The sequence below is a fragment of the Stegostoma tigrinum genome, chromosome 42 (assembly GCF_030684315.1).
Source record: "Stegostoma tigrinum isolate sSteTig4 chromosome 42, sSteTig4.hap1, whole genome shotgun sequence".
Taxonomy (NCBI): Eukaryota; Metazoa; Chordata; class Chondrichthyes; order Orectolobiformes; family Stegostomatidae; genus Stegostoma; species Stegostoma tigrinum.
In genome coordinates, this window is record NC_081395.1 from 5,988,635 (window position 1) to 6,060,723 (window position 72,089).

Sequence of the window (72,089 nt, forward strand, 5' to 3'; positions counted from 1 at the left end):
CCCTGCTCTGACAGACACCATTCTAACCGGACTGTACTGTGTCCCCCTGCTCTGACAGACACCATTATAACCAGACTGTACTGTGTCCCCCTGCTCTGACAGACACCATTATAACTGGACTGTACTGTGTCCCCCTGCTCTGACAGACACCATCATAGCCGGACTGTACTGTGTCCCCCTGCTCTGACAGACACCATCATAGCCGGACTGTACTGTGTCCCCCTGCTCTGACAGACACCATCATAGCCGGACTGTACTGTGTCCCCCTGCTCTGACAGACACCATCATAGCCGGACTGTACTGTGTCCCCCTGCTCTGACAGACACCATTCTAACCGGACTGTCCTGTGTCCCCCTTCTCTGACAGACACCATTATAACCGGACTGTACTGTGTCCCCCTGCTCTGACAGACACCATTCTAACCGGACTGTACTGTGTCCCCCTGCTCTGACAGACACCATTCTAACCGGACTGTACTGTGTCCCCCTGCTCTGACAGACACCATTCTAACCGGACTGTACTGTGTCCCCCTGCTCTGACAGACACCATTCTACCCGGACTGTACTGTGTCCCCCTGCTCTGACAGACACCATTCTAACTGGACTGTACTGTGTCCCCCTGCTCTGACAGACACCATTCTAACCAGACTGTACTGTGTCCCCCTGCTCTGACAGACACCATTCTAACCGGACTGTACTGTGTCCCCCTGCTCTGACAGACACCATTATAACCGGATTATACTGTGTCCCCCTGCTCTGACAGACACCATCATAGCCGGACTGTACTGTGTCCCCCTGCCCTGACAGACACCATTCTAACCGGACTGTACTGTGTCCCCCTGCTCTGACAGACACCATCATAGCCGGACTGTACTGTGTCCCCCTGCCCTGACAGACACAGTTATAACCAGACTGTACTGTGTCCCCCTGCTCTGACTGACACAGTTATAACCGGACTGTACTGTGTCCCCCTGCTCTGACAGACACCATTCTAACCGGACTGTACTGTGTCCCCCTGCTCTGACAGACACCATTCTAACTGGACTGTACTGTGTCCCCCTGCTCTGACAGACACCATTCTAACCAGACTGTACTGTGTCCCCCTGCTCTGACAGACACCATTCTAACCGGACTGTACTGTGTCCCCCTGCTCTGACAGACACCATTATAACCGGATTATACTGTGTCCCCCTGCTCTGACAGACACCATCATAGCCGGACTGTACTGTGTCCCCCTGCCCTGACAGACACCATTCTAACCGGACTGTACTGTGTCCCCCTGCTCTGACAGACACCATCATAGCCGGACTGTACTGTGTCCCCCTGCCCTGACAGACACAGTTATAACCAGACTGTACTGTGTCCCCCTGCTCTGACTGACACAGTTATAACCGGACTGTACTGTGTCCCCCTGCCCTGACAGACACAGTTATAACCAGACTGTACTGTGTCCCCCTGCCCTGACAGACACCATTCTAACCGGACTGTACTGTGTCCCCCTGCTCTGACAGACACCATTCTAACCGGACTGTACTGTGTCCCCCTGCCCTGACAGACACCATTCTAACCGGACTGTACTGTGTCCCCCTGCTCTGACAGACACCATCATAGCCGGACTGTACTGTGTCCCCCTGCTCTGACAGACACCATCATAGCCGGACTGTACTGTGTCCCCCTGCTCTGACAGACACCATCATAGCCGGACTGTACTGTGTCCCCCTGCCCTGACAGACACAGTTATAACCAGACTGTACTGTGTCCCCCTGCTCTGACTGACACAGTTATAACTGGACTGGACTGTGTCCCCCTGCCCTGACAGACACAGTTATAACCAGACTGTACTGTGTCCCCCTGCCCTGACAGACACCATTCTAACCGGACTGTACTGTGTCCCCCTGCTCTGACAGACACCATTCTAACCGGACTGTACTGTGTCCCCCTGCCCTGACAGACACCATTCTAACCAGACTGTACTGTGTCCCCCTGCTCTGACAGACACCATTCTAACCGGACTGTACTGTGTCCCCCTGCTCTGACAGACACCATTCTAACCGGACTGTACTGTGTCCCCCTGCCCTGACAGACACCATTCTAACCGGACTGTACTGTGTCCCCCTGCTCTGACTGACACAGTTATAACCGGACTCTATGGGCTCTTGTGGTGCAATGGTAGTGTTCGTATTTCTTAGCCAGGAGACCTGGTTGCAATGCCGTGTGAGACAATATCACCAAATCGGCTGAATAGAAAATGTTGAAAGAGGTCGGTGAGAACATTGCAGTTATCTTTCACATAATCGTCGAAAGTTAATACTAAAACATACTGTACTCTGAGATGACAAGGTGTAGAGCTGGATGAACACGACTGCACTCTGTTTCCTTGCTCTGACAGACACCTGAATTACCAGATTGTCTCGTGTCCCTCTGCTGTATCTGTTACTGTTATAACCAGACAGTACCATGTTCCTCTGTTCTGTCAGACACACGCACACAACCAGACTGGGATAACAAGGTGTGGAGCTGGATGGACACAGCAGGCCAAGCAGCATCAGAGGAGCAGGAAAGCTGACGTTTCGAGCCTAGGCCTTATCTGAGGAAGGGTCTAGGCCCGTAACGTCAGCTCTGCTGTTCCTCTGATGCTGCTTAGCCTGCTGTGTCCATCCAGCTCCACACCTCGTCATCTCAGATACTCCAGCATCTGCAGTCCCCACTAACCACCAGAGCTAGAGTGTGCTCCGACCCTCTATCTGACTGAGTCCCCACCGCAGCCCCATCCCTCCTTGTACACAGCCTGCCCTGAGCCCCTCAGAGCCGCCTGTGTTTTGCAGCAACATTGGAGAGATGGGCTTGCCCGGGCGCATGACCGCACTGACACATCCCTGATGTCAGCTCTCTCTCTCTCTCTCTCTCTCTCCTTTTCCTCCTCCATCACGAAGCGAGTCTCCACCCCCGTTGGACACACCCGATCATGTACAAGAGCCCAACCCTGTAACAGTAGAGCTCTAGTATCGGGAATCGGGAGGTTGGTGGTGTAGTGTTCACTAACGGGCTATTCCACACAGGCACTCGGTGCCCCGGCCACGATGGGAAGGCTCGGGCTTTAGCCTTCAAGTCGCTGCCTCCAGGTAAATCGAACTGAAATCTCCAAGAGATGTGTTTCATTGCTGGGAATTTGCTGCAAGGACATTTCGTTTCGGAGCTTTTGATTTGCAAATATATTGTGAGTGTGCGTGTGCGCGCGTTAGCAAAGTGGCGTCAACGATTCGTTTCTGGAGTTTGCAGACTCGTCGGAAAGTTTATGTGGAATTTTTGTTTTGCAAGCGAAAACGAGTCCTTTTTGGATCGACTATAGCTCCCGACGTGGGCGTGGATTCTTTAAGCTGCCCCCGTGGGCTTGCTTGCGAGCTGCTTTATGCTTTTCTTTTGGCCAAAAATAAGCCAAAACGGCTCACAGAAGTTTGGAGATTGAGCGGCAGAGAGACGCGGAACCCGCAAGGATCCGAGTGTCCGTCGGAACATTTTATTTTAAAAGTTGTAGCGTTTGGCAGATTTTCGTAGCTCACACGTGCCATCAGAGGAAAGAATGCAGTCGTGGAGATCTGGTTCAGCTTCTGTCTGTTTTGTTTTACATTTAGCGAGAAAACTGACGTTGTTGACAAGTTTTAAGCTTTTTTTGCGCAAGAAGTTTCTGCATCGTGTTTGACATGGGTGTGGAGAAAGGGGTATGGCGAAGCGTTTTTCTTCCCTCCCCCAGCTTCTGGGCAGCGAGCCAGGTTCGAACCTTGGAATTCATGACTGTGGTTGGAAGAGACAGAGAAAGTTAAAGCAGAGTTTTGAGAGGCAAAAAAGGTTGGCGTGGGTGGGGGGGGGGGGGGGGGTCGGTGGTAGGTGCAGGGCGAGAGAGAGAGAAAAATATAATCACGGCGTGAACTTTGTAAGCGAGATGCAGAACGAGAAAGGGGGGAGAATGATTTGCAGGCGAGGAGGGGATCTAGAGTAGGTGTGGTGAGATTATTTGAAGATTAAACAAGGGAGCAAGTTTAGATCCGTGAGATTTTTTTTTGTCAACTCTCCCAGCTGCAAATATTATTTGAAGCTTGTGGTGGGGCCGTCCGTCCCTGCTCTCCTGCCTGAATGCGTCCTGACACACTTTAATCTGTCAACCAGACTGACGTGGGGTGGAGGTCGGTGAGAGAAGAAAGGTTTGAGAGAGTTTCGAAGTTTTTCTCCCCTCCCTCCCCCCCGGAGTAGTCAGATCCTCCCCGTACCCCGCTTCTCGTTTCTGTTGCTGTCGAACGCGGGGCTCTCGGAGTTAAGAAGCGAATGACTGGAGTACTCAGCCTGAGCCAGGCAGCCTCGGGACGAGTGTTCCAACACAACCGGTTTTTAATTTAAGATTGCCAACGTAAGCAAGCGTCTTGCTCAGTTTCTGGAGAGGGGAGACCATTGGCACCGTTTTGAAGTGTCTGCCTTCTGTAAGCTTGCTCGTTCCTGCATCCTCCTTTGTGCCCCAGGGAATGGGGTTGATAACACACACGCACATGCCCCGCTTTTAGCTCTGTTCGACAGATAATGCGTGTGTTAAACTGGGGCAAGGACTGTGTTTCCTGAGGTTCCCCTGTGGCATTTTGCTTCTGCGTTCGAGGGGTTTAGAAGTGTTTCGGAATTGTCCACCCGCCTGTTTTTCCCTCTCTCGCTGCTGAAGGCTGTATCCTATATCCGATCAGGGTAATGATTTATTTCTTTTCAAAGCGAATAAGACATCCTTTTGCAGTTGTTCCTTTTTTTATTACAATGTGGGAAGACGGTGTTTGGGTGAAGGATTTTTGAATTAAAATCTAACGCCTTCGCAGTCGGCGGAGTGGGAATTTTGTTTGCTGCGAAGTTTTAAGATCAGCTCCCTCCCTGAGGTGCTCAAGGAGGCGGGCCACATGAATAAGGTGGGGTCCCGAGGAGGCGGAGACGAGTCTCTTTAAATGAGAATCTGCAACGCTGGTCCAACCATCCAGAAGGAGCCTGTGGGTGCGAGGCTGGAAGAGCGCAGCAGGTCAGACAGAATCCCGGAGAAGCGGACAGGTCAGCGTTTCGAGCCGAAACCCTCCAGGGACCGAGGCGTTTTGTGACCTTCCTTCTCCCTCGGATGCCTGCCTGACCCGCTGTGCTCCACACCTACAGCCTCTGGCCTCCAAACATCTTGCAGTCCTCGTTCTCGTCCAGAGAGAGAGAGCAGCCGCGACTCTGCAGACAGCACGATGCTGTTTTGGTGCAGACGCCACCCCCCCACCCCTCACCCCGTCCTCCCCCACTTTGCAGACCAAGCTGCCGGGAGTTAACGCCGGACAGGTCCGACCCCTGCCGGATGTTGTTTTCGGCTCCCGCGGCCAGTTGGATCACTTTGTGTGGAGCTGGATGGGCTCAAAAATGACTCGGTGCCCCACAGCCTCGTCTCCCAACACCGGACCGCGTGGTGCATGAAACAACATTGGCTTCCGCAGCACGCCCTGTTCTGCAGGGAGTTCGCTGCTTTACAACTGGGCAGGGGGAGGGGGGGGGGGTTGGTCACAGCTAAGTTAGCTTATGCGTTAGGAAGTTAGGGTGGGGGCACCATTCAGAAACCTCCCCCCCGGCCCCGTGCTGCCTGGTGACTCTAAGAACAGGCAGGATCAGACTCGGCAGAGATGGCCCTCCTTGCGAAATAAGCTTAAGGACCGCGAGTCGTTCAGACTCTCGGGCACGCAGTCGCCCCGGGGACAAGATGCAGCCGCTCCCCGCGGAGCCACAGCCCAAGGGACGCGCTCCCTCCACCACCCCTCCCCACAACCTCTCTCTCTCCCGAGGACCAGACAAGGATGACGAAGGGAGGGCGAGGGAGCCGGAAAAGAGGCATAAAAAAAAACAAAAACTGCCCAAGGAATGTTACCACCGCCGGCACTGAAAGGTGCTCCTCGACATTGTTGGGAAACTGGGCAGCGGGCTGAGGGATCATCGTTTTGGGTGGAGGCGGACCGACACGGCCTGGTGTCACGCGCAGGTGGCAAGGTGATGGTTCTGCAAGCTGATCGGCGCGCCCTTTTAAGGCAACCAGTTTGACCAGGAGGCGGTGGCCTTCAGTCTGTGAGCCGAGTCAGTTGGGGGCCAACAAAAACAGACTTTGAATGAGAAGCTCAGCAAGTCTGGCAGCGTCTCACAGAACTTCCTACGGTATGGAAGCAGGCCAAGAGGCCCATCGAGTCCCACACCGACCTTCCAAAGAGCGTCCCACCCAGAGCACTCCCTCCCCCACCACGCGGCATTTCCCATGGCTAACCCGCACATCCCTGGGCACTATGGGACAATTTAGCACGGCCAATCCACCCTAACCCGCACATCCCTGGGCACTATGGGACAATTTAGCACGGCCAATCCACCCTAACCCGCACATCCCTGGGCACTATGGAACAATTTAGCACGGCCAATCCACCCTAACCCGCACATCCCTGGACACTATGGGACAATTTAGCACGGCCAATCCCACCCTAACCCGCACATCCCTGGACACTATGGGACAATTTAGCACGGCCAATCCACCCTAACCCACACATCCCTGGGCACTATGGGACAATTTAGTACGGCCAATCCACCCTAACCTGCACATCCCTGGGCACTATGGGACAATTTAGCACGGCCAGCCCACCCTAACCCGCACATCCCTGGGCAATATGGGACAATTTAGCACGGCCAATCCCACCCTAACCCGCACATCCCTGGACACTATGGGACAATTTAGCACGGCCAATCCCACCCTAACCCGCACATCCCTGGACACTATGGGACAATTTAGTACGGCCAATCCACCCTAACCTGCACATCCCTGGGCACTATGGGACAATTTAGCACGGCCAGCCCACCCTAACCCGCACATCCCTGGGCAATATGGGACAATTTAGCACGGCCAATCCACCCTAACCTGCACATCCCTGGGCACTATGGGACAATTTAGCACGGCCAGCCCACCCTAACCCGCACATCCCTGGGCAATATGGGGCAATTTAGCACGGCCAATCCACCCTAACCCGCACATCCCTGGACACTATGGGACAATTTAGCACGGCCAATCCCACCCTAACCCGCACATCCCTGGACACTATGGGACAATTTAGTACGGCCAACCCACCCTAACCTGCACATCCCTGGGCACTATGGGACAATTTAGCACGGCCAATCCACCCTAACCCGCACATCCCTGGGCACTATGGGACAATTTAGCACGGCCAATCCACACTAACCCGCACATCCCTGGGCACTACGGGACAATTTAGCACGGCCAATCCACCCTAACCTGCACATCCCTGGACACTATGGGGCAATTTAGCACGGCCAATCCACCCTAACCTGCACATCCCTGGGCACTATGGGACAATTTAGCACGGCCAATCCACCCTAACCCGCACATCCCAGGGCACTATGGGGTAATTTAGCACGGCCAATCCACCCCAACCTGCACATCTTCAGACTGTGGGAGGAAAGCGGAGCACCCGGAGGATGCCCATATAAACACGTGTAGGATGTGCAAACCCCACACAGCCATTCGATCAACCCGGGTACCTGGCGCTTTGAGGCAGCCAAGGCTAACCAGTGAGCCACCGAGGGATGTCATAGTGAACGTTTGGGATCTGGTGATGCTTCTTCAAAATAGTTTGGGCTATCATGGGTAGCCCTATTCAGTTTAGCGGAGGCATTAGAATGTACTTCTTCGCAGGAATCCTGTTGAACTACTTTCCGTTTTCAGCCCCTATCTATTTGAACTCTTACTAAAAAGGTAGGGACTAATTACCCCGTTGGGGGAGTGAATGGCCTCCAGAGACCTATACAACGTCTGGGGACCCGGATTCGTAATGCTGCCACAGCAGATGGAGGAATTTGAATTCACTAAAATATCTGGAATTAGGGGGAAAACCCATCTGGTTCACATACGTACTTTGGGGAGGGAAACTGCCATCCTCGCCTGGTCTGGCCTACATGTGACTCCAGACCCGCAGCGATGTGGCAGCATCTGTGAAGGAGAAAAAGTCATTACGTTTTGGACCCGGTGATCTTTCCTCAGAACTGGTCACCTGACCTGAAACATAAACTCTGATTTTTCTTTCACAAATGCTGCCAGACTTGCTGAGCTTTTCCAGCAACTCCTGCTTTTACAGCATCTTGAATTCTTTCGGTTTTTATTCCCACAGCAATATGGTTGACTCTTAGCTGTCCTCTGGGCAATTAGGGATGGGCAATAAATGCTGTCTGGCCAGTGCCTCCCTCATCTCGTGAATGAATAAAGGACAAAGATTTCCTGATTGATCTGATTCTGTCAAACTTTCTGGAATATTACAAATCTGATCAGGGATTAGAGTAAATTCAATTACCTCAGCCCCATAACCCAAGCCTTAAAATGTACCAGTTTGTAACAGCATCAATACAGGTACTTAAAACAAAGCATAGATTTTCAAGAAATAAGACAAAAGCAAATACTGTGTATGTAGTAAAAACTACTGATGCTGGACTCTGAGATAACACAGTGTGGAGCTGGAGGAGTTGATGTTTTGGGTTGGGACCCTTCTTCAGAAATGGGATCCTTCATTTTTTGAAGAAGGGACCCAACCAGAAACATCAAGTTTCCTGCTCCTTTGATGCTGCCTGTCCTGCTGTGCTCCTCCGGCTCCACACTGTGTTATATCAAATACTGTGGATGTTTGAGTTTAAATAAATGTTCTAAAACTTACGTCCTGAAGAGGTGTCATATTGAGCTCGGCTCTGTTTCTCACTCTCAATGCTGTTAGATGTGCTGAATTTCTCCAGCATTGTCTTTAAATGTGTAGACGAGGAGGAATGTGTCACTCCGCTGTAATTCAATCCCTATTTTAGAGCTGTACATCTAATCCTCATATATGATAAATCCCTACCTCGGAATCAGAAATAGTACATGTTCTCCTATGTAAACTTATGAGGCTGCCATACCTCCCTCCGGCCAAGGATGGCACTGCTACACCTCCATTGGCTGGAGAGTGTAACAGCAAGCATAATGAGTTTACTGGGGTAGCTGCCATTACAAATGTAGTCACGGAAAGTTAAAACACAGAAGGTTACCAGCAAGGGTGCCTCGATGAAAATTTTTAAGCAGAGATATCTTGAGAACTGTGGCATGCCAAATTACACATACACATTTTTGCCAGGGTGTTGCTGAATTTCTTACTTCTGTGATCAAACACAGAGACCAGAAAGGAACACAGCCCTGCAGGCATGCTGTACCGAGCTAACATATCCAAGTTTTTGGTTTTTACAGTCTTTCCAGGCTTGAGACTGAACTGTTCCAGAAAATTTTGAGAAATGTTTATGTGGTTTAGAGTCTGGCCTGATTCTTTGTGCTTTTTGTAAGTATACAGTATGATTACAGCCTTCTTCCCCGTCCTCGGAAAGTAATCTTGAGGGTGTAAGATTATTTGTCAGTGCAAGCTAGCAAGGAAGCTTATTAGGAACAGGCAGATATGGAGCAATGCAGACTGAGACACAGGTTACTGAGGAGCATCATAGGCACTGATGCACAGACAGGCACAGAGGATCATACAAATACTGAAGAGTGTGGATATGCGATACTGACACTGAGACACAGACACTGACATGCACTCAGAAACTAAGATTAGACACAGTATCAGTGCAGCACAGTTATTGAAAGTCATGTAAACTCTGAAATACAAGCACTTGAGGCACATGGAAACACTGACAGACATGGGTACTGAGAGACAAAGACTAATGAAGATACAGGGAAACATTGAGGCACGGATTCCAATGAGATATGCACCAGAAGAAATTATGCACGTTGGATAAGATGGCAACTTTTAACATAGTAAGGGAACTAGGAATAATAAGGCTGAATAGTTTCACCAACGACAATTTTCATATAAACGTGTATTGACTAAAGATATAATTTACACAAGAAAAATGGGGTTTTACTTTATCGATGTTAAAAAGGAAAACCTTTACTAACAACTTTAGCACAGCAGTGTTAAAAGAACAAAATATTTGAATGAGAACACATTTGAGCCATCTTGTTTGTGAAAAATATTCGAAAAACCTGTTTGAATGAGGTTGTCAATAATGATAATAGAAAATATGTGCTGCTTGTTCAGAGAAGGCAGTACTGAGAAAGCGTACTTTGTTGTCAGGGGTATTGTTTTCAGAACAATATTTAATCTTAGACCCTTTTTCACTGGATGCACAAAATCATGAGTCATTTTTTAAAGGTTGAAAGTTCTTCTAATGTCAGGGTTGACATTCATCTCTCAACCAACAAGTCAAGTGGTCAGTTATCTTATTGGAAGCCACATGGAAGCTACATATTCCACATGTAATATCTCTTCTTTTTTTCCTCAGTTGTCAGTTTTTACTTGTACTGTTGTAAGATGCCTTAGCACATATTCCTGCAATGCAGACACCTGTTGCCAATGTTAGTCTTATCTTTTGCAAAGATTGCAAAATACTGTTCATAGTTAATCCATTGAATGAGAAGCACTTTAAGACACCTATGCTATAGGATGAGATGCTCTGTAGAGACTTAGAAAAAAGGTGAATTGTGTTGAGAGAGAGATTTGTTGATCAGAATATTTGGGAATGTGCTGACATTTGTACAGATGCGGAGTGGGAAGTGAGTTAACAAAATAAACTGAAAATATAAAACTCAAGTTTCGTGCTGTTTATTTTAAAACAATAATCTCATAATTTAACACTGCAAATGTAGGAATCAACTAATGATACGCAGCAATCGATTTTTAAAAATTGCAATTTTGTTTTAAAGAAAGGACACTGCGTGGGGGCATTCTGATGTGTTGATTGTGCAAAACAATTTGTAAATATTTACTGCCAGGTTCTGGTGAAAGAAACCTAGGCTTTAGGGCTTGTTAAACTCTGGGGGTGTTTTGGAGTGGTTACATTTCCAGACACTATTACCTTTTAACCTTTTGGTTTACGTACAAAAGCAAAGCTTCCATTCAGCATTTTAACCCATTAGCAACTACTGTTGAAATAGCAAATAGGAACTTTGCAGAACAGCATACAGCAACTGTCAGCCACAGAGTCACTTGTATATCCAACAGTTTTGTGCAGCATTTATTTCAGCAGTAATGTTTTCATTTTTTTCAGGAGTGAGTTGAAACAGACCTGTAGAAGTACTAGTGAAATAATAATAAGTTATATATTGTCCTGAAGTGGAAGAAGTTCAATTTAAGATAGATTAAGAACAAGCTATAGTTAGATTTTCCAACAAATGACAAAATGGTGGTGCTTTCAAGATGTGGATGCCATTTTGTATTGGTCCATTTTCTTTCCCATTCACAAATCCTGGTTGTTTCTCCTCTCAACCAATCTCTAGCCTATTCATGGGCATTGGGAAAAGTTGGTCGGAGATAGCCAGAACTGCAGATGCTGGAGTCTAGAGTCAATTCAGCGTGGAGCTGGAGGAACACAGCAGGTCAGGCAGGATCAGAGGAGCAGGAGAGTTAACATTTCGGGTCAGGACCCTTCTTCGGAAATGGCTGTGTTCCTCCAGCTCTACACTGTGTTGAGGAAAGTTGTACAGGTTCCCCTGATAAGATCTACTGAATTAGTGCACGCCGCACCATTTCAGTCATGTAATAAAGTATTTCAAATAACTTAGTGGGCTGTAAACAAGATTGAATAATGGCCTCTTGCGATAGAGAGCAGCAGTGAAACCAGGTGAAGGTTGCTACCGGTGGAGTTGCTTCAACAGCATTTTCAAGATTATCAATTTTAAGGCTGAACTGAGGGTCACCAAGATTGCTTTGCTATGAGGAAGTAACAAATGTAATGAGAAAATGCTATAAACAGTCAGCAGGTCTGGCAGCAACTCTGGAGAAAAAAAACAGACAATGTTTCAGGTCTAACATGACTTCTTAAGTTCTTCATATTTAATAGAAAATCCTCTGCTTCCTCTGATGGCATGCCTAGAGATGGGAAGGCTACTTAATTAGATAGTATACCTGACCTCTGGCTCCACCAGAATTAAGTTCAAGGCAGGAGGATCCATTGTTAATCTTCCAATCTGCTGAATTTTGAGGCCCCTAAGTGGCCCAGTAATGATCACTTCAGGTTCTCACCCTATCATCACATAAAACTGTGCAACCAGCTTGTCATGTCTGGGGTCGGGGGGAAGTTAGGGGTGCAGTTGGTTGTCCCTTGGTATAAAAAGCATTGAGCCCATTATTGGGGGGCTCAACATTGGAGCTGGGGGGGGGGCTCCACTGACAGCCAGCCCCTTGCTCTTGCTGCCTGCATTTCACCCTGTGATCCCCACCCCTCAAAGTCCTTCCTGGCATTACTTACTTTTTTTGGGCGTTTAGTTTTGATTTGGTCTCTTTCAGGTACTCGCTCGTATTCACTGTAATTCTTGAGCACATTCGTTAGTTTTCTTGTATGTTATTAAAAGTAGCTGACACAGGTACTGCAGCTGGTCTAATTTCTAATTGCCGTCAAGTTAATTTCAGAAATTTTTCTCCTGGCCCTCTTTTCCTGATGTGAACAAGGGAACTCGTCCTGTTCTGCGCCTGTTCTCCAGGTTTAATGTGGGCAATGCACTGAGCCCCAGCTCCTTTGCAGCTGGACAGTTTGCAGAGGCGGGGGGTTATTGTGTGGTATTCAATAGCAAGAAGCCCGCTTGAATCTTCTACCTGCTTCCAAATTAACAACCTACTGTAGTTCCCAGCCCACCCTGTTGCAATCCTGACTCAGCCCAAATTGTCTTCAAAAGGCTCCCTATTCCTTAATCTGATAACTCATGCTGCGTATTTGGTGGGTACCAGGCTCATTCTCCATGGTACAATAACTCCCTGGTAGTCACCGCCTACCAAAGAATGGGTGTTGTACTTGTGGTAAAGTGACAGAGGTGTGGGGTGGCTATCATTGCAGAACTCCGAGCACAACAAGACTCAGCATTTTTCAGCAAATGAGCAAGGTAACTGAAAATAAATGTGAGAAAGGAGCTTCACTGTTTGGAGTGACTGTGGTAAAGGAGACAGGTAGTAGGGGAAGAGAGCATCAGGCATGGTCTACCAAAATAATAGATTGTCAGAAAGTGATGTTGAGCTTTTCAGGTTTTGGCCCTTTTATTACTAATGTCAAACAAGTGATCCTGGTGTGAGTATAACAATCATTTTGTGTACTCCTTACAAATTGGAGACATTTGCATCTGTTTCTCTGAAAAATATGAACTCATAGATCTAGATTAACACCGCTGTGCAGTACTGAGGGGGTGTTGCATTGTCATAAATGTTGACTATCTTATGAAACATTAAGCTGAGGTATGATCTGCCTGATTGGGTGATGCTGAAGGTCCCACTGTGCTATTACAAGAACAGCAGGGAGTTGACCTGGTATGCCGGCCAACATTCCTATTTTCAACAGACACAGTAGCAAAAACAGATGGGCCGCCTGCTCATTTTGTGACTGTTTGTGCCGTTCACAAAATGGCGACTGTGGTTTTCCCGCATACAATTAGTGACTGTTCTTCAAAGGGAAGCCTTATACTAAGCACTGCTGAGTTTCTGAGACAAGACCAGGTGTAATATACATGCAAAGTACATAGATAAAGTGTACAAAAGCTGAGAGCAAGGATAGACATAAAACTGGCAGTTCACTTACCGCTAGAGTATGTCATTACACGATATTGTAGACAATTAATATTAATTCATCAATAAGATAATTTATACAATACAAAATTCTTTTTCAGCAATTAAAACAGTGTGGGACATGGAATAGTTGTGTACACTTGTGCACACCAGTATATAAGGTGTTACATAGTATTTAGAGTACAGAAAATACAGCCAGCCTATGTTCCATTCATGTGAAAGAAGTGCACACATAATTTAGAGGCATTAGACAGTTTTTATTAAGACACAGTTACACCGAGGTTACATTTCACTTGATTTCAAACTTTATAGTCTAGATCCCCTTGAAAATTCAGGCATGTTCCTGATGGCTTGTTTCTGAGAAGTCCCTGCAAATGCTGGCAGTGTCCAAGAATGTCGAAAACCGCCAGCAAAAATGGTAACTTTCCAGGTGTTGCTTTTTACCCCTAACAACTGACATCATTATTTGGAAGACGTTCCTGTGCTGACTGTACTGGAGAACGTCTGAAAATTATAACCTTTTCCTGAGCATCCCGTTTGAATATTTAAAGCCCATTTGCACACTCTTTTGAGCTGCAGAGGGTCCAGTCTGAGTACCTCTGCATGAAGATTTAATTCCCAGTATATGCTAGGGTTATTCCTGGAGTTGGATGCTAAAAGAGAGTGAGAGGGCCAGCTAATGACGGGTAATAGAATCGGAGATAGTTCTTGCTCCTGACAACTGTGTGATAGAAAGTGAATATGAGATGTAAACAACATTTGCTTCAATTGTGATGTCAACCCACTGTGATGTAGTTCGGCAAACCATGAAGTGTGGCCTGTTAAGTATGGCGGGTCCTCCAACGGAGCAGGAATCAGGACCAAGGTGGGGTTGGTGTTAGTAAATGAAACTGGAACAATATCTTCATGTCACGAGAAAGGCTAAGAAATACTGAAAAGAGCAGCTGCTGCATCTGTTATCTCAACAAAAACACAGTCCATCTGTTAATGCTATTCCGGGAGTGCTATTAACTCACAGATAATTTGGGATTTCCTGCTTGCAGTGGGTTGGGGCTATGGATTTAAAGTCCTTAAATCAAGTGCAGAGTGTGAGAAAGTAGAGGGTAGTGTTGCAGTTAAGTTGAGGTACATTATATACAGGGACCCCATTTGGCTCGGGGCGGGGAGGGGCGGTGTAATATGAGCAAAACAGCAGAGTGGGGCTTTGCAGTCTTGGCTTCAGTCAAGACCTGGACCTATGGAATAAGATCGTAAGACATAGGAGTGGAAGTAAGGCCATTCGGCCCATTGAGTCCACTCCACCATTCAATCATGGCTGATAGGCATTTCGACACCACTTACCCGCACTCTCCCCATAGCCCTTAATTCCTTGCGAGATCGAGAATTTATCAATCTCTGCCTTGAAGACATTTAACGTCCCGGCCTCCACTGTGCTCAGTGGCAATGAATTCCACAGGCCCACCACTCTCTGGGTGAAGAAATGTCGCCTCATTTCCATTCTAAATTGACCCCTTCTAATTCTAAAGCTGTGCCCATGGGTCCTAGTCTCCCCGCCTAATGGAAACAACTTCCTAGCGTCTACCCTTTCTAAGCCATGCATTATCTTGTATGTTTCTGTTAGATCTCCCCTCAACCTTCTGAACTCTAATGAGTACAATCCCAGGATCCTTAGCCGTTCATCGTACATTAAACCTATCATTCCAGGGATCATCCGTGTGAATCTCCGCTGGACATGTTCCAGTGCCAGTATGTCCTTCCTGAGGTGTGGTGCCCAAAATTGGATACAGTATTCTAAATGGCCCCTAACTAGAGCTTTATAAAGCCTCAGAAGCACATCACTGCTCTTATATTCTAACCCTCTTGATATAAATGACAACATTACATTTGCTTTCTTAATCACAGACTCAACCTGCAAGTTAACCTTTAGAGAATCCTGGACTAACATTCCCAGATCCCTTTGCACTTCAGCTTTATGAATGTTCTCACCGTTTAGAAATAGTCCATGCCTGTATTCTATTTTGCAAAGTGCAAGACCTCACATTTGCTCACACTGAATTTCATCAGCCACTTCTTGGACCACTCTCCTGAACTGTCTAAACCTTTCTGCAGCCACCCCACCTCCTCGGTACTACCTGCCTGTCCACCTAACTTCACATCATCAGCAAACTTCGCCAGAATGCCCCCAGTCCCTTCATCCAGATCACTAATATATAAAGTGAACAGCTGCGGCCCAATACAGGTCATCCCGCAGAGAATGGGAGCAGGACCCGAGCTGGATTTATTCTCTTGATAGTTTTGCAACCATTCCTGGCACCTGGTTGCTGGACCCAGAAGGGGAAACTGACAAAATCTTTCCTGGTCTGGACAGCTTCACTGGGTGAGGCCACTGAGACATTGTGTGTGTGTGTGTGTGTGTGTGTGTGTGTGTGTGTTTGTGGGGGGGGGGGGGGGCGCTTTTTTTTTCTACCTTTGCATATGTTCTCAAATGAATGAACTGCTTTTGAAATTTTGCCTTTCAGCTAGGTACCTGGCAGATATTTGAGATTGTCCTGGTGGCCAGTGCTTGCACTTTCTGCCTATTTGGTTGCAGTGCAGCATATGGCTTAAATACTGCCCACCACTTTGCAGTGGACTACATTTGGCGTTTTGAAGGATTATTTGGCTATAGGTTATGGCATGACATCCTGAGTTGCTTGTGAAGGTACAGGGCATTTGGAAGGAAATCCAGGCTTAGAAATCCAAGCCAGGATGAAGGAATGGTGAAATATGCCTCAGTCAGAGTGATGTATGGCTTGGAGGTGATGCTGTTCTAATGAAATCCCTGCCCTTGTCACTTTTGTCCACCATTTCCTCCATTTCTTCTGAAGAAATTGACTCTTTCAGTGAGTGGCCGTCTCTCTATAGTACTTCTTGCAAGTGGTTATACAACATGGATGAGCTTGGGCAATATTCGTTAGGGTGTCTGTGCCGTGAGCATGGGAGGGTGATATCTCAATCCTAATCCTTGCCTGAAATCGTGACATAATTTTAGCCAGGGGTTCACTGAAGAGCCATCAGGAGTAGAAGCATTGGCTTATTTCCATTCCGTTCTCATCTTTGGTTGGAATTTGATATTTTGCTGTGGGGTCTCATTAAGAGCCTTTGAAAAGCTTCATGGGAATACAGTGCATTATTGTGGATGTTGCTACTTTAGGTTTTGGCAAAGAGTCTGGTTTTTCATGCTTAGGCAGAGCAAAAGAGTAACTTGCTAAGGTGCAGTCCATCTGAATATCTCCTTACAAATATTTGCATGAGCAATATATTTTCTGCACTTTCTTATTGCATCTTTCTGTGTCTGACTTCGACTAGCTTTCAGAGCACTGAAGGTGTTTGGTTCGAAGGTTTATGCCTATCTCTTGCTGTGTTCTTGGTGTTTGGCTGCCATCTTGTACCTTACTTGAGTGCATTTCCTTAAGTATGATGCTATGCTGTGAATAAAGAAGTGCAAACAGCATGTAAAGGCATGGGAGAGGATGGTTATTGGGTAAGAATCTAGCCTCATTATCCCCAAACTATACAGGACTTCATTTTTCAAGAGTTGTAATTTTTATGAGCAGGAGGGCTGGGATACTTTTCGTATGCAGTGTTGGGTACCTGGTGCCTACTGAGCTGAGATGAGCTTAACCTGTTTCTTTACTATTGAGCAATATTCTATTTCGGACTTTTGGAGACCAAGATCAAAGACCCAGGAGTTGGCTGACCTTGAATCTAAGCCATTTCTGCAGCACTTTTCATCATCCCAGAAGGACCCAAAGTACAATGAAGTGTAGTCACTTTTGTATCTAAGAAATGCAGCAGCCAATTTACATACAGCAAGCTCTCACAAACAGTGAATGATCACACAAACTGTGACCAAGGGCTAGAAAACAGCTGAGAGGATGAGGGCTTTGCGAGAATGCATGGATACCTTCACAACAAAAGTGCAGGTGATAGCAAAAGCAAATTGACTTTGCTTAATAGCATTTAGCTAATTGCTAAACACGAATCTCAATTTAGATTAAGTCTGAAAAACGCAGTAAACAAGTAACTGCTCTGCCACAAACTCTATGTAGGTCAAGGAATCTGTGGCTCGGCTGAATTGAAGAGACCTGTGTTATTTTTCTTGGCTTTGTTTCTCAGAGCCCTGTTGATGTTAACTGGAGGATTGCAGTTTGCTCTGCCTTCAGTGTGAGCTTAAAAAACTGGCAGAGAGGGACGTTGTTTTTTCTCTTTCTGGGTTTTTTTATTTACAGACTGTCATCGAATTTGATTCATCTCACCACTGTCTTCTCAAGGGCAACTGTGGACCAGGCAATAAATGCTGGCCATACCACATGTTTAAAAAAAACTCTGTGCAGAGAGGTGGAGGTTTCCAGTTCTACACACCATGGCTCATGGAGACCTTTACCAAACAGAAGTGAATAAAATATGAAGGAAGAAAAATGATTTTACCTCGACCCACCCTGCTCTAATTTTGGTCAAGCTCCTGATGTGGTGCAGTTTTGGTTCTCACCCAGCTGACCGTTTACACTTTTGGGCCAAGTCAGAGAGTATCTGCCTGAAGTAAATTCAGAATGGGTCTGGCAGTGACTCCTGCTCACGGACCAAACTGAATCCAGGAATGACTCCCATTTAAAGCAAGCTGAGCAGTATTATTTGTTTGTACTGCCTTGAAAGTTGTTCACTTTGGCTTTGGATTCACCCCATTAGCCCCGTGGTTAATTGTAGCTTGCTATATTTCTCCTTTTTGGTAGTGGGACAATAGTACCTAAAGGCCATCATGAGATAGTCAGCATCATATCTTTGGCCAGCAGGAGGGTGAAAATGATTCTGAGAATTGAGACTGATTGAAATGTGGCCTGAGCTGAAGCCAGAGTTTACCTAGGTCTCAAATTGGTTTGATTCTGCAACAGCCCCAAAATACAAGGAGAGTCTGTCATTGTTTTGGAATTGGAATTGGTACAGTTATGAGGATTGTGACTAACTGGAGTAAAACCCGTACCTCCAAGCTGACTGAATGCAATCAGACCTTGGGCTTCCAGTTGGAATCACAGGGCGGGCTGTCTGGCAGTCATCTATGTATTTCCACAGACATTAGCGTTTTCTAGCTGTGGAACTAGTATTGCGATGTAGAGTTACACCAACAACCTGGATGCAATTCCTGTACCAGCTGAGGTCATCATGAAGGTCCCTCCTTCTCAAACCTCGCCCCTTGCTTTAAGGCCTGGTGACCCTCAGGTTAAACTCACCACCAGTTGTCTCCCTGTAATGACAGTACAGTCCAATGGCCCTCTGGGATTATGGCAGTTTTACCTTGATAAAGCCTCTAAATACTTTTAACTATTATCAGTTCTGTGTGTACCGAGACCGTAGTGATTGTGAGAAGGTCAGCCAGGAGGACCTCATAGAATATGAGTTCCCTGATTGGGACTGTTAGTTTGGTCAAATCAGGGAGCAGTGGTTGACAAATATAAACTGGAGTATCAGACGTTTTGTTCATTCTAACAGCTGGATGTGAGGAAGCCAGACCAGTGTCAAATACTGTGCATGTGTAAATAAAGGGTGACTTGGTGACGGGATACCAGTCTCTGTGGAGTTATTTCAATGGCAACAACTTGTATCTGAATGGTGTAGAAGGAGGTCCCAGGCTGCTTCACAGAGATGTAAAGGGTTGGAAGCTAAACCCATGGAGATGGCATTGGGAACAGTAACCAAAACTTTTGTCAAACAGGCAAACCTTAACTGTCTAAAGTGAGGCAACAAGGTGAGAGGGAACTGCAAAGACTAGTTTATGGTAGCTGAAGATGTAGTTACCTAAGATGAGGCTAAACGAATTGATCAGATAGGGTATGCAATCAGAGGATTTGACATTTTGGATTGGAGAAGAAGTTGTTATAGGTTGGAGGGGGTCACAGAGCTAGGGACAGATGAGGTCATGGAAGGATTTAAACACAATAATTAAAATTTAAATGAGTGACATTAGGAGACAGGAAGCCAATGCGTCTATCCATTGTTGAGTGAGTGGAGACAAAGACAGTCTTTAAATTGCTTGGAACAAAAACAGAGGAAGGATCACCTGATCCGAAATGTTAACTCTGATTTTCTCTTCACAGATGCTACCAGACCTGCTGAGTTTTTCCAGCATTTTCTGTTTGTGTTCCTGATTTACAACATCCGTAGTTCTTTTGGTTTTTGTTTAAATTGCTCGGATTGTGTTTATCTGTGCAGCTGCACTGTGTACAATGCAGAGACCCCCATGTGCCTGAGCCATCCGTCAGAAAGGCCTAAGAATCTAAGGAATGCAGTAGGGAATGTTATGAGTGCAGGGTCCAGATTTTCTGATTTCCTTTGAAGCCACTGACTGCCCTTGCTGTTGACATAGGAGCTGATAGTAGAAACAAGAGACGTTTAATCAGACTCTGGGCTAAATTCAGTTGCTTGTGTCAAACCCCCACCACCCCATTCATTTTCAACAAGGTTTGAAAGTGGACTTTATGGAAACAGGCACAAAGTGTTACAGTTAAAAGGGAAAAATCTCCTGTTCTGGAACATCATTAACAACAATATAAGATTGATTCAAACACAGCAGAGGCATTTCTGATGGCTGACTAACAGGCTAATCCTGGAATTAGCCCTGTTTTTGGATCAAACTAGGAAATAGTTTACCTGGAACCAATCAGTTCAGGATTACTTGGTCCATCAGTAACCTAAGCAACAATCCTCAAAGAGACTTCACTGAAAATGTATGATGTTCTATTAAAAATAAATGTGAATGTGGAAATATGAATGCTTTTCCCAGGTCCACGATAAAATCCCCTTTCCTAGACTCATAGCCGACACAGTTCTAAGTCAGGATGTTGTGTGGTTTCGAGGTGAAATTGCAGAAGGTGTCTACTGGAGATATTCAGAACAGTGGAGTCTTAGCTGAAGTAACCAGTTGAAGTCTATTTCCCGTAGTAAGCAGAGACCAAAAACTTAACATCATCACCTGAACAATGAAGGGAGAGGTTGGGTTTTTTTTTGGCAGGATAATGTAACGGCATGGAATGGCCAGTAAGAAACGATGACAGATGCAGAATCCATAGATGTTGGGGAAAATGGATATATATTTGAAGGGTATGGTGAAGCAGAGATAATGGGAACTGCAGATCCTGCAGTGCCACAATGATGCCACCCGAAGGTTGCAGGAACAGCAACTCATATTCCGCCTGGGAACCCTGCAGCCATATGGTATCAATGTGGACTTCACCAGTTTCAAAATCTCCCCTTCTCCTACTGCATCCCTAAACCAGCCCAGTTCGTCCCCTCCCCCCACTGCACCACACAACCAGCCCAGCTCTTCCCCCCCACCCACTGCATCCCAAAACCAGTCCAACCTGTCTCTGCCTCCCTAACCTGTTCTTCCTCTCACCCATCCCTTCCTCCCACCCCAAGCCGCACCCCCAGCTACCTACTAACCTCATCCCACCTCCTTGACCTGTCCGTCTTCCCTGGACTGACCTATCCCCTCCCTACCTCCCCACCTACACTCTCTCCACCTATCTTCTTTACTCTCCATCTTCGGTCTGCCTCCCCCTCTCTCCCTATTTATTCCAGTTCCCTCCCCCCATCCCCCTCTCTGATGAAGGGTCTAGGCCCGAAACGTCAGCTTTTGTGCTCCTGAGATGCTGCTTGGCCTGCTGTGTTCATCCAGCCTCACATTTTATTATCTTGGTATGGTGAAGCAAATGGTTTTAGCAGGTTCACTGTATCAATGGACCAAATGTGTGATTCTCAAGTTGAGAATTCGGTTGGTGTGGAAGTGACACTTTGCATAACTGCATGATCTATTCCACTCATTGCATAGGACTCCGAGAAGAATAGGTGAGGGACTGGAGGCCACCTGCCAGGTGTGGGAGATGCGATTTAGGGGCAGGAGTAGAAAAGCTAATAGGTGAACAGTGACTGACTGTTATGTGCCAAATTCTCTTGGACTCAGAGCCATGGCTGACCCATATCCTGTTCATAAAGAGGGCGCAGAACAGAATAAAACAAATCAAATTCAATGAATTAACAGCTAACAAAAGAGGGTTCTATCTGATTAAGCCTGTTGTTGTCTGAATGAGTTTTCCAGAGCTAAAGCCTGGAACTGTTCTGACAGATTGGCCTCAGCATTACCCCAAAGAAGCTAATGCGGGCATTTTTTTGGGACATGTGAAATAAAATGAGATTAATTAGAATAATGAGACCCTGAAACTAATTCCGATGATTCATCAGAGAAGCACATGGCATTCATCAGACCTGCCCATTTTCAAAGAGAAACTTGTTTATCAGCCTGTTGTGAATATAGGGCTTATAAAGCCAGAAAACTGCTTTGTTTCAGCCAATATTTCTAATTCCCATCTTCACCACTGGCTGTCTCATCCCTCCTTACCATCTCTTCCCCCGGTTATTTAACAGTTCCAGTCTTATTCAACAAAAGACTCTTAAAGGATTCTCTTTTTACCACCTCTTGTTATTCTTATAATTTAATTCTTCCTTCTCTGTCAGTCCTGATGTCTGCCTACCTTTCACACCATTTCTCTTTTTTACTATCTGCTTTTCTCTGTTCCTCTGTTTTCCTTTACTGTGTCCATGTTTTCTTGACTAATTGCCATTTGGTAGGACAGAACATCAGTATCGCTGAAAAAAGACACACTTGTCAAACATTTTGTCTTGCACTCATCAAGACAATTCACAGGAATACCAATTCAAGAGGAAAACCAACATTTTATACTGCATGGTGCTTTCTCCATGATGACATTTGCACCAATCAGAGTTCATTTCTTAACCAGTCAGATGAAAAACTTTGATAAAATAGGCTTTTACAGCAATACTCAAGATTCTTTAACTGTTGAATCTTCTTCTCTTTCCTTTTATTCATATAATTCACTGTCAGTTTATCTGTGATCTGTTTATCTCTCTCTTGCTATCTGCTGCCGTGTTTCTGTTTTTCTCTCTTTATCACCACACCTGCTTTTTTTGCCCCTGCCACCCTTTGTGAAAGCTTTATTCCCAAATCCATCTTTTAAATACTTGGACAGTACTGCATGTCATGTGGTAAGCAAGCCTCCCTAATATGCACAAAACCCTTATGTAATACTTTAAACCATCTGCTTTTTAATTACATTACATTCTATTTATCATGAGGGTCCAGAAGTTGGTTCTTAAGCTACATTTAACCCAAAAACAGAGGGAACAGCTTACAATATTTAAAAAGTTTTTTTTAGCTCTTTGACATAGTGTGCGTGACATATTAGTGGTGGGTGTGGCTCTTAGCAGAGGTACAGTGCAGTCACATTAAATTCATTCAACAACAGCTTCAGTCCAAAGGGATTTTACAGCAGCATTTTCAAACAAAGATTGATACTGAGCCAGAGAAAATGTTAAGGTAGGTGACCAAAATTTGGTTGAAGAGGCAGATTTTATGGAGCATCTTAAAGGAAGTAAAAGCATGGACTCAGAAGAAGCTGGAATTGGAGAAGTACAGATCGTTTGTAAGGTGCTCTAATGAAGGTTCATTGAACTTCTCATTTTCTGTTATTATTTCAGATTTCCAGTATCTACTGTTTTGCTTTTGTACCTTGTAGGAACTACACGGGCTAGAGGAGGATACAGAGATAGGGAAGGTTGAGTTTGAAAGAGTGAAAACTTTAAAATCAAGGCATTGCTAAATACCCTAGTAGATCTGTCATCACCAGGATAATGGATGAATGAAATTTTGTGTGAGTTAACATGGAGGCTAAAGAGTTTTGAGTGAGTTTAATTTTAAGGACTGTGGAAGATGGGGGATGGGGTTTTGCTATCTTGGCTGGAATAGTGAGAAAGCATGGATGAGGGCTAGGGGCAGATAAGTTGAAGTGGGGCAGAGATAGGAGTCGGATGTGGCTAGTTGTAACAATGTTGTGGATATTTCTCTGTGTTGTGTGAGCATTACCATTTTTGTTGACTACTGTCGTTTGCAAGCATCACTGGAAAGGAAACTCCAGTCCAATAAAGATGAGCAGAGAGAAGGGAATTCATGATGTATTCATGATGGATGTGGCCCATTTGGTTGTGTTGTGAGTGATCAGTAACATCTCTAAACTCTAGCAAACATATGATACTGTATAGTATTGAATTACAATGAGGAGTGTGTGTGTTTGTCAGGTGGGGTCATTAGGTTGTGCTCTTTTGTGATACTCAGTAGCAAAGCAGCTAATTCAATTTCTGGCTTTGCCATTACCTATTAAGGACAATGTGAAGCTGTTCAGACTGTTGGCAGTAAGGGTTGGAATTTGCAAAGAAGGAATATGGGTTTGGAAATGAGAAGCTCCATTGAAAGGCTAAGGGCCTTGGTAGAGGTAACAAGAAGTAGCGATCAAGAGATGCCAAGCTTTGGTTTGAAGGCCCAGTGGATTATTAGTGGAATGAGAGTCATTTCTATAACAATTTTCTCCCTTGTTCTGCAAAGATACTGAATCCTTGCTGGGCTTTAGTTTTAGACTTCATGCCTGCTTCCTGACACTGTGCCCAAGTTGTGAATACTGATGTATGAGTCTGAAAGGTTGAGCGCAATCTTCTCACATGGATACATACAAACTCCACAAACATTCACTCCCTCCACCACCAATGCACAGTAGCAGCAGGGTACCATTCACATGATGCACTACAGAAATTCACCGTAGGCAGCATTTTTCAAAACATAACCACTTCCATTAAGAAGGACAAGGGCAGCAGACACAGGAACAACACAACTGCAAGTTCCTGTCCAAGCCACTCATCATCCTAACTCAAATATATTGCGGGTCTGCCTACAGCAAATGGACTGCAGTGGTTCAAGATAGCTCACCACCACCATCTCAAGGGCCAATTAGGGATGGGCAATAAATGCTGACCTTACCAATCCATGTGGTAGAGACCACTGAAGTCTGTCAATGCTGATGGTGATGGACCTTGAGCCTTTCTCGTCTTTTCACTGAACTGCTGGCTGGATAACGTCAGATGTTTGCTAATTCTGAGATTCTCAAAATGAGGCTTTAAAACTGATAGAAGAGGCTCAATTTTAACATAGCATGTGTGCAAAACAAAGGAATCATGGAATAGACTGAATGGAACTTGGGACGAGTGACAGAGGGAAGACCATTGTTGATAGACAAATATAGATGCATGTTGTGAGCTGCAAGTTGAGAGAAGCATGAACAACTGTATAAGTGACAATGCAAGAGGTGTACTAAAGAGTATATCAAATCATAACCATAATGTTGAAGTCTTAGGGTAGATATGATCTGCTAGAAAGTGTATGTTGGAACATGCTGCAGGTTGACAATTATAGCTGTGATGGTCCCTTGCTGAGGTACTCAGTGTAAATTGCGTTGAAGCCTAAAGGTTAACAATGTCGAAATCACTGCAAAATTTTATCTACAGCAACATGATTGCATAATAAAACAATCATTGTGTTGTTTGCAGCAAATTCTTTAAAGATCTATACCGCCAGTTATTAAACAATTAGAGGAAAAAGATAACCTCTCACAGCAATACAGTGAGACCTTGATGCAATTGTCATAGTTTTACTGGTGAGATTGTCTGATAGCCTGAGTGGGTAAACCAATTCCCATTGTAGAGCCAAGCATTATAAGCAACACACACGTTTAAGGAATGGACATTTGGATGAAGTTTTTAGAGATTGCCAAGCCTACTTAGGTCTGCAACCTGGGCAAATTTTAGATCACCAAATGATTATACGATCAATAATATATATCGTGGTCGTGAATACTTGAGTGCTTCAGTCCCAGTGAGAAATCTTTCTTGGAAAACTATTAAGAGTTTCCTGCAGACTGTACAAGTGTGAGTAAAACAGTGGTTTGTTGGAACATATGCGACAGCAACAAGAAAGATTAAACTTGCAAACTGATTCATGTCTCACAGTAACTGTGCAGGCCTGGGCAGGTCTGATTTTATCCAGTGAGGGTTTGATGTTCACTCCTTTTAAATCAATAAGGACCTTAGAGATGTTTTAATGCTGAGAACCCAGGATTGAACGCTGCCCTCAGGCAGGGCGGGGTAATGGCCTGACTTAAGTCAGTTAGGGAGAGACAGAACATCAACCAGGCTGCACATTTTGTGGATACAAAATGTTTGCAATTCAACGTTTCCTGGGATCCCTGTGTGTTTGAATAGCCTTCCCAGACTCACCTGCAAAGAGTGACTTTGCATGAAGTGACAAAAAAACAAAGGAGTTCATAAAATCATGTCCACCGCAAAGAGCAGGTTTGGAACCAAGTTAGCAAAAAAAAAAGTCATTTTTAAAAGAATTCATTCTGCCCAATTTAGTGGAAATATATTTTAGATTACCAGTCAATCCCATGTGGCTGTGGAAATGGCTGATTTTAATTCTCAAATGTAAACAGGAGTGTATTGGTGATGATGAGCAGGTAGTTGTGATCATCATCTCCTCCATTGATTTCAAAGTTAAATGCAATTCAGGGAGTCAAAGCAATGTATAATATTCAGGTCCTGCAGGTTTGGAAGCCCGGGATATTGGAACAGTGTGTACAGGAGTCAATTAGCCCCCGTTTCAAAGTCACGTATTTTGGATCCGATTTTCAAATGGCTGTGGGGTTATGATTCATTGTGGGCCTGATTTCAAATTCATGAAATTGAGACCATGTGGGAACATGAGATTTATCAGAGTGAACCAGAAATCCACTTGCTCCATTTTTTCTTTGAGAATTTGTTAAGGGCAAGTCCACTGTATAGATTGCCATTTTTTTTGGCAAATCTAAACTATCTGGTCCACATTACTGAAGAAAGTCTATTTGTACTTTACTAAAATTAAATTTGTTGGACTAACTGGAATCGGAGTGAGCAATGTGCTATAATTTGGCATTTATGGACATGTTCAGTGTTGCATCCCTTCTAGCCTTTTGAGGGATTTATCCAGCAAGGTTGTGACAACTCCAAAATGGCTTCTGCCTGCCTTTGCCACAGATGCCAATCAGACAGCTCCAACTTCTTGGAAGTGCTTGGTGCCTCTAAATAGGTGCCAAACTCACTTCCTTCCCAATAAAGATGTGCGTGCAAAAACAGCAGCTGAGACATGGGTTTGGGACCTGGAATTTATCTAGGTGTTGAATTCTCAAACCCAGTTTTAAAATCAGTTCTCTCCTGACAGGCCTCGAGCTCAAGTGCCTTGGTTTTGAGGCTTTCATTTTTAGTGGATGAGCTTGGAAGTGATAGAATGCATTTCACACTTGGTTTAATACACCTTCTAGTATCAGCCTCAGCATTGAATGGACGAAGGAGAAGGGTAGGGAAGGGCAAAATGCCATCTAACCTCATGTCTATACCCTTGCATTTTCCAGGGGTCATTGGCTTAAATAAGTATCAGGACCATTACCTTGCCCCTCCCCAAATCAGCACAACATCAAGGAGGTAGAATTCTTCAAACCTAGGGCCCTTTCAATGCAGAAAGTATAGTTATCTTTGGGGAGAAGTGATTGGACCTGCTCACTTTCAACCAGAATATCCTGAAGTCCATACCAATGTTTGGGATTTCACTCATTCTTGCCGTTTAATTTGTTTTGCTTTGCACCCCCTGTTAACACAGGTCTGTCTCCAAATTTCAGTTCTGCTTATCTTTGACCAGTGAAAGATATTTTTACTTGAGTAAGCCCTGGCTCAGTAGCAGCCTATGCTTCAGGAATTGACCATTCCCTGAATGTGCTTTCGTCAGTTCACACCCATCTTACACAAACAATGCAGTATTATACAAATCAAAGGTAACAAGTCTCACTTCTATAATATTTTTTGTATGGTCTTATTGTTCCTTTGGATTTTTACTCTGCCTTCCCTCCCCTGATGTCTGGATGGCCATTCTTCACTTTGCCATCTAAATATTTAGCTGCATAATAATTCTGCTTTTCAGTTACTAGCATCCACACTAAATCACTTTCCAAATTGAGTCACTGGATCAACAATCAGGCATGGAGACCTGGCTGATTTTCCAACTCACATCCCCCTCCCACTGCCTCAGCATAAGAGAAAATTTTAGTACCTTATCCTTCCCAATTTTTATGTTCATTTGTGCTTCAATCCCTCTTAGTTATACAGATTGTGGTTGCGAGACATGCTGTGTCCTGTTGCACCAATCAGAGTCGACAGAGAACAGCATTTGGCCACGTCCTTGTGGTGGAAGAAACTCAAGTGCTTTACAGCTGCTTCAGCTTTAATGCTGTATGAGTTAGTCCATTGTTGCTGATACATGACTAATGCTTTCTCAGGCTTCTATCAGCGTGTAGGAATGTGGTTTGGGGTGGGTTTCTAGTCCTAGGGCAAACAGATTGAAATCCTACGACAGCAGATAGGATGCTTACAAGGCTAGGCAAGCAAACCCTGTAGAATAAAGACAGAGCCACTGTTAATACAGCATTTAATCAAATCCCTGGTGACATCTCAAAGTACTTGCAACCAGCCATCAGAAGTGTTGTTCTGTAGGCAGACAGATACAGAGAGCTGAATTCCACTAGAGGCAGTGGAGGTGAGTAAACAGTTAATCTGTTTTTGGCGCTGTTCATTCAGGGAGAAATGTCAATCAAGAGTCCTGTGGAAATCTCCCGCTCTTCAACTAGTATTATAAGATTTTTTTCTTTCATCTGAGCAAGTGCTCAACACCTCATTTGAAAGGCAGCATCCCTGACTATACAGCACTCTCTCAGTCTTGCATGGGGCTGTCAAACTAGTTTCTATATGAAAATTAGTAAAACTGGCAAACAACACATTATTGGACTGACTCATCTTGTATAATTCAAAATGGATGTCCAGTATGATAAAAGTAAACGGTAAAAGGGCGAGAGAATGACTGGTGATAGTTTAGCCTGAGGGTTACCACTCCTCAGATGAGGGGAAGAGGTTGAGGAGCAAAGTCCTGCAGGGGAACCTCCGCCAGTACAGGAATTGAACCCATGCTGTTGGCATCACTCAGTTCTGCAAACCAGCCATCCAGCCAGCTGTAAGTGGCAAGAAAGCATACTTAATCAGGTGACCTCACAGCCCATCTTGTATAAACTGTATGTCGGCCTTCATTATGAAAGGAGTTAAGTTCATTTGTAGGGATGTGTTACTCTACTTCTACAGGGTGTTGGTAGGATTGCACCTGGAGTATAGTGTGTAGTTTTGGTCACCCTACCTGAGAGAAGAGGTTCACTTGGCTGGTAGCGGGGATGGCAGGACTGTCGTATGAGGAGACATTTGTTTGATTTAGTATGTATTCAACAAGGTTTGGAAGGATGAGTGGGAATATATTTGAAACAGACAGAATTCTCACAAGGCTAGGTAGACTAGATGCAGGGAGGATGTTTTCCTGGTTGGGGAGTCTAGGACTAGGGGGGGGCGTGGTCTCAAAAAATGGGATACACCATTTGGGACTGAGATGAAGAAACAATTCTTCCACTCAAGAGGGTGGTCAATCTATGGAATTCACTACCACAGAAGGCTGGGATCTGGGTCACAATATTTTCAAGAAAGATAAATGTTTAGGTATTAAAGTGTCACGGAACATGGGTGAAAGCAAAAATATGGTGTCGAGATAGAGGAGCAGTCATGATCATACTGAATGGTGAAGCAGACCTGAAGAACCAAATGCCTAATCTTCCTTCTAGTTTCTAACCCTAAAATCTTTGGGTGGTATTCCGAGTGACTCAGCTTTTATTTATTTTGATTTCAAGGCTTTACATCCGATGCTTTTCTTTCCCAATCTCATAGTAAATTACAAATCCACAGGTGTCTTGCAATACCTGAATCCCCAGTTCCTCATATGGGCCTAGATAAAGAGACCCTTGCTGGCCTGTCTTATGAATGTGGAAGACTCCACAAGACTGTTTAGAAAAAGTGCAGGAAAATTAGCCCTGTTCAAGAGAATAAACTGCCACAGGAAATCATGGAGGCTGGTACAATTATAACATTTAAAAGGTATCTGGATGAGTACATGAATAGGAAGGGTTTAAAGGGCTATAGGCAAAATGTTGGCAAATGGGACTGAATTAATTTAAGGTATCTGGTTGGCATGGACAAGTTGGATCAAAGGGTCTGTTTCCATGCTGTACATGTCTATGACCCTAATGAGAGGCAACCTTAGATCTCAAAGCAGTGATTTGGCTGGGAGTGTTGCAAACTCTTAAGTTGTTGAAAGATTGTTCTTTTGTGTTTTGCAATAGTGAAAAAGGTTTTAATCAGATTAAAGCAGAGGTTTGTCAAATTAGAAGGGCAGTTGTTGACTTAATGTTGGCAGCAATGTGAGACTGGCCCCAGCATGCTATGTATGAGGAAAGCATCACTGGATAGAACTGGAATTGACCCTTTGAAAGCTACACTTCCTTCACAGCTGTCAAAACACCAGCATTTTAATCCTCCAGAATGTAACTGGTGCAAAATAATTCTGTTTCCAAAGCAGTTTGTCCTGGTCTAGATTTTTTTTGAAGCTTTTGTGCTCATCAAAGTGAGGAATGTTTGAACTCAGGAAAACAAGACTTTGCATGGAAATTTAAGTTCAACTCCCAATGTCAACGTTAAGAATTTCCTTCTCCTCAAGGTACTAATTCGTACTTGGGGATTTTTCCTTGGCTGACGTTCTGACATCATGCTTTAAATGGATGGCATTTTCTTATAGGAAGAACAAAGTGACCGTCATAGAATCACAGGAATGGTTACAGCATGGAATAAAGCCATTTTGTCTAAAGTGTCTTTGTTGGCGCTCTGTAATAGCAATCCACAAGTTCCAATGCCCCCCCATTTCCTTTCTTTTTTTCAAAGTTTTTCCTTTTTTTCAATACACCTCCCATGTTTCCCAAGAAAGGCAGTCCATACTCTAAGCATACTGTAGAAAAGCTTTTTTTTCATGACACTGCTGGTTCCTTTCCCAATCAGTTTAGATTGGTCCTGCATGGCCAACAAACCATGGTGGTCATCACAGGCTAGCCTTATCCTGTCGTTGCTTGATGATAAGTAAAGAAATTGGCTTTAGTTGATTTTTGTTTTGCCTTATCTGCATCCATGGAGATCCACTGCAAAAGCCTACTTCATGTAACCAGTCAATTCTGTCAGCAGGTTATCTAATTTTCCAGCCACATGCTGAATGGCAAGATGAGACTCTCGCTAGTGAGTGGCAAGAGACATATTTGCCTGCATTAGCATACACCAACATCATTACTTTTATGTGATATTGCCTTACCAATGTAGAGCTACCACTCTTCCACTTGCTGGATTTAACTAGACAGCAACAATTCCTGACATGAAAGTTTTAGGTAAGCTGGCAAATCCAGGTCACCCTCCATCTTGGACACCAGGTACCAATATATCTCAGTGGATGCTCCAAGGACAATGATCCCATGCACCCTTCTCCACCAGGACCTCCCAGTCAGCAAAGTCGATGTCAAATTTTCCTTTGTCTGACATGACTGGGATAATTGACAGGAATTGTTCAGGGCAGCTGCAAACTGCCAGCACATGATCAAGTGCATGTCTGGTCTTTAAAGATGGTGGCAGTGCCAGAAAACTTGGGAGGTCCTGGCAGTGGCCAATACTTCTGCCTGTAGTGAGTAGGGGAATTAAACCAACAGGATACCAGAGGGAAGTAATGAAATGAGTTTAGGAAGATAGCATGAGAAAATCTGCTTGGGCTCATGGAGAGAAATCCTCCAGGAATGTTGCCAAGACTGACACTTCGTTGATTTCTTTGTTGAACGTGTCTGTTTGACTCAATTAATTACAAAGTCATCAGGGGGAAAGCAAGCTTTTAGTCATCATCATTGATCTGACAAACAAAAGGGTACAGATGTGAAAGCCTATGTGACATGCCCTTATACTCTGTTCTGCTGAAAGAGGCAGACCCCTCTCTTGTAATTAAGAAAACTCATTACCATTTTCGACAGATCAGGAGGTTTTTAAGCTCGGAAATCCTTTGAATGCAGGAGGTTTCCATTGAGAAATTGCTGATCGATCTTCTCAAATGTCCTGTCTGGGCCACCAGGAAGCACAACTAAAACCAAGCTTCTCTCCTATGACTTTGTAATCAATTGAGCCAAACAGACCCATTCAACAAAGGAATTAACCAAGTGTCAATCTTGGCTACTTTCCTGTGGGGTTTCTCTCCATGAGCCCTAGCAGATTTTCTCATGCAATCTTCCCAAACTTACCTGATCACTTCCATCTGGCACCCTGTTGGTTAAATGCCCCAACGCACTAAACACAGTCGCATGTCATGGGTAAGGGTAATGGTTTCAATTTCCTTGAATGAGGTATATTGTTATGAGAATCCAGCAGCTTTCCTAACCATTTTTCTGGAGCCACAGAACCATGAGACTCGAGGACATAGAAAGAGAGCATTCAGCCTTTCATGTCTGGGCCAGCTGAATAAACACTAACAAAATAAATAAACTGGCTGCCCTTTCTAATCAATTATATATTAATTTAGTTCTAATCTCACTTTCCAGGTCCATAGCATTGCAGATTGCAGTGCTTTAGCTACAGATCCAGGTTCAGTTTAAATGAGTTGAAGTTTTCTGCCTTAACCACCAAAACGGGCAGTGAATTCTATTACCTACCATCTTCTGGGTGAAAAGATTTTACTCTATATAAATGTAAATCAAATGATCAGATTTATAGATGTTACATGGGATTTAGAATAAATCTTGTGGAGTTTGCTGAATCTTGACCATTGCTGTTCTTTTCCAGTGCTGTGAGCCTGAAGCAAGCACAAAAGTGAAGTAATATATCTTGCACCAACCAAAGAACCGGCAGCGATTTTGTTTCATATTTCAGAGACAGAGAAACTGCACAAAGGTATGTTCTTTCCAGTTGTCTACTCCTTACACCCCAGTGGCACACAAATGTGCTTGTTGGAGTCATTAGTGACATTTAAGCAACTGCTGGACATGCACATGGACAGCAGTGAATTGAGGGGAATGTAGGTTAGATTATTTTTGGATTAGGATTATTCCACGGCACAACATCGTGGGCCGAAGGGCCTGTACTGTGCTGTACTTTTCTATGTTCTATCTTCTATGAACAACGTCCCATTTGAAGGAGTTGCTTAATTGAGAAAATACCAGCAGATTCTCCATGAGTCATCAGATGAGCCACAATTTTTTAAGAACATTATTCCATAGTACATGGTATTAATTTGGCTGTTAACAACCTGGTCTTTTAAAAGCTTAAATCTAATTGATGGGAATTCCTTATCTCCAGGCGGTTACAGGCAAGAAATATTTAAAGCCAATTAGACAGTTTTTTTTGCTGGGGAAATTAAAAAAAAGTCTGATGCAAAGCATAGCAGCAAAAGGTGGTGGAGACACTATTATCATATTTTTAAAATCAATGCCTGCATTTATTTTCTCTTTACAAAGCCCTGTCCTATTACCAACCTTCCCAACCTTACATTGTTATACGTACATTTTAACTGAAACTGTCTGTTTCAACCTGTTACGCTGTAATTGAAACCACTAGACAGTGGGTCAGTTTTACATCTCCTGCATCACCTGAAGAGAAACTCCAGTACTTCAGCTAGCTCCATACTTAAAAATTACTGTAAGCTTTGCTAATTTACTACAAGTAAGAATGTAAAATTATACAAAACAAGGAGGAAGTGTATTATTTAAATTTGAACTCTGGTTTGGTCCAATTATTTCATGGTCTTCAAACCCAATGCACCTGCAGCCCATAGCTAATGAAACAACATAAAATAATCAAAGTAGGTTCTTGAGGTACATGATAGTGCCCCTTCTTCTGAGCCAGGACACCTGGGTTCAAGTCCCACCTACTCCACAGATATGCCATAAAAACCTTTAGAAGTTTGATTATAAAATATATATTTCACATAATCTAATGCCAGTATGCAATTCCTATCTACAAATGTGCGCTTTCTAACATGTTAGCTTTTTCCATTACAAATTCTTATATTTATAAAGCAGACTCATCCTGCTGTAATTTCTCCTCATCTATTTCTCTGTTTTATGTGGCTGAGCATGTGGAAGTTTGAATCCCTACAGGCGCTTCAGCCCAACAAACCCACACGACCCTCAGAGTAGCCCACCCAGACTCATTCCCCTATAACCCACCTAATCTCCACATCCCTAAACACTACAGGGGATTTAGCATAGTCAATCCACCTAGCCTACCCATTTTAGGACTATGGGAGGAAACTGGAGCACCTGGAGGAAACCCACACAGGCACAGGGAGAATGTGCAAACTCCACACAGACAGTCACCCGAGGCTGGAATTGAATCTGGGTCCCTGGTGCTGTGAGGCTGCAGTGCTAATCACTGAGCTACCGTTGCACAACTGTTGGCATTTTCTGGCATTTTGCTCAAGTGATCAATCTTCTTAATTGAACAAAAGGACTGCGCATTGGAAGGCTCTTCGACTGTCGAGACATCATTCCCAAGCCTGATATAGAACATAGAACGTAGAACATAGAAAAGTGCAGCACAGTACGGGCCCTTCGGCCCACGATGTTGTGCCATGGAATAATCCTAATCCAAAAATAAAATAACCTAACCTACATTCACTGCTGTCCATGTGCATGTCCAGCAGTCGCTTAAATGTCACTAATGACTCTGCTTCCATGACTTCCACTGGTAAACTATTCCATGCGCTCACAACTCTCTGGGTGAAGAACCTCCCTTTGACGTCTCCCCTATACCTTCCTCCCAACACCTTCAAACTATGACCCCTTGTGGCAGTCAATCCTGCCAAATTTATACATCACTCGCAACAACTGCTCCTTAAACAGTCTCCACATGTCTGTTGTGCCCTTTCTGTGGAACAATTGCTCCCAATCTGTACTTCCCAACTCCTACCTGATAGCGTCATAGTTTCCTTTTTCGCAGTATCCCTATCCAATATCAATAAATGTGTAACTTCTAACTCTCTAGCAATCAGGGAAAAATATTAATTCCTTCTTCTTCAAATTCAAAAGTACTAAAGACAAATGAATGACCAATACCTTCATCCCGTTAGCTAAATTAACTTGGCACACACAGCATTGGAGTCTGGGGTATTGTTCACCTACTTAGTACCATACCAGAGGGCAGATTCACCACAGAGCCATCCTGGTGAAAAAAGTGCTGAATAGTAAAGCTCAGTAGGAGGCTATTTCACCTAATGAGTCTATAGTAGCTGTTTTGAAAAGTGATTCTGTTGGTTCTGACTCTAAACCCATATCCCTACAATTTTCTTTCCATCAAATGTCTCTCCAATTCCCTATTACTGGTATGTTTTCACCACCCTATCAGGCTGCACTTTGCAAATCCTACTTGCTTGTTACATAAAAAATTTGCCCCGTCATTTCTGGTTCTCTATTACCAGTCAGCTTAAATCTGTTCCTTCTGATTATCAACCTTTCAGACTCTAGAAACTGTTTCTCTGTCTTTAATCTATCGAAGTCCTGCACAATTTCAAACACCTTTATGAAATGTCCTCTTTGCCTGATCTGTTTTAAAGGAGAACAACCCAGGTCTCTGTTCTCTCTAGGCAACTATAATCAGGGCGGCACAGAAGTCCTGGTCTCACACCTGATGGGAGTACATTCCTTCTAGACCTCGGGGCCCCAGTTATTGAGCCCTGATGTACCCCATTGTCTGATGCCCTGACTGTAACAATTTGAGTAAATACTTTCTGTACCTTCTTCAAAGCCTTCATATCCTGCCTAAAATGTGGTTCCCAGAATAGAAAACAAAACCCTATTGGGGTCAAACAATGTATTATAAATTTTAGTTATTATTTCCTTAATTTAATTCAGAACACCCTATGCTTTATGCTTTGTTAACCTGTCTTTCCGTCTCCAAAAATTAAAAAAAACTTCCCAGGTTTCTTTCTTGCATCTCCTTTAATTTTGTGCATTTAGTTAGCATCATCTCTATCCAATCTTGCCATCAAAATGTATCACTTCACAGTTCTATGCATTGAACTTTGTTTTTCATAAGCAATGCAACAGTGGCAATGCCCAATTCAGATAGGCTGACAGTAGCACATATCTCATCTTCCAGCTTTCCTTCAAGGAGCTGGGATTGGCTAATACTTTACTGTTCCTGATTTTGGCAGATGGCTAAAAAGGACGATGACTTAGATGTGCTGCTCCCAAACTGGTCAGGAGCAGCTGCCCATGGGTTCAGTATAAGTGGTGGTGACGAAGGGATCTTCATTAAGGATGTGGTGCAGAATTCTCCTGCGGGAAAGAGTGGAGTGATGAAGGAAGGTATGATTCTGCTCTGCGTTGCTAGTTTTCCTAGTGCTCCTTCAAAGCTGCAAAGTTTAATTGTTAAGTAAAAGCAGTTGAGGTGGCTCGAGTATATTAGGGAACTTTGGAATCTATTAGTCAGTTTTGGGCCATGGCTGATATTATGTATCAATTTTCTTCTGCTATTGACAAAGCCTATTATGTGTTAATGAAGACTTTGTTTCTTTAGGATCACTGGACCCAATACATTAATTTGGCTTTCTCATTGCAGGTCTGGAATGCTGCCAGGCCTGCTAATTCCACTTTCCACAATTTCTGTTTGTGTGCCTGATTTCCAGCATCCACAGTTCTTTGGGTTTTTAATTTCTGCAGACTCTGACTTTTTACAGATGCAGATTTCAGTGGCTCGCTATAGTATATCACCTAGTTGATCAAAACTTATGACAATGAGCATTGACAAGTTGTTGAACATCACAACCAAGCTACAATTCTATCCTCAATATCCAGAAATACCTTCGCATTTCAGTAGGAGTCAGCGAATAGAGTTCACAGTGGCAATGAGCGTATACCAACTACAGCAGCTCACCGACACTACCAAACAACACCTTCTAATCCCATGAACTCTACCACCAAGAAAGTCAAGGGCAACAGATACTGACACCTACTAGTTCCTCTCCAAGCCACACACCATGATGACATGGAGTTATATTGCAATTCCGTCACTAACACTAGGTCAAAATTCTAGGACTCCTTACCTAACAGCTCTGTGGGTCCCCCTACAACCCAGAAATTGCAGTGCCTGAAGAAGACAATACACACTTTTTCCAGGGGTGATTAAGGATGGGCACTAAATGCTGGTTGAGCCAGCAATGCTCCACCCCATGAACAAATATTAAAAAGCTACAGGCTGGGTCAATGAAGATTATTATAGTTCTTCCAGCTCAGCTGAGATTATTTAGTTAACTCAGCACAGACTAGGAACTTTTTCTGTATGTCATAGATTCACACTGGACAGCATTCACATCATGAACTTTTGCAGTTTTTAACCCTAGCAGACCTATTATGCCTGCGCTGAGCTTGGCTTTTACCCTAAAGGCTCTTAATGCTTTTAAACATTCAGTGAGCTTGAAAGACGATGTGTAAATGTATAAATATGACCTCTTTCTCTTAGGTGACCAGATTGTAAGTGCAACTATCTACTTTGATGACATGGGATATGAAGAAGCACAGAAAATATTAGAAACTGTAGATCGACACACAGTGGGATTGAAGCTACATCGAAAAGGAGAAAAGCTTTCTCCTGGGGGAAGTTATTCGTGGAACCCAGAACGACTTGAAGCTACAAGTCCAGATGCTGTACTGGTATGTACAGCGCATTATGGAGTAAAGTCATAATTAATTAGTGCTTTCATTTACAATTTGGGGTTACAGAATGATGCCGCTTTTTATACTTCCTACAAATTTCAAGGAAGAGTGGGTCTAGACCATTTGGAAGTCCTTGGTTCTGTGGGACATACTGCATGGCACACTCAGTGGCATGACTGTAGCTCCAAGAATGCAAGCAGTTTCAAAGTAGCATTTGTTAGCTTTATTTTCGTGCATAACAGGAGGGAACATGGGGTTGAATTATGAAATAAATAAGTGAGACTTCCCAGTTACTCATGGATGATACAGACAAGGACGGTGAAGATTCCATCCGGGACTGTGCTGAGTGAGTTAATCAGAAGGTAGGAGACACTACAATTGAAGTCACTTTCTGAATAATGACAGGATAATTGTCCCAGTGTTCGTGCTCCTGATTGAAATGAGTAGTGAACGCATGTGACTAAGATGCAAGCTTTCTTTGTGTGGCTTCCACGGGTGAAAAGTCTGTTCACCCACGGTCAACTAAATATAATTGTGAGTGGAGAGGAGGATCCATTTCAAAGGTAGGCAGGAATGTGGAGTTGAACCATGATTGAATCAGCCTTGATCATAATAATTGATAAAGCAGAATCCAGGGGCCAAATAGCATACACATATAAGCCCTATAGTGTGGAAGCAGGCCATTTGGCCCATCGAGTCCACACTGACTCTCCCAAAATCAGCCCACCCAGACCCACCCCACTAGCATATCCCTGCATTTCCCATGGCTAATCCACTTATCCTGCACATCCCTGGACCCTGTGAGCAATTTAGCATAGTCAATCCAACTAAACTGCACATCTTGGGATTGTGGGAGGAAACTGGAGCACCCAGATGAGACTCACACAGACATGGGGAGAATGTGAAAACTCCACACAGTTGTCCAATGGTGGAATTAAACCCAGTTCCCTGGCCCTGTGGGGCAGCTAACTACTGACCTACTATACCACCCCGGCTCCTAATTTTTATGTCCATACATAAATACAAGTATGTTCAATAACTGAGAGGTGTGTGGGTTAGAGGGGGATGGGTCTGGGTGGGATGCTTCAAGGGACAATGTGGACTTGTTGAGCCGAAGGGCCCGTTTCCACACTGTAGAGAATCAGAAAAAAAAATTGGTTACTTAAATAAGGTCACCCAGTCAAGGATACAACTGGGAAAAAATGGAGAGGACAACACTGTAGAGAAACCAATAAATGAAACAGGGGATGCAGTTCATGGCACAAAACTCTGAACCTTTCTAAAAACTGTTTTCCCCAATAATTAGAAATGAAAGGACATCCTATTTTCGCAGCCTCATATGCTGCCCTCTAGAGGCATTGATGAAAAGCACTTCTTCAGATTGCACCTCTGCATTTATCTTACAATGTCACCTGATGTGGCAGAGTTTTATATTAAAAATAACAAAATAATACTCAACTCTGTGGAAATAAAATTCCTGGAAACTTCCAACATCCATGTAGAACTCTAAAATCCGTGCATAACTCATCAAATTTATTTATTATAAATTCCAATATTCACTTTAAAAGAAACTGCAACTGTAAATTTATTGCATTATAATTAGACCCTCCCAATAGTGAAGTCATGCAGTATCAGACGCAATCAGTAAGCACTCTAATATATTTTTCTTTTATATCCTTGTACACATATTTCTGTAAGTCTTCCCCATCACTCCTGAAGGAGCTCAATCTTCCTGCAGCTTATGGACCTCCAAACCTCAGTCATTTATCATGGGCTATATGTCCTGACACCCTAAAAGGTTTACATTGAGCATATAAGAAAGTTCTGCACATGCACACTTCTTGAACTTTGCCAGTAAAAAATACAGTGGCACCCAAATAAGCACAACGTGTCTCCTGATAGCCTCAAAAGGTTCACATTGCCCATGCAGTTATTACTGGTGGGGAAGGGACAGATTGGAAGAGGTGCATTATATATAAACATAGACATTTCAGTTGTGGACAAACAAACATATTACAACTAAGCTTGATCCTAACCTCGTTGAATGTCCACACACAACCCCTTTCCAACAGAATCACTCAACAAGTGTTAAAGTGGATATTCTGGTTGATATTTTGTTTCCTTCCCAGCTCTTGTGCTGCCGTACTAGCTGAGATTGACTAGATCAGCACAGGCCTGAATCTAGGACAAAACTGTCCTGGATGGAAGCTTGAAAAATTCACTGATATAAAAACAAAAACATGGATATGACACAAGATTTTATATTTCCTCTAGAGTGGAGATGATGAAGACTATCAAAGGATTTTCAGAACAAAAATCAAGCCTCATCTGAAGTCAGAAGATGGGTCAGAGGCATCAGATCAAGGCGACAGAACTTCCAATGTTCATATCACCAGAAAGGTTATTACACGTACTATTCATACTTCTGGCCCTACAGTCATAATGGACACAGACATCCAGAATCCAGAATTTAAAATAAAAGTTCCAAGATATGAACAAGTCACCAATGAGAGATCAGAGCCAAAACTGGAAACATCAGAGATGGATGTAGGTGTAAATCTCCCAGGCACTGAAGTTCTGAAACTTCAAATGGGAGATGGCCAACGGACCACTCGCACAATGCACATTGTGAAAACAAAAGTTGTAGAGGTAACTGGACCAGATATGGAACATGGCCAGGCTACTTTCCATATGCCACAGCTCAATATAGCAGGAGGTGGAAGAACAATGCAAACAACAGATCTTGACTACAAAGCTGGAATGACAAATGTGAAAGATCCTGTTATTGATATTAATACAAGTGGAGCAAAAACAGTCATTGCTTCCCCAAACACTGATGCTGATCTTAATGTATCTGGAAATGGTGACAATTTAAAAGGTCCAAAAATTGATGGTCAAAAGTTAAAAGTGCAGCTTGAAGGCTCAGGTTTCAACACACAAGATGGGAAATTAAATATCAAAATGAAGACACCAAACATCAGTGTTTCAGGCTCAGATGTAAACACAAATACATGGACAAAAACAGAAGCACCAGATCTGAATATCGGTATGAATGTTCCTGAGGCAGATATTAAAATATCTGGACCAAGGACAGAAGGCAATGTTGAAATACCTGCAGTAGATCTGAATGTGGGAAGGGGTGCTACTGAAATCAAAAGCACGAATTTTAACTTTCCAGGAATCAGGTACAAAACTCGTGAACCTGATTTTAATCTGGAAGGCAAAGGCGCAAAAGCAACAGTAAATGTGCCTGACATTGAAGTGGAGAGTGGCATCAAAAGTCCTACATTTAACAAGACAGGATTCACTATCTCTGGGCCCAAGGTGACAATGCCTGATATTTCTTTGGAGCAGAAAGGTCCACAAGTTGGATTACCTGACATCAATCTACAGGTTGACAGCAAAGGTCTAAATCTGAATACTAGCGATTCACAAGTTGGTATCAAGCAACCGGACATCAGAGAAAAGGAGCTTAAGTTTTCAGTGCCTTCTATGAATATGCCCACTGCAGACACTGACTTAAATCTGAAAGTGTCAATAGGAAAAGGTGACCATAGCACTGACCTTCCGTTAGCAAATATTAAGGGAGAAATCAAAGAGCCCAAAATAGATATAGAAACAGATATACCAGACACTGATATTAGATGGCAGAGTACAAATTCGGATTTAAAGGGACCAAAGATAAAAGGTGATGTTCATATACCTGATGTAGATTTAAATGTCAGAGGAGGGTCTAGTAAAATCAAAGGCCCTAATTTAAAGATGCCAGACTTAAGCATCTCAGGACCAAAGATCAAAAAGCCAGATATCAATCTGAAACCCAAAGGCCCACAAAGCACAGCAGATGTTAATGTCCCTAATATAAATCTAGAGAGTGTTTTCAAAGGCTCAGATGTGAATATTAAAGGGCCTAAGATTGATATTAAGGAACCTGATGCCAAAGGTAGCGACCTCACGTTTTCGATGCCTTCAATAGGTTCACCCAGGGGAAGGGCTCCTGGCATTGATTTGAGTCTTAAAGGACCACAGGCGAAAACTGACCATGATGCTAACCTCCCTTCTGCTAGTATTGTGAGTGAGATTAAAGGACCCAATGTGGATGTGGATGTTCCTGAGGCTGATATTAAGGGCCTTAGTGGAACATTCCATCAGCCCAAAGTCAAAATGCCGATGTTTGGAATTGGTGGAGGGAAAGTAACAAGTCCGGATGTCAATATTGATGCGAATCTTCCCACTACAGATGCCATTCTACCTGGTCCAAAGATAGAAGGTGTTCTTGATGTACCTGTTGTAGATGTTGGCATTGATGCAGGTTCCAGTAAAATCAAAGACCCGAAATTTAAAATGACAGACTTAAGTATTTCAGGACCCAAGACTGAACCACCAGAATTCAATCTGAAATTCAGAGGCCCAAATGCCACAGAACATACGGATGTCCCTGATGTTAATCTGGAAGGTGATCTCAAAGGCCCAGATATGAACATTAAAGGTCCCAAAGTTAATATTGAGGGACCTAACGCCAAAGGAAACGGCCTAAATATTTCAATGCTTTCCACAGGATTGCCCAATATCAAGACACCCGAGTTTGATTTGAATCTCAAAGATCCAGAGGTGAAAGCTGCGCATGATGATGCCCTTCCTTCTGAAAGCATTGAAGGTGAGATCAAGGGACCCAAGGTGGAAATAGATCTTCCTGAAGCTGACATCAAGGGTCCAAGTGGATCAATCCATATGCCAAAATTTAAAATGCCCAAATTCGGATTTGGTGGAGGTAAAGTAGAAGGACCCGAAGTCAATGTTGGTGCAAATGTTCCAGCTGCAGATATCAGTCTAACTGGTCCAAAGATAGAAGGTAATGTTGATGTCCCTGATGTGGATCTAGATGTTGGTGGAGGATCAGCTAAAAGAGAAGGCGTTAAATTTAAAATGCCAGATTTCAATATATCAGGACCCAAGTTTGAAAAGCCAGATTTCAGTTGGAAATTCAAGGGCACAAAGGGCACACCAGATGTGGATGTCCCGGATGTTAATCTAGAGGGTGATCTCAAAGGTCCCAAAGTGAAAGCAGACCACGATATTGATCCCTACGCTACCAAAATAGAGGGTGAGATCACAGGACCTAAGGTGGACATAGATCTTCCAGAGGCAGATATGAAGGGTCACAGTGGAAAGTTCCACATTCCGAAATTTAAAAAGACAAACTTTGGATTCGGTGCAGGGAAACCAGAAGGTCCTGACGTCAATATTGATGCAAATCTTCCAGATGCAGTTGTCAGTCTAACTGGTCCAAAGATAGAAGGTGACATTGATGTCCCTGACGTAGATCTAGATGTTGGTGGAGGCTCTGGTAAAATTAAAGGCCCGAAATTTAAAATGCCAGATGTCAACATATCAGGACCCAAGTTTGAAAAGCCAGATTTCAGTTTGAAATTCAAGGGCCCGAAGGGTACAGCTGATGTGGATGTCCCGGATGTCAATCTAGAGGGTGATCTCAAAGGCTCGGATGTGAATATTAAAGGTCCTAAAGTTGATATTGAGGGACCTGATGCCAAAGCAGGTGGACTCAAGTTTTCAATGCCTTCCATAACATTGCCCAAGATCAAGGGTCCTGATCTTGATTTGAATGTCAAAGGCCGAGAGTTGAAAGCTGACCACGATATTGACCTCCCTACTGCTAATATAGAGGGTGAGATCAAAGGGCCCAAGGTGGACATAGATGTTCCAGAGGCAGATGTTAAGGGTCCCAGTGGATCGTTCCACATGCCGAAATTTAAAATGCCCAAGTTTGGATTCGGTGGAGGGAAAGTGGAAGGTTCCGATGTCAATATTGATGCAAAGCTTCCAGATGCAGATGTCACTCTAACGGGTCCAAACATAGAAGGAGATATTGATGTCCCCGACGTAGATCTCGATGTTGGTGGAGGCTCTGGTAAAATCAAAGGCCCGAAATTTAAAATGCCAGATTTCAATATATCCGGACCCAAATTTGAAAACCCAGACTTCAATTTAAAATTCAAGGGCCCGAAAGGTACAGCTGATGTAGATGTCCCGGATGTCAATCTAGAGGGTGATCTCAAAGGCCCAGATGTGAATATTAAAGGTCCTAAAGTTGACATTGAGGGACCTGATGCCAAAGCAGGTGGACTCAAGTTTTCAATGCCTTCCATAACATTGCCCAAGATCAAGGGTCCTGATCTTGATTTGAATGTCAAAGGCCGAGAGTTGAAAGCTGACCACGATATTGACCTCCCTTCTGCTAATATAGAGGGTGAGATCAAAGGGCCCAAGGTGGACATAGATGTTCCAGAGGCAGATATTAAGGGTCCCAGTGGATCGTTCCACATGCCGAAATTTAAAATGCCCAAGTTTGGATTCGGTGGAGGGAAAGTGGAAGGTCCCGATGTCAACATTGATGCAAAGCTTCCAGATGCAGATGTCACTCTAACGGGTCCAAACATAGAAGGAGATATTGATGTCCCCGACGTAGATCTCGATGTTGGTGGAGGCTCTGGTAAAATCAAAGGCCCGAAATTTAAAACGCCAGATTTCAATATATCAGGACCCAAGTTTGAAAAGCCAGACTTCAGTTTGAAATTCAAGGGCCCGAAGGGTACAGCTGATGTGGATGTCCCGGATGTTAATCTAGAGGGTGATCTCAAAGGACCTGATTTGAATATTAAAGGTCCTAAAGTTGATATTGAGGGACCTGATGCCAAAGCAGGTGGACTCAAGTTTTCAATGCCTTCCATAACATTGCCCAAGATCAAGAGTCCTGATTTTGATTTGAGTCTGAAAGGCCCAGAGGTGAAAGCTGACCACGATATTGACCTCCCTTCTACGAATATAGAGGGTGAGATCAAAGGGCCCAAGGTGGACATAGATGTTCCAGAGGCAGATATTAAGGGTCCCAGCGGATCGTTCCACATGCCGAAGTTTAAAATGCCCAAGTTTGGATTTGGTGGAGGGAAAGTAGAAGGTCCCGATGTCAATATTGATGCAAAACTTCCAGATGCAGGTGTCAGTCTAACTGGTCCAGACATAGATGGTGCTATTGATGTCCCTGACGTAGATCTAGATGTTGGAGGAGGCTCTGGTAAAATCAAAGGCCCGAAATTTAAAATGCCAGATTTCAATATATCCGGACCCAAATTGGAAAAGCCAGATTTCAATTTGAAATTCAAGGGCCCGAAGGGCACAGCTGATTTGGATGTCCCAGATGTTAATCTAGAGGGCGATCTCAAAGGCCCGGATGTGAATATTAAAGGTCCTAAAGTTGATATTGAGGGACCTGATGCCAAAGCAGGTGGACTCAAGTTTTCAATGCCTTCCATAACATTGCCCAAAATCAAGGGGCCTGATTTTGATTTGAATCTCCAAGGTCCAGAGGTGAAAGCTGACTACGATATTGACCTCCCTTCTGGCCAAGTAGAGGGTGGGATCAAAGGGCCCAAGGTGGACATAGATGTTCCAGAGGCAGATACTAAGGGTCCCAGTGGATCGTTCCACATGCCGAAATTTAAAATGCCCAAGTTTGGATTTGGTGGAGGGAAAGTGGAAGGTCCCGATGTCAATATTGATGCAAACATTCCAGATGCAGACGTCAGTCTAACTGGTCCAGAGATAGAAGGTGACATTGATGTCCCTGACGTAGATCTAGATGTTGGCGGAGGCTCTGGTAAAATCAAAGGCCCGAAATTTAAAATGCCAGATTTCAATATATCCGGACCCAAGTTTGAAAAGCCAGACTTCAATTTAAAATTCAAGGGCCCGAAGGGTACAGCTGATGTGGATGTCCCGGATGTTAATCTAGAGGGTGATCTCAAAGGATCAGATGTGAATATTAAAGGTCCTAAAGTTGATATTGAGGGACCTGATGCCAAAGCAGGTGGACTCAAGTTTTCAATGCCTTCCATAACATTGCCCAAGATCAAGGGTCCTGATTTTGATTTGAGTCTGAAAGGCCCAGAGGTGAAAGCTGACCACGATATTGACCTCCCTTCTGCTAATATAGAGGGTGAGATCAAAGGGCCCAAGGTGGACATAGATGTTCCAGAGGCAGATATTAAGGGTCCCAGTGGATCGTTCCACATGCCGAAATTTAAAATGCCCAAGTTTGGATTCGGTGGAGGGAAAGTGGAAGGTCCCGATGTCAATATTGATGCAAAACTTCCAGATGCAGGTGTCAGTCTAACTGGTCCAGACATAGAAGGTGCTATTGATGTCCCTGACGTAGATCTAGATGTTGGTGGAGGCTCTGGCAAAATCAAAGGCCCGAAATTGAAAATGCCAGATTTCAATATATCCGGACCCAAATTGGAAAAGCCAGATTTCAGTTTGAAATTCAAGGGCCCCAAGGGCACAGCTGATGTGGATGTCCCGGATATCAATCTAGCGGGTGATCTCAAAGGCCCAGATGTGAATATTAAAGGCCCTAAAGTTGACATTGAGGGACCTGATGCCAAAGCAGGTGGACTCAAGTTTTCAATGCCTTCCATAACATTGCCCAAGATCAAGAGTCCTGATTTTGATTTGAGTCTCAAAGGCCCAGAGGTGAAAGCTGACCACGATATTGACCTCCCTTCTGCTAATATAGAGGGTGAGATCAAAGGGCCCAAGGTGGACATAGATGTTCCAGAGGCAGATATTAAGGATCCCAGTGGATCGTTCCACATGCCGAAATTTAAAATGCCCAAGTTTGGATTCGGTGGAGGGAAAGTGGAAGGTCCCGATGTCAATATTGATGCAAAGCTTCCAGATGCAGATGTCAGTCTAACTGGTCCAGAGATAGAAGGTGCTATTGATGTCCCTGACGTAGATCTAGATGTTGGTGGAGGCTCTGGTAAAATCAAAGGCCCGAAATTTAAAATGCCAGATTTCAATATATCAGGACCCAAATTTGAAAAGCCAGACTTCAATTTAAAATTCAAGGGCCCGAAGGGTACAGCTGATGTGGATGTCCCGGATGTCAATCTAGAGGGTGATCTCAAAGGCCCGGATGTGAATATTAAAGGTCCTAAAGTCGATATTGAGGGACCTGATGCCAAATCAGGTGGACTCAAGTTTTCAATGCCTTCCATAACATTGCCCAAAATCAAGGGTCCTGATTTTGATTTGAGTCTCAAAGGCCCAGAGGTGAAAGCTGACCACGATATTGACCTCCCTTCTGCTAATATAGAGGGTGAGATCAAAGGGCCCAAGGTGGACCTAGACGTTCCAGAGGCAGATATTAAGGGTCCCAGTGGATCGTTCCACATGCCGAAATTTAAAATGCCCAAGTTTGGATTCGGTGGAGGGAAAGTGGAAGGTCCCGATGTCAATATTGATGCAAATCTTCCAGATGCAGATGTCAGTCTAACTGGTCCAGAGATAGAAGGTAATATTGATGTCCCTGACGTCGATCTAGATGTTGGTGGAGGCTCTGGTAAAATCAAAGGCCCGAAATTTAAAATGCCAGATTTCAATATATCAGGACCCAAGTTTGATAAGCCAGATTTAGATGTGAAAATCAAAGGCCCAAAAGTTGCAGCCGACGTTGATGTCCCTGATGTTGATCTACAGGGTCATCTCAAAGGTCCAGGGGTGAACATTAAAGGACCTAAAGTTGACATTGAGGGACCTGATACAAAAGGAAGTGGCCTCAAGATTTCAGTGCCTTCCATAGCATTGCCTAAATTCAAGGCACCTGATGTTGACCTGAGTCTCAAGGGCCCAGATTTCAAAGGCAACCATGATGTTGACCTCCCTTCTGCAAAGATACGGGGTGGGAGCAAAGAACCCAAGGTGAATATAGATGTTCCTGAAGGTGATAACAAAGGTCATGGTGGAAAGTTCCGGATGCCAAGGATTAAACTGCCAAAATTTGGATTGGGTGGAGGGAAAGCAGAAGGTCCCAGTATGAATACTGACTCCAGTCTTACTCCTGCAGATGTCAGTGTAACAGGTCCAAAGATAGAAGGGGCTATAAATGTTCCTGACGTAGATCTAGATGTTGGTGGAGGCTCTGGTAAAATTAAAGGCCCGAAATTTAAAATGCCAGATGTCAACATATCAGGACCCAAATTGGAAAAGCCAGATTTCAGTTTGAAATTCAAGAGCCCAAAGGGCACAGCTGATGTGGATGTCCCGGATGTTAATCTAAAGGGTGACCTCAAAGGCCCGGATGTGAATATTAAAGGCCCTAAAGCTGACATTGAGGGACCTGATGCCAAAGCAGGTGGACTCAAGTTTTCAATGCCTTCCATAACATTGCCCAAAATCAAAGGTCCTGATTTTGATTTGAGTCTGAAAGGCCCAGAGGTGAAAGCTGACCATGATATTGACATCCCTTCTGGCAAGGTAGAGGGTGAGATCAAAGGGCCCAAGGTGGACATAGATGTTCCAGAGGCAGATATTAAGGGTCCCAGTGGATCGTTCCACATGCCAAAATTTAAAATGCCCAAGTTTGGATTCGGTGGAGGGAAAGTGGAAGGTCCCGATGTCAATATTGATGCAAAGCTTCCAGATGCAGATGTCAGTCTAACTGGTCCAGAGATAGAAGGTAATATTGATGTCCCTGACGTAGATCTAGATGTTGGTGGAGGCTCTGGTAAAATCAAAGGCCCGAAATTTAAAATGCCAGATTTCAATATATCCGGACCCAAGTTTGAAAAGCCAGACTTCAATTTAAAATTCAAGGGCCCGAAGGGTACAGCTGACGTGGATGTCCCGGATGTCAATCTAGAGGGTGATCTCAAAGGACCTGATTTGAATATTAAAGGTCCTAAAGTTGATATTGAGGGACCTGATGCCAAAGCAGGTGGACTCAAGTTTTCAATGCCTTCCATAACATTGCCCAAAATCAAGGGTCCTGATTTTGATTTGAGTCTCAAAGGCCCCGAGGTGAAAGCTGACCACGATATTGACCTCCCTTCTGCTAATATAGAGGGTGAGATCAAAGGGCCCAAGGTGGACATAGATGTTCCAGAGGCAGATATTAAGGGTCCCAGCGGATCGTTCCACATGCCGAAATTTAAAATGCCCAAGTTTGGATTCGGTGGAGGGAAAGTGGAAGGTCCCGATGTCAATATTGATGCAAAGCTTCCAGATGCAGATATCAGTCTAACTGGTCCAGAGATAGAAGGTGCTATTGATGTCCCTGACGTAGATCTAGATGTTGGTGGAGGCTCTGGTAAAATCAAAGGCCCGAAATTTAAAATGCCAGATTTCAATATGTCCGGACCCAAGTTTGAAAAGCCAGACTTCAATTTAAAATTCAAGGGCCCGAAGGGTACAGCTGATGTGGATGTCCCGGATGTCAATCTAGAGGGTGATCTCAAAGGACCAGATGTGAATATTAAAGGTCCTAAAGTTGATATTGAGGGACCTGATGCCAAAGCAGGTGGACTCAAGTTTTCAATGCCTTCCATAACATTGCCCAAGATCAAGGGTCCTGATTTTGATTTGAGTCTGAAAGGCCCAGAGGTGAAAGCTGACCACGATATTGACCTCCCTTCTGCTAATACAGAGGGTGAGATCAAAGGGCCCAAGGTGGACATAGATGTTCCAGAGGCAGATATTGAGGGTCCCAGTGGATCGTTCCACATGCCAAAATTTAAAATGCCCAAGTTTGGATTCGGTGGAGGGAAAGTGGAAGGTCCCGATGTCAATATTGATGCAAAGCTTCCAGATGCAGATGTCAGTCTATTTGGTCCAGAGATAGAAGGTGCTACTGATGTCCCTGACGTAGATCTAGATGTTGGTGGAGGCTCTGGTAAAATCAAAGGCCCGAAATTTAAAATGCCAGATTTCAATATATCAGGACCCAAGTTTGAAAAGCCAGACTTCAATTTAAAATTCAAGGGCCCGAAGGGTACAGCTGATGTGAATGTCCCGGATGTCAATCTAGAGGGTGATCTCAAAGGACCAGATGTGAATATTAAAGGTCCTAAAGTCGATATTGAGGGACCTGATGCCAAAGCAGGTGGACTCAAGTTTTCAATGCCTTCCATAACATTGCCCAAGATCAAGGGTCCTGATTTTGATTTGAGTCTCAAAGGCCCAGAGGTGAAAGCTGACCACGATATTGACCTCCCTTCTGCTAATATAGAGGGTGAGATCAAAGGGCCCAAGGTGGACATAGATGTTCCAGAGGCAGATATTAAGGGTCCCAGTGGATCGTTCCACATGCCGAAATTTAAAATGCCCAAGTTTGGATTCGGTGGAGGGAAAGTGGAAGGTCCCGATGTCAATATTGATGCAAATCTTCCAGATGCAGATGTCAGTCTAACTGGTCCAGAGATAGAAGGTAATATTGATGTCCCTGACGTAGATCTAGATGTTGGTGGAGGCTCTGGTAAAATCAAAGGCCCGAAATTTAAAATGCCAGATTTCAATATATCCGGACCCAAATTTGAAAAGCCAGACTTCAGTTTGAAATTCAAGGGCCCGAAGGGTACAGCAGATGTGGATGTCCCGGATGTTAATCTACAGGGTGATCTCAAAGGACCAGATGTGAATATTAAAGGTCCTAAAGTTGATATTGAGGGACCTGATGCCAAAGCAGGTGGACTCAAGTTTTCAATGCCTTCCATAACATTGCCCAAAATCAAGGGTCCTGATTTTGATTTGAGTCTCAAAGGCCCAGAGGTGAAAGCTGACCACGATATTGACCTCCCTTCTGCTAATATAGAGGGTGAGATCAAAGGACCCAAGGTGGACATAGATGTTCCAGAGGCAGATATTAAGGGTCCCAGCGGATCGTTCCACATGCCGAAATTTAAAATGCCCAAGTTTGGATTCGGTGGAGGGAAAGTGGAAGGTCCCGATGTCAATTTTGATGCAAATCTTCCAGATGCAGATGTCAGTCTAACTGGTCCAGAGATAGAAGGTAATATTGATGTCCCTGACGTAGATCTAGATGTTGGTGGAGGCTCTGGTAAAATCAAAGGCCCGAAATTTAAAATGCCAGATTTCAATATATCCGGACCCAAATTTGAAAAGCCAGACTTCAGTTTGAAATTCAAGGGCCCGAAGGGTACAGCAGATGTGGATGTCCCTGATGTTGATCTACAGGGTGATCTCAAAGGACCAGATGTGAATATTAAAGGTCCTAAAGTTGATATTGAGGGACCAGATGCCAAAGCAGGTGGACTCAAGTTTTCAATGCCTTCCATAACATTGCCCAAAATCAAGGGTCCAGATTTTGATTTGAGTCTCAAAGGCCCAGAGGTGAAAGCTGACCACGATATTGACCTCCCTTCTGCTAATATAGAGGGTGAGATCAAAGGACCCAAGGTGGACATAGATGTTCCAGAGGCAGATATTAAGGGTCCCAGCGGATCGTTCCACATGCCAAAATTTAAAATGCCCAAGTTTGGATTCGGTGGAGGGAAAGTGGAAGGTCCCGATGTCAATATTGATGCAAAGCTTCCAGATGCAGATGTCAGTCTATCTGGTCCAGAGATAGAAGGTAATATTGATGTCCCTGACGTAGATCTAGATGTTGGTGGAGGCTCTGGTAAAATCAAAGGCCCGAAATTTAAAATGCCAGATTTCAATATATCCGGACCCAAATTTGAAAAGCCAGACTTCAATTTAAAATTCAAGGGCCCGAAGGGTACAGCTGATGTGGATGTCCCGGATGTCAATCTAGAGGGTGATCTCAAAGGCCCAGATGTGAATATTAAAGGTCCTAAAGTTGACATTGAGGGACCTGATGCCAAAGCAGGTGGACTCAAGTTTTCAATGCCTTCCATAACATTGCCCAAAATCAAGGGTCCTGATTTTGATTTGAGTCTGAAAGGCCCAGAGGTTAAAGCTGACCACGATATTGACGTCCCTTCTGCTAATACAGAGGGTGAGATCAAAGGGCCCAAGGTGGACATAGATGTTCCAGAGGCAGATATTAAGGGTCCCAGCGGATCGTTCCACATGCCGAAATTTAAAATGCCCAAGTTTGGATTCGGTGGAGGGAAAGTGGAAGGTCCCGGTGTCAATATTGATGCAAATCTTCCAGATGCAGATGTCAGTCTAACTGGTCCAGAGATAGAAGGTGACATTGATGTCCCTGACGTAGATCTAGATGTTGGTGGAGGCTCTGGTAAAATCAAAGGCCCGAAATTTAAAATGCCAGATTTCAATATATCCGGACCCAAGTTTGAAAAGCCAGACTTCAATTTAAAATTCAAGGGCCCGAAGGGTACAGCTGATGTGGATGTCCCGGATGTTAATCTAGAGGGTGATCTCAAAGGACCAGATGTGAATATTAAAGGTCCTAAAGTGGATATTGAGGGACCTGATGCCAAAGCAGGTGGACTCAAGTTTTCAATGCCTTCTATAACATTGCCCAAGATCAAGGGTCCTGATTTTGATTTCAGTCTCAAAGGCCCAGAGGTGAAAGCTGACCACGATATTGACCTCCCTTCTGCTAATATAGAGGGTGAGATCAAAGGGCCCAAGGTGGACATAGATGTTCCAGAGGCAGATATTAAGGGTCCCAGCGGATCGTTCCACATGCCGAAATTTAAAATGCCCAAGTTTGGATTCGGTGGAGGGAAAGTGGAAGGTCCCGATGTCAATATTGATGCAAAACTTCCAGATGCAGATGTCAGTCTAACTGGTCCAGAGATAGAAGGTGACATTGATGTCCCTGACGTAGATCTAGATGTTGGTGGAGGCTCTGGTAAAATCAAAGGCCCGAAATTTAAAATGCCAGATTTCAATATATCCGGACCCAAGTTTGAAAAGCCAGACTTCAATTTAAAATTCAAGGGCCCGAAGGGTACAGCTGATGTGGATGTCCCGGATGTCAATCTAGAGGGTGATCTCAAAGGCCCGGATGTGAATATTAAAGGTCCTAAAGTGGATATTGAGGGACCTGATGCCAAAGCAGGTGGACTCAAGTTTTCAATGCCTTCCATAACATTGCCCAAGATCAAGGGTCCTGATTTTGATTTGAATCTCAAAGGCCCAGAGGTGAAAGCTGACCACGATATTGACCTCCCTTCTGCTAATATAGAGGGTGAGATCAAAGGGCCCAAGGTGGACATAGATGTTCCAGAGGCAGATATTAAGGGTCCCAGTGGATCGTTCCACATGCCGAAATTTAAAATGCCCAAGTTTGGATTCGGTGGAGGGAAAGTGGAAGGTCCCGATGTCAACATTGATGCAAAGCTTCCAGATGCAGATGTCAGTCTATCTGGTCCAGAGATAGAAGGTGCTATTGATGTCCCTGACGTAGATCTAGATGTTGGTGGAGGCTCTGGTAAAATCAAAGGCCCGAAATTTAAAATGCCAGATTTCAATATATCCGGACCCAAGTTTGAAAAGCCAGACTTCAATTTAAAATTCAAGGGCCCGAAGGGCACAGCTGATGTGGATGTCCCAGATGTCAATCTAGAGGGTGATCTCAAAGGCCCGGATGTGAATATTAAAGGTCCTAAAGTGGATATTGAGGGACCTGATGCCAAAGCAGGTGGACTCAAGTTTTCAATGCCTTCCATAACATTGCCCAAGATCAAGGGTCCTGATTTTGATTTGAATCACAAAGGCCCAGAGGTGAAAGCTGACCACGATATTGACCTCCCTTCTGCTAATATAGAGGGTGAGATCAAAGGGCCCAAGGTGGACATAGATGTTCCAGAGGCAGATATTAAGGGTCCCAGTGGATCGTTCCACATGCCAAAATTTAAAATGCCCAAGTTTGGATTCGGTGGAGGGAAAGTGGAAGGTCCCGATGTCAATATTGATGCAAAGCTTCCAGATGCAGATGTCAGTCTATCTGGTCCAGAGATGGAAGGTGCTATTGATGTCCCTGACGTAGATCTAGATGTTGGTGGAGGCTCTGGTAAAATCAAAGGCCCGAAATTTAAAATGCCAGATTTCAATATATCCGGACCCAAGTTTGAAAAGCCAGACTTCAATTTAAAATTCAAGGGCCCGAAGGGCACAGCTGATGTGGATGTCCCGGATGTCAATCTAGGGGGTGATCTCAAAGGCCCGGATGTGAATATTAAAGGTCCTAAAGTGGATATTGAGGGACCTGATGCCAAAGCAGGTGGACTCAAGTTTTCAATGCCTTCCATAACATTGCCCAAGATCAAGGGTCCTGATTTTGATTTGAATCTCAAAGGCCCAGAGGTGAAAGCTGACCACGATATTGACCTCCCTTCTGCTAATATAGAGGGTGAGATCAAAGGGCCCAAGGTGGACATAGATGTTCCAGAGGCAGATATTAAGGGTCCCAGCGGATCGTTCCACATGCCGAAATTTAAAATGCCCAAGTTTGGATTCGGTGGAGGGAAAGTGGAAGGTCCCGATGTCAACATTGATGCAAAGCTTCCAGATGCAGATGTCAGTCTATCTGGTCCAGAGATAGAAGGTGCTATTGATGTCCCTGACGTAGATCTAGATGTTGGTGGAGGCTCTGGTAAAATCAAAGGCCCGAAATTTAAAATGCCAGATTTCAATATATCCGGACCCAAATTGGAAAAGCCAGACTTCAATTTAAAATTCAAGGGCCCGAAGGGTACAGCTGATGTGGATGTCCCGGATGTCAATCTAGAGGGTGATCTCAAAGGACCAGATGTGAATATTAAAGGTCCTAAAGTCGATATTGAGGGACCTGATGCCAAAGCAGGTGGACTCAAGTTTTCAATGCCTTCCATAACATTGCCCAAGATCAAGGGTCCTGATTTTGATTTGAGTCTGAAAGGCCCAGAGGTGAAAGCTGACCACGATATTGACCTCCCTTCTGCTAATATAGAGGGTGAGATCAAAGGGCCCAAGGTGGACATAGATGTTCCAGAGGCAGATATTAAGGGTCCCAGTGGATCGTTCCACATGCCGAAATTTAAAATGCCCAAGTTTGGATTCGGTGGAGGGAAAGTGGAAGGTCCCGATGTCAATATTGATGCAAATCTTCCAGATGCAGATGTCAGTCTAACTGGTCCAGAGATAGAAGGTAATATTGATGTCCCTGACGTAGATCTAGATGTTGGTGGAGGCTCTGGTAAAATCAAAGGCCCGAAATTTAAAATGCCAGATTTCAATATATCAGGACCCAAGTTTGAAAAGCCAGACTTCAATTTAAAATTCAAGGGCCTGAAGGGTACAGCAGATGTGGATGTCCCGGATGTCAATCTAGAGGGTGATCTCAAAGGCCCGGATGTGAATATTAAAGGTCCTAAAGTTGATATTGAGGGACCTGATGCCAAAGCAGGTGGACTCAAGTTTTCAATGCCTTCCATAACATTGCCCAAGATCAAGGGTCCTGATTTTGATTTGAGTCTCAAAGGCCCAGAGGTGAAAGTTGACCACGATATTGACCTCCCTTCTGCTAATATAGAGGGTGAGATCAAAGGACCCAAGGTGGACCTAGACGTTCCAGAGGCAGATATTAAGGGTCCCAGTGGATCGTTCCACATGCCGAAATTTAAAATGCCCAAGTTTGGATTCGGTGGAGGGAAAGTAGAATGTCCCGATGTCAATGTTGATGCAAACATTCCAGATGCAGATGTCAATCTAACTGGTCCAAAGATAGAAGGTGCTATTGATGTCCCTGACGTAGATCTAGATGTTGGTGGAGGCTCTGGTAAAATCAAAGGCCCGAAATTTAAAATGCCAGAGTTCAATATATCCGGACCCAAATTGGAAAAGCCAGATTTCAGTTTAAAATTCAAGGGCCCGAAGGGTACAGCTGATGTGGATGTCCCGGATGTTAATCTAGAGGGTGATCTCAAAGGCCCAGATGTGAATATTAAAGGTCCTAAAGTTGATATTGAGGGACCTGATGCCAAAGCAGGTGGACTCAAGTTTTCAATGCCTTCCATAACATTGCCCAAGATCAAGGGTCCTGATTTTGATTTGAGTCTCAAAGGCTCAGACGTGAAAGCTGACCATGATGCTGACGTCCCTTCTGCCAAGGTAGAGGGTGAGATCAAAGGACTAAATGTGGATATAGATGCTCCTGAGGCTAACATTAAGGGTCCGAGTTCCAAATTCCACATGCCCAAAATCAGAATGCCAAAATTTGGGTTTGGTGGAGGGAAAGTAGAAGGGCCCGATGTAAATATTGATGCCAGCCTACCTGAGGCAGATGTGAATCTAACACGACCAGCAATCGAAGGTGATATGGAAATGCCAGATGTAGATCTAGACATTGAGGGAAGTTCTGGCCGAATCAAAGGCCCTAAATTCAAATTACCAGGATTCGGTATTTCTGGGCCGAAGATCCCAAAGCCTGATTTTGACCTGGAACTCAAAGGTCCAAAATTGACAGGAGATGTGGACGTCCCTGATGTTAACTTTTCTGGTGACATCAAAGGCCCTAAGATTAATAAACCTGGAATCAGTATCTCTGCTCCAAAGGTTCCAAAGCCTGATTTGGGCCTGGAACTTAAAGGTCCAAAAGCCTCCAGGGATTTTGAAGTGCCTGGTATTGAAATGGAGGGTGACATCAAAGGCAAGAATTTGAACATTAAAGGTCCCAAATTAGATATCGAGGGACCTAATGTTAAAGAAACTGGAGCCAAATTTTCAATGCCTTCAATACATTTGCCACATATAACAGCTCCCAATGTTGATTTAAATTTCAAAGGCCCAAAATTAACGGGTGATCAGACCACTGACATCTCTTCACCAAGTATCGAGGGAGAAATTAAAGGACCAAAGATTGATGTAGAGACTCCAGACATTGACTTGGGAGGTGCACATGGACAGTTCCAAATGCCAAAAATCAGTATGCCGACATTTAAGATGGGTGGAACCAAATTAGAAGGAGCTGATGTGGACATTAAAGCCAATGTTCCTGAGACAGATGTTAGTATATCTGGGCCAAAGATAAAAGGTGGGGTTGAAATTCCTGAGGTAGATATGGATGTTGATGGTAAAATCAAAGGCCCTGGATTTCAAATGCCAGGCATTAACATCTCTTTACCCAAAATTAAAGCTCCTAATTTAGATTTTGGATTTAAGGGTCCTGAACTGCCAGGAGGTGCTGCTGCTGATATTAACATGGAAGGTGACATTAAAGGTTCAGGTTTCGACATCAAAGGTCCCAAAGTAGATATTGAGGCACCTGATATCAAAATTGATGGTCCTGACATTAAATCTCCAAGTTTAGGTGTTGATATTAGGGCACCTGAGATAGATACAGATGGTCAAAGTGCACATCTGAAAATGCCAAAAATGAAGAAGCCAAAATTTGGATTTGGAATGAAAGGACCACAAGGTGACATAAATGCACCGTCGCTAGACATTTCTGGTTCCGACGGAGATTTAAATGTTGATTCAGCAGACTTGAACATAAGCACCAAAGGAAAAAAGGGCAAATTTAAGATGCCCAAATTCAATATCAAATCAAAGAAACCGGCAGGAGATGTGAAGGTGAACACTCCAACAAGTGAACTTGATCTATCCAAACCAGAAGCAGATATTAAGTCCCCAGATCTAAATGTCACACTTGGATCATCCGATGGACAACTGAACATCAAGCATCCAAAAGTAAAGAAACAGCGATTTGGAAAAATGAAGCTGACATTTCCAGATGTTGAATTTGATCTGGCATCATCAAAAGCTAAAGGTGAACTAGCGAGTTCAAAAATTGAAGGAGATTTACAAGCACATAATATTGATGTTTCATCTGCAGATATAGAAGGTCCACATATTAACATCAGAGCACCAGCAGTAGATGTCAATGCAGATGTTGCCTTGGAAGGACATGGTTTCAAAGCTAAGGGCACAAAATTAAAATTGCCTTCACTAAATATCAAATCATCCAAAATGTCTGAGCCAAATTTGGATATTAATTTAAAGGACACAGATCTGGAAGGTGAAGTATCAGGAGATGTAAAAGAACCAACGATTGACATAAAGAGACCTGAAATAGATTTTGACGTTGATGCTCCAAATGTTGATATTGAAAAACCAGAAAGCAAATTAAAAATGAAAATAAAGAAACCAAAGCTTAATATTTCAGGACCAAAATTGAAAGGTTCAGGTGTGGACATTAATGTTAATACATCAAAATTAGAGAGTGGAATTAAAGGACCTGAGGTTAACATTGACGCACCCAGTATTGACCTTCAACCCAATATTGCTGGTCCAGATCTGCACCTGAAAGGATCAAGTCTCAAGTCAGCAGACGGTGACTTTGAAAGTGCAGAAGGAAAGCTGAAAATGCCTGCAATTAACATTTCTGGTACTAAATTGCAAGGTCCTGATCTGAATCTTGACACAAAAGGAGTGAAGATAGGAGGTGATGTTAAGACACCAGCTGTACATGTCAATCTTGAAACATCTGATATGAACATAAATGCTGATGGCAAGTTCAAAGGACCCAAAATTCCAATACCTTCAATTGACATCTCCACGCCTAAATTGGACTTAAATTCAAAGCATCCACAGATAAAAGGAGATGTCAATATTTCTAACCCAAATATGAAAGGAAACTTTAGAGGACCAGATGTGCATGTAAAAGGTCCTAGTATAGATGTTAGTGGTGCTGATATTGAAGTTAAAGGTGGAGAAGGAAAGCTAAAGATGCCTCAGATCAATCTTCCAAAAGCTGATATAAACCTTGCAGGACAGATGATAAAAGGGACCTCTGCATCTGATTTTGATGTTAATGTGAGGGGTCCTAAATTAGAAGGAAGTTTGGATACTGATATAAAATGCCCTGAGTTGGACATTAAGGGGCCAAATGTGAAAATGGATACATCAGATATTAACATTGGTGGTCTAAAAGGAAAAGGTTCCAGTATTGATATTAATGTGCCAAATGCTAACATAGAATTTTCTGAACCGAAGTTTGAGCAAGACATAAAGAGAAGTATAAATGTTGCTGTACCAGATGTGAACTTAAGTGCTAAAGTAAAGAGCCCTGAAGTAAAAGTTCCGACAGCTGATGTGCAATTTGATGCAAAAGGCCCTACAATCAAAGGTGGTGTTGATGTTTCCAGTTCCAAAATTGATGTGAAAAGTCCAGAGCTTGACGTCAAAGCTTCAGACATAAGTGCAGATATTAAAGCAGCAATGGCTGATCTTGATATTCCTTTGGATAAAATGACAATACCTAAATTTAAACATTCTCAATTCCAAATAAAAGGGCCAAATGTGGAAGCACATCAAATGACAACCAGTGTCAGTGTTTCAGGTGCACAGGGTCCAAATGTTAAAATTAAAGGACCACAGGCAAATATTAGGCTGCCAGAAGATGATACAGATAGTTCAGGGGTTAAGGTAAAAAAGGGGAAACTTAAAATGCCCAAATTTAATTTTTCTAAGTCTAAAGGGAAAAGTAGTATTGAAGGAGCAGAGGGTGAATTCAGTGTGTCTGGACCAAAGATTGATATGAAGGGCTCAAAAGGTAGCCTGAGATTCAGTGACATTGAAATGGAAGGACCAGAAATGGCTGGATCTGGTAAAGCTTCCGGTTTGGACATAAACACTTCTCCAAAAGGGAAGTCAGGAACACTAGATTTCTCATTATTTAAAGGCAAAAAATCAGAACGTCATAGGTCATCTTCTCTGAGTGATGAGCACGACTTTTCACCATCATCCCCCAAAGATAGAGTAGATTTTGGAGAGGCGGCTGTGGGTACAAAAGGAAAGAAATCAAAACTGAAATTTGGGACATTTGGAGGCTTTGGGGCAAAGTCAAAAGGCTCCTATGAGGTCACTCTTGGTGAAGGTGAGGCAGCAGCAGAGGGGAGCGGTATCTCTCTAGTTTCTAAGAAGACCCGCCTATCCTCCTCATCCAGCAACGAAAGTGGATCCAGAGCAGGATTCCGACTTCCTAAGGTAGAACTGAATATCAACAAAAACAAAGAATAATTTTGTAAATAGAGCCCGTGTTCTTGTAAATAGAAATTAACTGCATTACTTTTAACTCATAAGCCAAGGCACAGAGGTCCACTGGACTTCATCCCTAACTCATTGGCAGGTCAAAAGTCAGATGGATTATTTAAAAGTGTTGAGCCATTGTTTTTCTTTTTACAATGCGAGGATTGAACCATAGCCAGATCTGACTTGCAGGTATTTCAATACACTTCTGTAACAGCTAACACAACAAACTAAAGTTCTATTACAAGCTGAAAGCAATAGCCTACTAGCAGAAAAATAAACTATTTTGATACATTTTCTATGTAGTGGTTTGTTATTTTCATATACTGATAAAATTGAGGTGTTAAAACATGTAATCACTGGTGCTCTCTCTAGCTTACTTTATTCAACGGAATGCAGCTAATCTATGAGAGGTTTTATTGATTAATGATTTGAGCAGAGACAATTGGAGAGGAAGAGTTTAAGTTGTCTTTAGACCAATAGAAGCTATCCTATCTATATGAAAAGTGTATTTTGGCATTAGCCGAAACAGACTCAATTCGTCCAGTTATTGGTGCAGTATTGCCAGTGTCTAACAGCAATAATGTTTGGCCAATTTTATTTCCTTGTAAACTTACAGGGCTGCAAAAAAATCTATTCTGGATAGCTTAAATTCTTCACTTTGTAAAATGTATTAACTGTTGGTCTGTGGATCTAGTCAAGGCATGTTTCCACTGTGAATCTGAGTGTTAATGCCATCCTGCCCCCTTTATCTTGTGCTTCTGCTGCTGTGATCTTTTATTCCCATGTCCTATCTCCCAAAGCCACAAATAAAGAAGCCCCAAAGAAATCATTCAATGTGCAACCATGTAATTTGAATTCGTTTGAGTCACAGGTGTCAAATATAAGAAACACTAAATTAAATAACACAATTTACTTGCACTTAAAATGGCCCATTCCCTTCCCACCCTCTCCTCTTCCCAATTCCCTTTACCTCCAGGCAATACAGCTTGGTTGATAAATGTAGTGCTCTCAAGTGTGAATTTCAGAATAGATACGGTGGTCTGAGGTAGGCTTGCTAACAGCATGTATCGGCAGACCTGCGAAGGAGCCTGCACTATCTGGTTTAATTTTAAGAGCAGTATATGACAGCACTGGATTAAAATACTGCTTTGTTTGAGTCCACAGATAGCACCAAACGCCCTGTAACTTAACAAACCCTTTCCTTTTGTTGCAAATTACAGGAAAATTGTGACTTTTCTAGTTTGTCTTACCATTTCTTTGTTCCATTCTAAAGTGTTGTTAATAGAACTTTTTCTTCATAATTCTGTCTGCACTTTTATGGCAAACAGTAGACGATGGGAATGTAAGACAAGTGCGTACCTTGTAAAAATCAAATAAATTGTTCATTACCCTGAATTAGAAACTGGTCTTGTCTCTGTCTCATGGTTTTTATCCAAACTAAGAAACAAAAGACCAAATCTTTGATTTGAATCATAGGATAGCTACAGGAAAACTGAAAGCTGAGGTGAGAGAGGAATAATTTAAACAGTGCCATTTTTGCTAAGCACTACTCAGAGAGTCGAGTGGAGCATTGGATTTGGTTGTGATCCCTTGGTTGCCAAGCAGACTTCCAGTTTACAGACACCTGAGATTCCTGGAACCACTGCTGTAGCACTCAAAAGTGGGGCACAGCTGAACGTGTGCCAGTAGGTATGCCACTGTGTTAATCATTCCCAAATCCTGAGACCCATTGAGGTCACTGAATGCCAAAAGTTGGAATTGTAGAATATTGGCTGTTCTGGACAAAAAGGATGTATTCTGTTGTTCACAAGTCCAACAGTGATACAGGTGGGATGACAAACACTGAATGTCATCTCTACTATATGGAGTAAATGAAAGAAATACCCTGCCTACATTTCCTACCTGAAAGATAAAAAAAGAGTCAAACAGCCATCAAGCTAGTTCCCACTTCTATTGTGCTTCTTATGGTTTTGCAGGGCTACCATTTCAGTTTACTGTTAAATCACAAACCTGAAGAACAGCAGCTTGAACAGAGAGGACTGAATATTCACTTGTGACTCATAAGAAAGTGCCAAGTTAATTTGATTTTCATTTCCAAGGGAGGGGTGTTAACCAGAGTCAGACCTTCTGGCACACGTTCAGCTGTGCCCCACTTTTCATTGCTACAGCAGTGGTTCCAGGAATCTCAGGTGTCTGTATACTGGCTAGACTTCAGGGGCAAAGGGATGACTGAGTTCAGAAATTGGCTGCATCAAAGGGCCACCTTTGTGTGCAGGAACTTTTTCCAAGCTGTAAAATGATAAAAACAGAAACAGCCCTCATCCATTCCCCCAAAACATTCCTATTCAAGTCCCCATCTCAAATCGCTCCCACCCAAGCCAATCATACTTCCCATGCCAACCAATGCCTCTCTACCCACTCTTATGGCTCTCCAGAAAAGCACTCTAATTTTTTAACATTACTGGTTGGTCAACAATTACTGTGCAATCTTAATTGCCCAGAAGGCAGTTACAAGACAACCACATTGCTGTGGGTCTGGAATCACATTCGGCCAGACTTATAGGATATTAGTGAACCAGATGAGTTTTTATAGCAATCGGCAATGGTTACACCGTCAGCATTAGACTTGTTCTTCTCTTCATCCAAGACTCTTACAGAATTCAAATTTCTCTAAATGTTATAGCAGAATTCAAGCCACATTATTAGACTGGCTAATAAAATGTGAGGCTGGATGAACACAGCAGGCCAAGCAGCATCTCAGGAGCACAAAAGCTGACGTTTCGGGCCTAGACCCTTCATCAGAGAGGGGGATGGGGGGAGGGAACTGGAATAAATAGGGAGAGAGGGGGAGGCGGACCGAAGATGGAGAGTAAAGAAGATAGGTGGAGAGGGTGTAGGTGGGGAGGTAGGGAGGGGATAGGTCAGTCCAGGGAAGACGGACAGGTCAAGGAGGTGGGATGAGGTTAGTAGGTAGCTGGGGGTGCGGCTTGGGGTGGGAGGAAGGGATGGGTGAGAGGAAGAACCGGTTAGGGAGGCAGAGACAGGTTGGACTGGTTTTGGGATGCAGTGGGTGGGGGGGAAGAGCTGGGCTGGTTGTGTGGTGCAGTGGGGGGAGGGGATGAACTGGGCTGGTTGAGGGATGATAAAATGATAAAAACAGAAACAGCCCTCATCCATTCCCCCAAAACATTCCTATTCAAGTCCCCATCTCAAATCGCTCCCACCCAAGCCAATCATACTTCCCATGCCAACCAATGCCTCTCTACCCACTCTTATGGCTCTCCAGAAAAGCACTCTAATTTTTTAACATTACTGGTTGGTCAACAATTACTGTGCAATCTTAATTGCCCAGAAGGCAGTTACAAGACAACCACATTGCTGTGGGTCTGGAATCACATTCGGCCAGACTTATAGGATATTAGTGAACCAGATGAGTTTTTATAGCAATCGGCAATGGTTACTGATATTATTAGACTGGCTATCTGTATTATTAGCTCAGTGACATTACCATTATAATGCTGCCTCCCTCCTTCCTGTGCGACAACTTAACAAATCTGAAAAACCTTCTGAAGATCCTATATATTCTGTATCCACAGAAACATTTTATCTACGTTTTCAAACAATTCCGTTAAATTTGTTCTTAATTATACCTTGCATTTCCAATGTTACAGTTCAATCTTGAATGATGGTGTCTAAGAAATTATCCTCACTTAATATTAGACTGTTTAGTATAAAGGGTGTAACCTTATCATCCTTCTCGAGCTTGCCCAGCAGGGTGAAACTCCAATAACACTCAAGAAGCTTGACATCATTCAGGACAAAGCAGCCCACCTGACTGGCACCCCATCTACCACCTGCAATACCCACTCTTTTCACAACCAATGGTAGCAGTGTGTACCATCCACAGGATGTACTGCAGTAACTCACAAATACTCCCTTGACAGCACTAAACCCAGAACCTCAACCATCAAGAAAGACAAGGGCAGAAATGCATAGTAACACCATCTCCTGAAAAATCCATTCCAAGCCACATACTAACCTGACTTGAGACTGTATTATGCATTCCTTTACTGTCCATGGTTCAAAATCCTGGATTCTCTTCTTAACAGCACATAGTTGTATCGAAACTTGAGGATTTCAGCAGTTAAAAGGGACAGCTCACCACCACATTATCTAGTGCAACTAGAGATGGTGAATAAAGACTAGGCCTGGTCAGACACCCACATCCCATGAATGAATAAAAACAAAAGCATAGATCTGTTTGTGATCCCACATTCCTGCAGCACAAGTTTTATATTTAAGGAGGACAGTGCTAGGGTTATGGTTCTATGAGTACTGAGACTGTGAGTATTACTAGGATATTCAACTGCTGCTGGCAACAGAGACAAGGCCATTCTGTGCTTACCTGAAATCCATCTGTTTTGACTTTTCTAGCTGGTGAAGCAGAGACAAATAGCTCCATGTGAGGTAAATTAGTTCAGTACAAGTCTCATCTCAATCTTGGAACTTTCTGGATCTGTCTGAGTAATTGCAATATTCATAGAATCATATCTGATGTGGCAAATCAATTGCATTCAGCTCATATCGTATCTGACATGGCAACTTAATCGCATTCAGTTCAGCATTGAACAATGACATGAAATTAGATTTCGCTCCACCTTAATTTAGCTAAGACAGCTGATTCAATTTGACCTCAGGATCATTGACATTGTTTCATAATAATTTCACTGAAAAACAGTCATCAAAAAACCGAACAAAATGAGATCCATGAGGCCAATGGCTTCTCCCTGAGATTATAACAGTTGGGTGAGAGGTTGAGTCTGAATGCAAGGTATGGTGGAGCAGAGCATTTTTGTCAGAACATTATTCAGGAAATGAAACCCAGGATTGAGAAGGCTCACTGCCACTGATCGGTTAACCTCCGGGCAGAAGTATCTTGTGATTCCTTTCAGTGTTACTAGATATTGCTCAGCAGAGTGGATAAAAGACTGCTCTAGTGGCAATGGATAAGTACTAATGCTACACAGTTCTGTAAACAGTTAAACCATTTTTGTTTAAAAAGAGGCCAACAATTCAGGAACACTCCGGCTTGCTTTAATTACTGTTGTCAATTCATGGATGTAACAATATTGCAAAGAGATAGTGTTGACACATCAATTGATTACTGCCTCGTGAATTGCAAGTCATTTTTACATTTATTAAGACTCGATAATGTTCTTTTAATTCCAGCAAAGGATAAGAGCAACAAGTGACTACACCAACATCCCAAATTTGCCCTGGAGAAGGTGGTGGTGAGTTGTTGCTGTAGTCCTCGTTGTGTAGGAACACCCATATGTTGTTAGAATTTTGACCCTGCAATAGTGAAGGAAAAGTTATATGGTTCCAAGTCAGGATAGTACAGTATGTGACTTCAAGGGGAACCTGTAGATGGTGGTGTTCCCACGTAACTGGCTGTCTTTATCCTCCTAGATGTCAGAGATTGTGAGTTTGGAAAGTGTTTTTGAAGGAGTGTGCGCAAATTGTTGCACTGCATCTAGTAGAGAACACACACTACTGCCACTGTAAGTCAGTGGCGAAGGGAGTGAATGACAATGGGGTGCTGATCAAACAATCTGCTTTGGTCTGGATGGTATTGAGCTTCTTAGGGGAGAGTTATTGGAATGGTATTCATCCTGGTAAACAAACAGCATTCCATTAAACTCATAACTTGAGCCTTATAGGTGGTCAGACTTCGACCAGTCAGGAGATGAGTTATTCACTTTAAAGTTCCCAGCCTCCAACCTGTTCCTGTTAACTGGCTGAGTTCAGTTTCTGGTCAATGGTAATCCTCAGCATGTTCAGAGTGGGAGATTCAGTGATGGTAAGGCCAATAAATGTGCAAAGGTGATCGTTGGATTCTTCCTTTTTGGAAATGGTCATTGCCTAGTATGGTGCAGATATAGCTTCCACTTATCAGATCAAGCCTAAGTATTGTCCAAGTCTGTTAACTGTTTCAGTATTTGAGGAGTCGTGAAGAGCATTGAATATTATGTATTCAACAGTAAACATCCCTATTTCTGACCTTATAATGGAGGGAAGGTCACTGATGACGCCAAACTTGCAACTCCAGAGACTCACCAAGATTTTTCTCATGTCCTCTATAATCCTTCTGCCAATCACTTTAAATTTGTGCCCCAGTAGCTGACCTCACCACTAGGACATTCAAATCTTTCCTCTCTATCTAGGCTCATCATAATTTTGTGCAGCTTAATAAAGCATACCTTTAGTCTCCTCTTTTCTAAGGAGTACAACCCTAAATCCAATATTTACTCATACTTGTAAACTTCTCTGCCTTTTCAGCTCTCTCAAGGCAGAATCAGGTTTATGGTGGCATCGAGGATACAATAAAATTAATTGGTAAACACTCCACAGACTGGATTCATATAATGAGATCAACTGAAGGCGGTTGTAATTATTGAAAGCCATCCATCTTAGCCCTAGGAGAAAGAATGAACTAACTTCAAAAACAACCTCGCCTCCAGCATAAGGTACAAAGTGGGGAAGTTCACTGATTTTACCAGATTTCTACAACTCCTCACATAATAAAGTGTTGACCAACCTCAGGGCTTGAGATGGTAAGTGATAAGTAACATTACTGCTATACAAGTGCCGGGCCAAGACAATCTCCAAACGAATGAAACTCTAGCCAGCAACTCTTGACATTCAATGCCGTTGCCTACATCATGAACATCCTAGAGGTTACCAACCACTAACTGGACCAGTCAGATAAATGTATCGCCATAACAAAGGACAAGGATGGGTGTTCGTCAGTGAGTAGCTCACCTCTGGACTTTCCAAACCTATCCACTACCTACAAGGCATAAGTTATATTCTTCACTCACCTAGTTGGGTGCAGTTCTGTCAATACTCAATGTTGAAAGCATCTAGGTCAAGCAGTTTTCTTGATCAGCACTCCAAACACTTCCTAATACATCCACTCCTTTCATCACCAGACAATAAGGCTGCTGTAATATATAAAGGATGTACTGTAGAAACACACCTAGATCTCTTCAAAAGCATTTTCTAAATCCGACCAAGGACAAAGAGACCAGGCAAAGGGAAAACCAGGACCACTTCTACAGTGCCCTTTAAATTCTATGTCAACCTGACTTGCTGATGCTTGGTCAAAATATTGGAACAACTTTCCTAACAACACTGCGCAACTATCCTCCACCACAGACAGTGTGGCAACGGTGCTCAAGAGCAACTAGGGATGGTTAATAAATGTTGGCTATGCATCCGTAATCCCAAGAATGAATAAAATGAAATTCAACAGAGATCACAGAAAATCGCTAAAATATGTCTGGTCACTATTTGATGATCCCTAACTTTTTTTGCTAAAGAAATGTGTACTACATACAAGATGCACTGTCGAAATTCACCAGAGATCCTCAGGCAGCAGCTTCTAAACCCACGGAAACAAGGGCAGTAAATATATTGGAACACCACCACCTTCAAGCACCCATCCAAGCCACTCACTATCCTGACTTGGAAACATATTGCCGTTCCTTCACTGTCGCTGGGTCAAAATCATGGAATTCCCTCCCTAGTGGCACTATGAGTCAACTCACAACAGGTGGACTGCAGCAGTTTAACAAGGTAGCATAACACCACCTCCTCAAGGGTAACTAGGGATGGGCAATAAATACTGGCCAGCCAGTGATGCCAACATCCCACAAAATAAATAACTGAAAAATAATTTTCAATCACAACATCTCACAATTCAGCAAAAAAATTGGCTCACATCGCCCAGTCCAACAAGTCATAGAGACATAGAGATGTAAATCTTGGAAACGCCCTTTGGTTTTCAACTCATCTATGTTGACCAGATATCCTAAATTAACCTACTCTCATTTGCCAGCATATGGACCATTTCCCTCTAAATCCTTTCTATTCATGTATCCATCCAAATGCCTTTTAAATGTTACAATTGTACCAGCCTCCCGTACTTCCTTTGACAGCTCATTCCATATATGCACCACTGTCCATGTAAAAAAGTTACTCAGATCCCTTTTAAATCTTTTCCCCTCTCACCTTAAACCTATGCCCTCTAGTTTTGGACTTACCTATTCTGAGGAAATGACCTTGGCTATTTACCGTATCCATGCCCCTCAAGATTTTATAAACCTCTATAAGGTAACTCCTCGGCCTTCAATGCTTCAGGGAAAATAACCCCAGCCTATTCAGCCTCTCCCAATAGCTCAAACCCCCCAAATCTGCGAACATCCTTATAGATCTTTTCTGAACCCTTTCAAGTTTCACAACTTCCCGCCTATAGCAGGGAGACCAAAATTGAATGCAGTAAAGGGAATGCTAAAAGTGACCTAACCAACGTCCTGCACAGCCACATGATATCCCAACTCCTATATTCAATACAGTGACCAATAAAGGCAGGCATACCAAGCACCTTCTTCACTATCCTAACTGCCAGTCCACTTCCAAGGAACTATAAACCAGTACTCCAAGGTGTCCTTGTTCAGCAACTCTCCCTTGCACCTTACCATTAAATGTTTAAGTCTGCCCTGATTTGCCTTTCCAAAATGCAGCACCTCACATTTATCTAAATTAAACTCCATCTGTCAATCCTTGGTCCATTAGTCCATCTGATCAAGATCCCATTGTACTCTTAGGTAACTTCTTCACTGTCCATTACACCTCCAATTTTGATGTCAACTGCAAACTTAGTAACCATATCTCGTTTGTTTGCATCCAAATTATTTATATAATGATGGAAAGCAGTGGACCCAGCACAATCTTTGTGGCACACCGGCGGTCACAAGCCTGCAGTCTGAAATATAACCCTCCACCACCCTCTGTCTTTTAACTTCAAGGTCTTATAAAAGGCAGATGAAATACTACAAGTAAAATAGCATGGTCCTTCCAATCTTTTTAATTGGTTTCAGTGGGCTGAGAAGTATTGTAGTGCAGATTGACTTCTTACCTTGGCTTGGCTGAGGGTTTTTGTTTTCAATATGTATATTGCCTTCCTGAACTGCTGGTGGTTTAAGTAGAATCAGATCATGATGACAACAGCCTGGTGCCAGATTTGCTGATATAAGTAATTTACTTCCCTAGACCACTAATAATCTTTCCTCTAAAAGATTTCAGTCATTTCCATTTATGTTAAAACCTGAGCCATGGAGTTTCTGAATAAAAACAGAAAGAATTGTGGATACGGTAAACCAGGAACAAAAACATAAATTGCTTGAAAAGCTCAGCAGGTCTGGCAGCATCTCTGAAGAAACAAACATGTTTAATGTTTTGGGTCCAATGTCCCTTCTTCAGAGGGTCCAAACTTCTGATTTTTTTCGTCACAAGATGCTGCCAGACCTGCTGAGCTATTCCAACAACTTCTGTTTTCATCTATGTGGTTTCTAGATGTTTTATTTTGCATTTGTTCAACAGATATGGACATCAAGCATATCTCTCATCTCTAAATGTCTCTGTAGATGATGGGATGTGAGCTACCCTCTTGAATTGCTGCAGTCTGTGTGGTGTGTTGCACCAACAGTGATGGTTGGGAGGATATTTCATATTTTTATCCAACAACAATGAAGGAATAACGATTTAGTTCCAATTCAGGATGGTGATGTGGCTTGGGCAGAAACTTGCACGAGGTGACTTCTCATGCACCTACTGCCTTTGTTCTTCTCAGTGGTAAAAGTTGCAATTTTGGATTGTGCTGAAGGAGCCAGTGATGCGATGTCGAAGGTGGTGGGATGGGTTGCTGAGAAAGCATTTCAAAAGGAAGAATCACACTGGATTTGGCATGTTCATTCTATTTCTCTCTTTACAGAGGCTGTCAGACCTGCTAAGTTTATCCAGCACTTTGTTTTCATTTCAGATCTCCAATATCCACAGTAGTTTGCATTTGTTTTGTCCTGGATGGTGTCCAGCTGCTTCAGTGTTGTTAGCCCCATCTCAATCCAGGTAAGTGGAGGATATTCTATGACATTGCTGACTTGCAGATGGTGAAAAGACTAGTTTTCTTAATTTCTCCAGGAGATTCACCAGAATATTGCCTGATCTGGTGAGATTCAGCTGTGAGGAGAAACTAAGTAGAATAGAATTGTTTTTCTTACAGCACAGATGGTTGAGGGGAGGCGTAAATGAGGGGTACAAAATTATGACTGACGTAGAGAGTACACACTGAGACTAATTTCCCTTCATAGAGATGTCAATAAGCAGGGTGCACAGTTTTAAGGTAAGGAGCACAAATTTTAGAGGAGATTTAAGGGCTTTTTTTGTTCACCCAGTATGTGGTGGGTATCTGGAACTCATTACCTAAAAGAGTGATAATAAAGTGTGAAGCTGGATGAACACAGCAGGCCAAGCAGCATCTCAGGAGCACAAAAGCTTTCGGGTCTAGGCCGATCTTGGATTCTCCAGCATCTGCAGCTCCCATTATCACCTAAAAGAGTGATATAGGCAGTACCTGTCAAGACATTTAAGAACAGTTCAAATGAACATTTGATGACACAGCACGCAACTCTATAGCACACAGCTAGAATACTGCAAAAGTTTTGGTCCCCTTACCTAATTAAACATATTCTAGCATTGGAAGCAGTCCAGACAATTTTCACTAGGTTGACCACGAGTACAGAGGAATTATCCTACAAGAAGTTGAGACATTGGGCTCATACTCATTGGACTTAGTTGAATGCAGATGGCCTTATTGAAACATAGAAGATTCTTAGGTTACTTGTCAGGGTGGATGCGAAGAGGCTGTTTTCCCCTTGTGGGAGAGTCTAGGACCATAGGACATAATCTCAGAGTAAGGGGTCGGCCAGTTAAGACAGAGATGACGAGGAGTTTCTTCTGAGGGCAATGAATTTGTAGAACTCATTAGAGGGCTGTAGATGTTGGATCAAGACCGAGATAGATATATTTTTAATCAGTATGGGAAATGAACAGAAATGGGAAAAAAACAGGAAAACTAAGTTGAAGGTTATCAGATGAGCTGTGATCTCACTGACACGATAGCCTGAAGAGCCATGCCTCTGCTCCTAGGACCTATGGTCTAAGGCTGTGGACCAAATGCCAGGAAATGAAATTTGAGTAGCAACTAGATTTTCCGTTATTGGTGCGGACACCAGTACTGGTTTGAGGCAGACCTGCTGCCTTAGGATGCCAGGAACCCAGTTTCGATTCCACCCTCAGGTGACTTGTCTGTGTGTGTAATTTCCACGTGTCTGCGCAGGGGTTTCTTCTGGGTGCTTCCTTCTGTTTTCCTTCCACAGGACAAAGATGTGCAGATTAGAGTGGACTGGCTATGCCAAATTGACCAATTTTATTCAGAGCTGGGCAGGCAGGGTGGCTTCGCCGCGGGAAATGTGGAGTTGAGGGGGTCGACTGGAGAGACTAGGTGGGATGCTCTCCAGAGTAACAGCGTGGACTTGATGGGCTGTATAGCCTGTTTCCACATTATAGGGATTCTAATTTATGAACAGCTTCTTTCTGCAATGTAAGAAGAATTCCATGACTCTCCACAAGATAAGCATGCAATAGGGTACATGCCATATGTACAAAAAAAATGGATAGATACTTGAAGTCTTTTATTCATCCTCTAACTATTCTTGGACATTTAGAGTTCCATGCAGCATAATTCTCCAAACTAAAACTTCATTTGCGCAAAGACACTGGGGCATTGAGTATATTTATGGCGGACACGGACGGGTTTTCAACCGTTTAACAGGTTGAAGGATTATGGCAAAACAGAGCAACCAAATGGACGTTGAGCCTTGGGATTGAGGTCAGCTTCCATGGCGTGGCAGTTCACAAGGCCTACTCCTAGTTCTTAAATTCTATGTGTATGTTGACGGTGGACATGAAGACGGGTGGCAAGCAATTATCCTGACAGGAGACGGAGATCATATTTGGGTGCGGACCGGAGAGGGTCTCGTCGCCTCCTCGGGTTGAGGGAGGAAAATGGCGCCCGCCCATCCCAACGGACGACGTACGGAAAATGCGTGGAGGGTCACGTGGCAAGGAGGGCGGGCATAAGGCGCGTGACGCTCTCGGCGTCAGTTGGCACGTGACCACCACGTCGCCGACCGCCTCTTGCCCCCCCCAAGCACGCCGCTTCAGCTACCAAATCGCCGTTCAGAACCGCGGCCGGCTAGTGCGTGGACGGTTGGCTCTTTCCGGGTTGAGAGAAGTTACTTCACACACACCACTTCGCCCCCTCTTTAGAGAACGTTTAAATTGTCGCGGCGATGTTCTATCATGTGAGTGGCACATTTTGGCCCGTGTCGCGCGGATCGGGAGGGCAAGACGGTGACAACCGAGCGGTTAGGGTGGGGGCAGGGCAGATGACGCTGCGGCCGCTAACGCGCCAGCGTGCAATCACGTGTTGATGCGCGTCGTCATTGTGATTGACACGCACCCCGACCTATAGGCGCCGTGGTGGGCGGAGGCCTGCTCATATTGATGGCTGTTTCAGCAAATGGTGAGGAGGGGGCGTAGGCGGAAGGTGTGTTTCATTGTCCATTCAAAGAAGCAAAGTTGTGCAGCTCAGAGATGATGGGACTTGCAGATGCTGGAGAATCCAAGATAATGAAATGTGAGGCTGGATGAACACAGCAGGCCAAGCAGCATCTTAGGCGCACAAAAGCTGACGTTTCGGGCCTAGACCCTTCATCAGAGAGGGTGATGGGGAGAGGGAGCTGGAATAAATAGGGAGAGAGGGGGAGGTGGACGAAGATGGATAGAGGAGAAGATAGGTGGAGAGGAGAGCATAGGTGGGGAGGGGATAGGTCGGACAGGTCAAGGAGGTGGGATGAGGTTAGTAGGTGGGAAATGGAGGTGCGGCTTGGGGTGGAGGAGGGGATAGATGAGAGGAAGAACCGGTTAGGGAGGCAGAGACAGGTTGTACTGGTTGTGTGGTGCAGTGGGTGGGGGGGGAAGAGCTGGGCTGGTTGTGTGGTGCAGTGGGTGGGGGGGGAAGAGCTGGGCTGGTT

At 43.7% G+C, this 72,089-nt stretch overlaps 2 protein-coding genes across 5 annotated transcripts in view; both read left to right on the forward strand.

Moving 5' to 3' along the window:
* Positions 1–3,005: 3,005 nt before the first annotated feature.
* On the forward strand, positions 3,006–60,493 carry ahnak (AHNAK nucleoprotein). Of its 4 annotated transcripts, none has more exons than XM_059641695.1 (6): positions 3,006–3,121; positions 32,402–32,509; positions 35,769–35,922; positions 37,076–37,266; positions 39,544–51,057; positions 51,640–60,493. In XM_059641695.1, the coding sequence occupies exons 3-6, from the start codon at positions 35,769–35,771 to the stop codon at positions 59,077–59,079; spliced, it is 19,299 nt and encodes a 6,432-aa protein (XP_059497678.1). In that variant the 5' UTR covers positions 3,006–3,121; positions 32,402–32,509; the 3' UTR covers positions 59,080–60,493. The 4 variants fall into 4 exon arrangements, with proteins under 4 accessions (XP_059497678.1, XP_059497677.1, XP_059497676.1 ...); XM_059641694.1 differs by having other exon boundaries at positions 39,544–48,729; positions 49,312–60,493; XM_059641693.1 differs by having other exon boundaries at positions 39,544–47,565; positions 48,148–60,493.
* A 10,660-nt stretch (positions 60,494–71,153) lies between these two features.
* Positions 71,154–72,089, forward strand: part of polr2g (RNA polymerase II subunit G) — a 17,017-nt gene continuing 16,081 nt past the window's right edge. The window contains exon 1 of the mRNA XM_048525013.2: positions 71,154–71,357. Within this exon, the coding sequence (XP_048380970.1) occupies positions 71,346–71,357 (12 nt within the window). The 5' untranslated portion in view covers positions 71,154–71,345. The remainder of the gene's footprint in view (positions 71,358–72,089) is intronic.

Coding starts and splice junctions, on each gene's coding strand:
- ahnak (XM_059641692.1), top strand. CDS start 35,769: ATGGCTAAAAAGGACGATGACTTAGATGTGCTGCTCCCAAACTGGTCA. Junction 35,923..37,075: donor GAGTGGAGTGATGAAGGAAG/GTATGATTCTGC, acceptor TCTTTCTCTTAG/GTGACCAGATTGTAAGTGCA. Junction 37,267..39,543: donor CAAGTCCAGATGCTGTACTG/GTATGTACAGCG, acceptor TATTTCCTCTAG/AGTGGAGATGATGAAGACTA.